This window comes from Balaenoptera borealis (assembly GCF_965194805.1).
Source record: "Balaenoptera borealis genome assembly, chromosome: 5".
NCBI classification, from domain to species: Eukaryota; Metazoa; Chordata; class Mammalia; order Artiodactyla; family Balaenopteridae; genus Balaenoptera; species Balaenoptera borealis.
Window position 1 is genome coordinate 32,054,936 of NC_138862.1, and position 72,089 is coordinate 32,127,024.

The window sequence follows — 72,089 nt, forward strand, 5'->3', positions numbered from 1 at the left end:
TGAATTTCTCTTGTGTAAATTCATCTTATGTTTATATTCCATATCTTAATACATAAAGTGGAAAGAAAAAGAAAAACAAGAGAGAGTATAGAGAAAGCCTGTTAAATCTGATTGGCTGTTTCTGTCATTTAATCTTTTGGAGTTAAGTTGTTTAAATTTCAAAAGAAACTTAATCCAAATCAGTTTGGGTCATAGGTATACAAATTGAAAATCAGCTACTATATAAAATCCAATGTATTTTATATTGAGAAACATATTATGTAATATATAACACATATGTATCCAAAATATACATGGTTCATAAAATATTCTCATCTGCAGATGTATTTATAAAATAAATGAGTATGAATGAATAGGATGCAACTGACCTGCTATTGATGGAACATTCACATTGTTACTTTCTTCCCACTTTCAATATTGGCCATGCACTAATTTTGCAAGTCTTTTCATTGCAGATACATTAGCAATTCATCATATGAGGGGATACAGAGAATAAAAAACAGGTAATATTATTTGTCTTAGAAGTATCAGAAGACACAGAAAAGATGAATAGATTAGGTTGTGAAACAGAAAAGTGAAAACAGATACACTGGCAAAGTGCAGAATCTGGATCTGCTATAATACCGCTATTTACTCTAATGAATTATCAACCCCTAAAGCTGGAAAGGACATGCAAGATAATTTTGTCCATCTTTTCCTCTAACATGAGAAAACCGAGATGGGGATAAGTTAGGTAATTCATTCCAAGTTCATAGTAACTCTTGATAGAATCAGGTCTATATCTCTTATTACACAAATTCTAAGGTTCTGTTTGAATTACAAGAGGGGCCTTAATATATATCATGGCAATGAAGTATCTTGTGCATATTAGACACATATGCATTAAAATGTATGCACTAAATATTAGTTTTATAAAAACCCTTCATAAAATGAAAGAAAAAATGTCATTCTTTACTGAAAATGGTAGCATTTTATGGATATAATTTCAGATTATTTACCAATGGGAGAAGGGGGAGGGGAAGGGGCAAGACAGGTGAAAGTGATCAACAGGTATAAATTTAAAAGTTACAAGGATGTAAACGTACAGCTCAGGGAATATAGCCAACATTTTATAATAGCTTTATATGAAGTATAAACTATAAAGATATTGGATCACTACATTGTACACTTGAAACTAATATAATATTGTAAGTACACTATATTTCAATTAATAAAGAAAAAACATCAAATCAAAATTTCTCTTTTCATTCTCCTCTTTCCGCGTGTTCATAGTCTCATAACTTCATCTTTTCTTTAAACTTAAGAACTTTTCTAAAAATTCTTGTCTCTCTCTCTTTTTGCCATTTACTCAATCGGAAAAACAAGAGGTAATTCAGATTCCTAAGGTGAACATTGTTTCATTTTCATTTGTTCAAAAACATTTCTACTGACACCTTTCAGAGTCTATTCGTCTTATTTAAGACTCCCCTGTGCTCGTTTCTTCATCTTTTGTAAGAAAATTTCCTGAGATTTGCTCTGTGCTGTGAAACAAAGCCTAGGCAGCTGTGTCGATGCCCCAGCAACGCCAAACAGCCGATGCTGTTGTTCTCCTCATTGCTGGGCCCTTGTTTGTTTGTTGTTTGTACTGAAATGGCCAGAAGGGACCTACCAGGAGTCCACCTGCGATGCCTGAGCCCTCAACTTCATTCTCACCGTGAGTATAAGAAAGCCAGGTGGGCTTCCCTGGTGGCGCAGTGGTTAAGAATCTGCCTGCCAATGCAGGGGACACGGGTTCGAGCCCCGGTCTGGGAAGATCCCACATGCCGCGGAGCAACTAAGCCCGTGAGCCACAACTACTGAGCCTGCGCGTCTGAAGCCTGTGCTCCGCAACGGGAGAGGCCGCGATAGTGAGAGGCCCGCGAACCACGATGAAGAGTGGCCCCCGCTTGCCGCAACTAGAGAAAGCCCTCACACAGAAACGAAGACCCAACACAGCCAAAAATAAATAAATTAATTAAAAAAAAAAAAATTTAAAGAAAAAAACAAAAAACAACAACAACAAAAAAAAGAAAGCCAGGTTACGCACACCGCACAGTCAGCAGCCCACACAAGTCACATCAGCTCCTACTGCGCAACTCTGAACAATTTTAAATATTCCTGTCGGGTCGCATTTTACACAACACTACCACAATACAGGGAATACATTTAGACATTTCCAAGGTGAGGGAAATGGATGTAATAATGAGGAATCAGAAACAGAATCACCAGCTGCCTGGAAGAACTACCCTTACAGAGAGCAGAAATCTTAAAAAAAAAAAATCAATTAATAACTCAGTCAGTCTTCCATGCAGATCTTTGTAAAGAAAATGAGGCTATTTTGTCAAAATAATAATCATGTTTTCTAAGGGCTGTCCTGCTAAAAATATAGCTCCTCCAGAGAAGCAGCTACATGCTCTCTTTAAATAGCTCCCTTTGGCGTGCATCGCTGCTTGTCCTTATCTTAACTGAATAAGAACTGTCTAATATCCCTCTAAATGAAAGTAATTTGGGGACTCAGTCACATCGCACATTTGACATCCCTTCCAGATGTGATTATGTAGAACTATCTCTCCCATTTACAATAGGCAAAGGGGGTTTGGAGATGTTATGTAGAAAATCACTTTTTCTGGCCCTTCTGGGTTTGAATTAGGAGGGTGGTCCATATGACATTGAACATAGGTGAGTCACATGCTGAGCTTTGAAAAGAGAAGCATTCTCCTGGGCTGTGAATAGGAGCCCTGCATTCCCCTTTGAGGCTAACTGAAACCCTGTGATGAAAACCACTATATAAATGCAATAAGCCTTTGTTCACAGCACCAGCAGGTGTTGTTAAAGCCTCCTGTCCTAGCTCTGACAATGTTCCAGAAATCTGACCTGCCACAGCCCTGTTATTCCCACAATAGAAAAGCCCTGAGCAGAACAGTTAATTGTGCCAGATTGTGCAATTCCATCGTGATGCTTAATAGCCAAGGACAACAGATTCTTATGGTTTGATTTTATACTGATAAATGGATGTGTTTGGGTATGTGTGTGTGCGTGTGTATGCATGCGTATGTGTAGGTATATATAATATCTCCACATATACGTACACACACATGTAATCCCCGTCATAATGCTGGGCTTGGAATTCCATGTCTAAATGCAGGGACTCTTAACATGTTTTCACACGATTGCAGTACAATTTGATGGGAAGTTTCTGAGTTAGCCCAGACTGTGAAATACCTAACTCATCCAAGATCCAAGACTACTCGATTTTAATCTTTGTCAATATTCAGAGCTATTTTTGTACAATTGAGTTAACTATACAAACAATTGTATATTCAGCTTTTTTGCTCTCATTATTACCATCTTGAAACACAATATCAAGCTGCTCATCAAGATGGTAGAAAATACTACTGCAAAAAATTAGGTCATATTAGATAGGCACAGTCTAGGTAAAATGGAGAATGAAGACAATTAGGAAAATTTAGGGCAAGTAAAGACTTTCAAAACATATATGCAAATAAAAAATATAAAACTAGCAATTTAACTGATTACTTTACCTTCTAGAAAATTGCTTTAGCTGTCCCCCAGCCTAGGATATTTTTTTCAGCATCACAGTTTTAAATATCTGTAGCAAAGAAAGTTTTGCAAAGTTTGGATCTCACTGACCAACTAGCTTATGGATTTAGAACCAGAAAGATCTGGGTTCAAATCATTATTTCACCATTTGGTACATATGTGACATCAGATAAGTTACTTATCTGTTTTGTTTTGAGAATAAAGTGAGAAAATATATATTTGTGCTTATCCCAGTGCCCAGAGTGTAGTAAATGACAAATTGTGACTATGAAATTTTTTCAGGGAATTCTGCTCTGCTGTGGGTGTAGGGTATAAAGAACTCCTAAGATCTATCAATGCATTTTTATCGTTTTCATTCATATGAAATGCTTTTACACAAATGATTTTTCATCCTAAGATGAATACATTTTGTTTTTTGTCAGTAAGGAGAGTAACTTTAACTTGTTTATTTACTTTAAAAGAGACACATATAGCAATGACGAACAAGATAGAAGCCTCTCTCTTGCACAAAACTCTAAGTTGGTGTCCAGAGAGTGAAAGTGGCTCTGCTCTATGAGGCCATGCAGGAGTACAGACTCCTTTGATCCTATTGTACCTAGAGTATCACCCTCATCCATACAATGGAAGGAATTACCATCTTCCTGTCTGTGTACTAGCCTGTAGAGAGGTGAGAAGAGGAAATAGAGGCCAAGCTGCTTTTCTTAAAGTATATTACCTGGAAATTTTTCACTTCGCCCTGCTTACATCATATCAGTCAGATTACATAAGCACACCTAGCCACAAAAGCAACTGGGAAATGATGTCTATAGCCCACTACAGTATGTCCAGGCAAAACTTATAAAGTCAATCACTAAAACAATTTGGAAGACAATTATGAATTTATTTCAGAAGGTGCATGCATCAGTTATCCACTGCTGTGTAAAAACATCCCACCACTTAGCAGCCTAAAACCATATTTGTTTAGCTTGTGATCCTAAGAATTGAAAATTAAGACTGGGCTTTGTTGGATGGTTTTAACCGGTCTTAGTGGGGCTCACTCATGTGGCATAGGTCAGCTGCAAGGTTCAGGGGGGACCCTCCTCTTGTCTTTCAGCAGGCTAGACTTAGCCTATTTGCCTGGTGACTGTGCAAGGCCTTTTAAGATCCAGCCTCATAATTTGCAGTGTCACTTCTGCTACATTCTATTGGCCAAAGAAAGTCGCAAGGCCGGCACTGATTTAAAAGGTAGGGAAACACGTTCCATCTCTTGATGGGGAGGAGCTGAAAGTCACAATATAGGGAGGGGAAGAAATTGTTGCCATTTTTGAAATCTACCACAGAGGGTAATAAAATTGGAGTTACTATTCATAAATTTACTATAGTATAAATATGAGAGCAACTTTATTGTGAAATATGTGATGTTAATTTGAGACAGATCAAGCTATTGAAGGGAGTAGATACAAATGTTAGGTCCCTGAGTCACACATGGTTATGAACACATGCACAAGTGTGCATGATGTTTAAGTCAGATTTAGACCTTCTACAGTGTACACCCAAGCCATGTGTTTAGGGGGTAGCTGACCTCGGTTTTGATGGCTGTAACTCTCTAGTAATTTGGGGGAGAGGAGAGAAAAAATTATATCATCTCAGGACAAAATAAGTCAGGTGAATATTACAAAGCAGTGGTGGAGAATTGGTCTGGGTATCAGAAGAGCTGAGTTCTAGTTCAAGCCAGGACTCACAAGTGATTTTCATAAGTTTGTTCATGAATTTGAGTTCACGTTTCTTTGTGTAATTTTTAAAGGTTGGACCAAATTAAATCCAATATTCCTTCCTGTTTTGACTAGTTATCTATGAGTCACTAAGAATGATGAAAAGATACTTGTTCTTTCAAGTGACTACAAGACTATGAATACAGGAACAAAAGGGGAAATACAAATGATTAGGCTACTTAGTGCCAAATGTCAAGATATTTGGAAACATCTAGATATTTATCTAAATTATGTAGGAGCCAAAACTGAAAAATTTATCGGTTTGCAAGCCAACTACAGAAACATTTTCTTCATCAGAAGAGACCAATATTATTATTTTTTTTTAAATTATTGATTTAAGTATGGCAAATAATCCCATAATAATTATAATTAAAATGTGAACACATATCTAGAAGAGCATGATATAAATCTTAAGTGAATTTGTAATAAAAACAAATAATGGAGTTCTACATATGATATTCTTATGTATTCATATTTGCAGGATATATAAACATAGATAACATTTATTTTTTCCCCTCTACCGTGTGGCCCTAGGAATCAAACACTAATTTATGTTTCTTCTTCAAAACAGATACTAGAATGAAAAGTAATTTCTTAAGAAATTAAGAAGTGTTGTGTTATATAATCCACAAAGATGACAGTAACTCCACAGTGATGCTGTCATTGGAATATGGTTTCCAAACTCATATTCATGTCCACATAACTAACTACAGTTTGGGCAATGGTTCAAAATTTTAAAGAACTCTGTAGACTGACCAGCCCCGTGGTTATCAAAATGTGGTCACAGGACCAGGACCTGCAGCATAAGCATTGCCAGAGAACTTGTTTGAAATGATAATCCTCCAGCCACACCTCAGATACATGGAATCAGAAACACTGAGAGGATTCTGGTATTTCAACAAGCCCTACAGGTGATGTTGATGCACACTAAGATTTCAGAACCACTGTTCCAGCCAACATTACTTAGTAAATAATCTAGGCAGGAAATTCAGAGATGTCTGGATAGAAAAAACTCATTATCCTTGTATCTAATTACTACCCTTTTCTGCTTTAAATAGATCACCAAAAGTTACCTCCATTTTCTACATGAATGATGTGTCTGTACACATTAAGTTTCTCTGGAAGAATTCGGGTGACCTTGCTTCATAAGGAGAACGCGGGCATATGCTTTGTATGTAAAAGGAACCCGACATATATTTGTTGACTTCATTTATTATAATTTCACACCAGACACAAAGGGAATTCTTAAAAAATGAGTTAAGAGGATAACTTAAGTATTCCAGCAAAAAAGGGGCCACACAAAGAGCTACATTGTTTTCAAAGTGAGGAGAATCACATGGTGTTATTCAGCAAGCTCTTTTTAAAAAGAAAGACGTCACAACTCACAGGGTATCATAGGTGATTTTTCCAAAGTTAGGCCAATATTTAGTGACAAAATCAGGATAGGAATTTAGGTTTCTAACTGAAAGTCCAGTATTCTCTTGTTTAAAATCCACACCTCCAGATGAATTAGAGATCTAGGGAAGTATTTTATTGTTTAACACCATCTATGACAAAATAATAACATGAAAACCCAGTAGAGAAATAAACCTTTATGTGCACAGAACAATGGCAGAGGAAGCAATTAGTTCATGCAATGTGGAAGAAATAAAAATTTAGATTCTCCACAAAAGACCTGCTCTTTATTCTTTTTTTTAGAAAAGATATCAACTTTTTCATTTTAAATCTTAAATAAGACATGACACACTAGAATGCAAAGGTTTTAACTGGAAGCTTTTTCTTATTTCTTAAAAATCCTTTAAGCGTAAAGAAATCAAATTCCTTACCTAGGAAAACTCTTTTTATAACGTCAAAAAAAGATAAATCCACAAAAGAGGAAAAAAAAAAACTGTTGAAGGAGATTGTCATAGCAACCAGATAAGAACAAATTTGGCATAGAAAGCAACCTGATTATTTCTCCTTTTTAATCAAAATTACATATCGTCAAGTTTAGAAGCAAAACAATTGGGAGAACAGTAAAAGAATTTCAACGTATATCGCTTGCACATTAACGTTTAGTAACACTCTCAGCACCTAAAGTAGGTGCAAGTATTAGTCAATCTGGGAATCACCTATTTTTCATAGGATTTCTTGCCTCATTTCTTCCCTCTACTCCATACATTTAAAAATCAGCAAACCTTGATTATTCTTTTCCAGAAATACTTTTTGAAATCATTTATTGTTTATATTCCTATGAAAACTCCAACTTCATACTGCCTCAGTATTTTTAATCTTATTTTTTTACAATATGTATTGTCCCTAGTTAGTGCCTTATGGACTATTAACACTGACATAGCTTTCAGAAATGCTCATATTTACTTGGTTTCTTGATAACAGTATGATGTTTACAAGTCTTCTACTCTTAGTGAATTCTTTGTAACAAGGCATGGGACAGAAATCTGTATCTTGTGCACCAAGGTCAGGGCACCCTTTTCCCTTTCCATAGTTCTACGTGTCTGGAGGAGTGAGCTGATGAAACGTAAGTGCAGACGAGGATGACCCCAATCAAAGCGGCTCAGCGAATTTCCATGAGGCCAGGACATGTTAACAGTATTTCTTGGGTTGGTAGCTCATTGCTGCCCTCTTCAACTCTGGTAACTTGTGAAAGATGTAGGTTATCCTAAAGGCTCTAGGTAGATGCTTCCAAATTTTCTGAAATAGAATGCTCCTGCTGCAAAGAAAAGAACACTGATTCCTCTAACAAAAAATTAAATGGGGCACCAATGCCCAGAAATACTTGCGACTTTTCAGAAATGAATTGCCATGAAGAAAAACCTTTGACCTCTGTCTTTATTCCCATGCCCACAGCTGGTTGTTCCAGCAAAGTGAGGAGAAAAGTCTCAGTCTACCTCATGCCTAATTGAAAGCTGCTGCAACCAACGGGACATGGTTACCTGAAGGCATGAACAGGGAATGCTGGAGCCAGAACAAAAAAGAGTATTCATTATCCTCTTCCTTAGTGCACATCCACCTGTGACTTTGAATGAGCATGGAAAAGTTATCCTCTGAAAAACAAAACCTGTGGCTGCAACAGTGCCCATCAATCAGATGGCTAAATTAGTGCATCCTACTTTTGGGTGTCCTAACTGCAACTTTGAGGGCCTATGATCCTTACTGGAAAGAGTAAATAGAAAACTAAACCAAAATGAATGTTGACTGCATTAAAAAAATAAGAATACCATGTACATACATTAACATAGAGTATCTTAGGTCAAATTTTATAGAAGTAGAGTCTGAGATGGAGATTCTTACCCAATTAATTTATTGAAGAAGACTTCAACATGCCTCCTTCTTTTTTTTTTTGATTTTTTTGTTGTTTTTTAAAATTTCTTCCCAAGAATTCAATCACATTTTCAATAAAAATTATATTATTTTTCAGAAGCACTTTGTGTCCCTTGGTGGATTTATTCTACTAATTAATGGTAAAAAAAAGAATTACTGAAAACAAATATTGTGATAAATAATTTCCCAACTGAAATTTGTACACTTGAAAGCTGATTTCTTCAAAAATGATTTTGCTCTATTCACAAAGAAGAAAAATGCAATAATCAGCTTCACAGACCCAGACATGGACATGAGGGGATTTCTTTTTCATAGGAAATTACTGTTATGACTGATTCTTGTTAACCCCGGGAGGTGGGAGGGAATCCAATGGCAAGGCCTAATCAGAGACGGAAACATACTGTTCTATTGTCTGAAATGATTATTTTTGTGTAGTAGTTGAAAGACAAATTAAATGTGTTAGAATCAAGTGAAATATCATTTTCCCTCTTGCTTCACCAGGGTACCTCACTTACTCACTTTAATTGAATTATCACTAGGTACCTTTGCCCCTTAACTCTCACATCCTGATAATTAAACATGTATTTCATATTTTGTTTTCATTCAGACTCACAGTGGAAGAGTGTCTGCTGGTGAGAATTAATGTGGCCTGTCCTAGAATCCCTGCCTAGTTGTATTTGCTGCCTCTACCATCCCATAGTGCCAAGGACCATGACATACACAATTTCCTGGCATGAACTCCTTTCATAGGTGGCTTTTTCTGAAGAGCTATTTCCACCATTGCCCTCTCCCTCTTGGAAGGCTCTTGTAAGCCCTTGAAGCAGGGTAGGGACACCATGAGAATATTTGCATCTAGTAGCTTCTTTTGCTGGTTGTATTTATTTGTGCTCTTATGGGTACATGCATTATAATTTGACATCTGTATGCCCTGTAAAGTAATTACCACCACCAGTCTAGTTATCATCCATCATCATACATTTGATCCCCTTCACCTATTTGCCCACTCCCTTTTGGTAACCACAAATCTAATCTCTGTATCTATGAGCTTGTTTTTGTTTTATTTTGTTTATTTATTTGTTTTATATTTTTAGATTTCATATATGAGTGAAATTATATGGATTTGTTTTCCTCTGTCTGACATTTTACTTAGCATAACAAATTCAAGATCCTCCCATGCTATCACAAGTGGCAGGATTTCATTCATTTTTATGGCTGAGTAGCATTCCACTGTGTATATACACCACATCTTATTTACCCATTCATCCATGGATGAACACTTAGGTTGCTTGCATACCTCGGCTATAGTAAATAATGCTGCTATGAATACAGAGGTGCATATATATTATTGAAGCAGTGATTTTGTGTTCAGGATAAATACCCAGAAGTGGAATAGTTGGGTCATATGGTAGTTCTATTCTTCATCTTTTTGAGGAATCTCCACACTGTTTTCCATAGTGGCTGCACAAACTTACAATCCCACCAACAGTGTACAAGTTTTTCCTTTTCTCCACATCCTCCCCAACTTTTTCCATTTCTTGTCTTTTTGATAATATCCATTCTAACAGATGTGAGGTGGTATCTCATTGTGGTTTTGATTTACATTTCCCTAGTTTTTAGTGATATTGAACACTTTTTCATGTGCCTATTGGCCATCTGTTAGAAAAATGTCTATTCAGATCTTCTACCCAATCAAGCTGTTTATTTATTTGTTGTTGATTTGTATACGTTCTTTACACATTTGGAGGATTAACACCTTATTGGGTATATCATTTGCAAATATCTCCTCCAATTCAGTAGGTTGCTTTCTTCTTTTGATGATGGCTTCCACTGCTGTGCAGAAGATTTTAGTCTGATGTAGTCCCATTTGTTTATTTTTGGTTCTTTTGCCTTTGGAGTCAGATCTATAAAAACATTGATAAGACTTATGCTAACGAGGTTACTATTTAGGTTTCCTTTTAGGAATTTTATGGTTTTAGGTCTTATATTCAAATCTTTAATCCATTTGATTTAATTTTTGTGTAAGGCATAAGATAGTGGTCTAGTTTCATTTTTTGCATGTGGCTGTCCAGTTTTTTATTGAGGGGATTATCATTTCTCCATTGCATGCTCTTTACTACTTTATTGTAAATTAATTATCTATGTATGTGTGGGGCATTATCTGGGCTCTCAATTCTGTTCCATTGTCTGCGTGTCTGTTTTTGTGTCAGTATCATACTGTTTTGATTACTATAGCTTTGTAGTACAGTTTGAAATCAGGAAGCATGATACCTCCAGCTTTGTTCTTCTTTCTCAAAAGTGTTTTGATTATTTGGGATCTTTGGTGATTGCATACAAATTTTAGAATTATTCATTCTAATTCTGTGAAATATGATATTAGAATTTTGATAGGGATTGTACTGAATCTGTACATTTCTTTGGGTGATACAGACATTTTAACAATATTAATTCTTTTAACACATGAACTTGGAATATCTTTCCATTTACTTGTGTCTTCATCAATTTCTTTCATCAATGTTTTATTGTTTCCAGTGTACAGTCTTTCACCACTTTGGGTAGATTTACTCCTACATATTTAATTCTTTTTGATGCAATTGTAAAGGGGATTGTTTTCTTAATTTCTATTTCCAGTACTTTGTTATTAGTATATAAAAATGCCACAGATTTCTGTATATTGATTTTGTTTCCTGCAACTTTACTGAATTCATTTATTAGTTCTAATAGATTTTCAGTGGAGTCTTTAGCGTTTTCTATATATAGTATCATGTTATCTGCAAATAGTGACAGTTTTACTTATTCCTTTCCAATTTGGATGACTTTTCTTTTTCTTGCCTAATTACTGTGGCTAGGACTTCCAATGCTATGTTTAATAAAAATGATGACAGTGGGCATCCTTGTCTTATTCCTGATCTTAGAAGAAATGCTTTCAGTTTTTCACTATTGAGTATAATGCTAGCTGTGGGTTTGTCACACATAGCCTTTAATATGTTGAGGTATTTCACCTCTATACCCACTTTGTTAAGAGTTTTTATCATAAATGGATGTTAAATTTTTTCAGATGCTTTTTTCTGCACTTATTGAGATGATCTTATGATTTTTATCCTTCATTTTGTTAATGTAATGCATTGCATTGATTTGCAGATGTTGAACCATCCTTGCATTTCCAAAATAAATCCCACTTGATCATGCTGTGTGATCCTTTTAACGTATTTTTGGCTTTGGTTTGCTAATATTTTGTTGAGCATTTTTGCATCTATGTTCATCAAAGATATTGGCCTGCATTTTTTCTTTTTTTGTGGTGTCCTTGTCTGGTTTCAGTGTCAGGGTAATGCTGGCTTCACAGAATGTGTTTGGAAGGTTTCCTTCTTCTTCAATATTTTGGAAGTGTTTAAGAAAATTGTTATTAAATCTTCTTTAAATGTTTTGTAGTGCTTGCCAGTGAAGCTGTCTGGTCCTGGGCTTTTTAAATAAATTTTTAAATATTTAGTAAAATTAATTTAAAATTATGTTTTAAATGTCTAAAATTATTAATTTATCTAAAAATCTCTAGGTAACCACTTAAAAAAGAGTAAAAGACTATATAACTAACATGCACCCTAAGAGAGGACTTAGGTTGAAGTCTCTAGAAACAGAACATGAGATGAGTATTTTTTGCAACTGATTTATTAAAGAATTAATTCAAGGAAACCTGTGAGGAAATAAGGGAAGCAGTACAGAGCCAGGGAGAAAGTAAAGCAAAGATTAATTTGGGGAGTACTCTAGCCTCAACTTGATTCCACTTGGTATTCCTAAGCAGGTTTTTGTACCCTGCCATTTCAGTCATTGGTTGCCACTGCCTTGAGAGCATTATGTCCCAGGCACTTCCAGCCATGAAATCTCCCCTTGGCAGAAATAAATTATTCTTAGAAGTGTGCAGCTCTAAGCCATTAGAAACCTACACTCCATGCAGGTGGGGGTTTGATACACTAGAAAGAGATAACTGGGTAGAGCACCACAGCATCTAATACAGGAGGAAAAAATGAAATAATAGAACACTTAATTAATCAATAAAAGTACAGAAAATATAAGGTAAAAAGATTACAGAGAATGTGGGACAAATAAAAAACAAAAAAATAACATTTAAACCCAAATATTCAGTAATTACATTAAATATAAAAATATTATTTTTCCAGTTAAAACACAAAGAAGAACAGACTGGGTTAAAAATATGAGCTGCTTGCAAGAGACACATTGTAAATAAAATGGTGAAGAAGAATTAAAAGTAAAAAGATAAACAGGTACTAAAATATTAAGCAAAGAAAGATGGTGTAGCTGTGCTAATATCAGAAAAAGCAGACTTTAGGGTAATAAGAATAAACAAGAGATAAAAATGGTTATATTGCAATAATAAATGAGTTAAGAAACCAAAAAGATATAAAAAGTGAATAGCATAACCTTGAAATATATAAACTAAAAGTTAGCAGAACGAAAAAGAGGAATAGACAAATCCATAATGCTCCTATAATCATAGTGGGAAATTTTAACATGCATCATTCAATAACCGTTAGAACACACAGACAAAAATATCAATGAGGACAAAGATCTGACAATCAAAATATAGAATAACACACCCAATTCATAAAAGAATTCATCTTCTTTTCGTATTCACAGACAACATTTATCAAAATTGACCATATTTTGGGTCAATAAAGCAAAGATAACTAGAAAATCCCCAAATTTGCATCATGAAATAATATACTTCTAAATAATCTTGACTCAAAGAAGAAACCAAAATACAAGATAGAAACCATTTTAAAGTGGATGATAATAAAAATTAGACATACCAAAAACTTATGGAATATAGCTAAAATTATGATTAAAAGAAAATTTGTAGCCTTAAATGCTTAGAGGAAGAGAAAGAATGAAAAGTCAAATGTTTTAAGTTCCTATCCCAAGAAGTTAGGAAAAGAATAGTAAATTAAACCCAAAGGAAGGCAAAAAGGAAATAATAAAAAATGTAACAGCAGAAATTAAATATAAAAGTGTACAATATAAAATATAATAAATACAATGTTTAGTTATTTGAAAAACATAAATTATATTTAATAGCAAGATTGATCAAGGGAATAAACAGAGAGAGAGAGAGCAGGAGAGAATAAACTATCAACATCAGAAATAAAAAAAGAAACATAACTAAAGAAATTACACATTTTAAAATAAGAAGATATTTGAAACATCTTTACATTAATTAGTTTGCAAATTTAGATAAAGTCAACAAATTTTTTTAAAAATTCCATTACACTAAATGTGAAAAGAAATAAAAAATCTGCACCCTACAAAACCTATTTTAAAATAAGTTAAAAATCTTCCCACAAAGAGATCTTCAAATCTAGATGGATTTACTTGTAAATTCTACCAAATATTTAATGAAGAAATAACACAAGTGTTATGTAACTCTTCTGTACTCTTTTATAAAGCCAGGACAACCTTTATCCCAAAACCTGAGAATAAGATCACAAAAAGTAAAGTTAAAGGGCAATTTTTATCATAAATACAGATGCAAAAATTCTAGTCAAAAATTGACGTACCATATGAATAGTGTGTGTGTGTATACACTGAAGCCAAACTGAATTTATTCAAAGTATGTAAGGTTAGTTTTACCCATTTAATTCACTACAGTAAAAGAATAAAGGAGACAAAAATCTTATCTCAAAACATGCAGAGAAAAAAAAATAAAAAATAAAAAATAATTAAAAATAATTAAAAAAAAACATGCAGAGAAAGTAGTAAATAAAATTCAACATCCATTCATGATTTAAAAATAACAACAACTCTTGTAAATTGTTATGAATCTGTTAAGAGGTACCACAAAGACCACAGCAAACATGTTCTTAATGATAAAATATTTCAAACTCACTCTTGGATATTGAGAACATGGTAAGAATGTATTTACATTGTACAGCAAATGTACATAGATTGTATAATAACTCAAAACAAACAAACAAATGAAACACGTAAGAACTGCAAAGACAAAAAGCTGTTCGTATTTGCAAGTAATATGACTAAGGACATAGACTAGCCAAAATAAGTCAAACAGTAAGAATTCATAAGTAAATTTATCAATGTTCCTAGTTTCAAAGTGATTGAACTCAGCTATATTTCTCTAAAGCAGCAACAAGCAATTAGCAAAGAAAATTATAAAATTTATATAATTTTAATGGCACCAGTATTCACCAAATGTTCAGAAATAAATCTAACAAAGATGTGCAAGACTTCTACCAAGAAAACATCAAATATTGCTGACAGAAATTAAAGAGGACTCAATTAAATTGTATTAAAGATGAACTAGGGGCTTCCCTGGCGGCGCAGTGGTTGAGAATCTGCCTGCCAATGCAGGGCACACGGGTTCGAGCCCTGGTCTGGGAAGATCCCACATGCCGCAGAGCAACTGGGCCCATGAGCCACAATTGCTGAGCCTGTGCGTCTGGAGCCTGTGCTCCGCAACAAGAGAGGCCGCGATGGTGAGAGGCCCGCGCACCGGGATGAAGAGTGGCCCCCGCTTGCCACAACTAGAGAAAGCCCTCGCACAGAAACGAAGACCCAACACAGCCATAAATAAAAAAAAAAAAAAAAAAAAAAAGATGAACTAATAAAACAGTTAAGTTATATGATGTTTATTGTTTGGAAAAATGAGTATTGAAAAGATGTCAATTTCCCTCAAATTGACCTAAAGATTCAGTGCAAAATTCCAGCAAGGTTTTTAAAATAATAAAATTAAAAGACTAACAACCAGGTTATAAGCTATTTATATCTTGACTATATCTTGATTTACCTCTTGATTAGATATCATCATATTGCTCTTACTACCTTTATGTATCCTATTGTTATTGTTTTTTTGTTTTTTAAAAATATTTATTTATTTATTTTTGGCTGCATTGGGTCTTCACTACTGCACACGGGCTTTCTCTAGTTGCGGCGAGCGGGGGCTACTCTTCATTGCGGTGGCTGCTTTTGTTGTGGAGCACGGGCTCTAGGCTCGCAGGCTTCAGTAGTTGTGGCATGCGAGCTCAGTATTTACATACATCATAGTAATTATCAAAAACTTCAAGATATTTAAATATTCATAATTTTTAAAAGCAAAATTAAAATTACATTTAATGTATCAAATTCTCTTAAATAGTTTAGCCATCTTAAAGAATAGATAAAAATGTGTAAAATATCACACAGATTACAGACTCATTACTAAACACTTTCACATAAACACTGCATTTAAACATGCAGAATATAAATGTGGTTCTTTATCATTATATTCATACTTTTACCTTCTTGAGGTTGTTCTAGGATTATTATTGACACTGTTCCAGCACTGCAGCAATATTATATTTATACCTTCCTAGGATTGCTACTACAATCTTGAGAAGCAAAGAAATAAAATATCAGAACATCCAATATTCTGATTTTTATTACCAGTCAAATGATTTATTTCCAAGTTTTTATTCTGGAAAATTTCAAACTTAAAAGATAAATGAAACATTAGGGTTAATGAACCCTTCATCTAGATTTGCCAATTTTTAACTTTTTGCTGCTTTTCTTTTTCTGTCTCTCTTTGTATGTGTGTACACAAGCCGTGCTGAAAAGAAAATTGCAGACATCATTAAACTTCGCTCTTAAATACATCAGTGTGCATGTCCTAAGATAGATTTCCTCACATAACCATAAAGTCATTATCATACCTAAGAAAATAAAAATAGATGCAACAAAATTACCTAATATGGGTCCATATTGAAATTTTACAACTGACCCCCAAATGCCCTATATATCTGTATTGCTTGTTTTTGTTTCTTATTTTTCTTTAATCTAGTATCTAATAAGGTTCACACAATGCATTTAGTTTTTTCTTTTTTAGTCTATTTTAATCTAGAAAATTTTCCTTTCATTTTTTGCTTACTTTTCATGACATTAATTTTGTAGAGTCTAAACCAGTAGTTTTATAGAATGTCACATATTCGCCATATTTTCTGGTTATCTCTTGTGTTTCTTTCCCAGCAATTTTACACAGTAATTTTGTGTATCTCTTATTATATATGTATAATTCAAATAGTGTCAGATTATTCCACAATTGAAGATGTTAAATTTGACAATTTTTCTAACTGTTGACCACAGATCTCATCATTTTAAAGGAATATTCTTTACTTTTGTAATGACTAAGTAGTCTCTGGAGATACTTTGTGACTAAATGAATAATCTCTTTTTCAGCAAACTTTCACCCAATAGTTTTATTATCCATTGATTATCATTGTCTGAATCCTATGACTCATGGATGGTCCTGAAGTAATTTAAAGATTAACCCATACAAATACATATATATATAGCCAGACATTTAGACATTTTAAAAAGTTTATCTAATGGAAGAAGCAGATAAACAAGGAGTTATTTTAATGCTTATGTTGTTATTGTTGCTAAGAACTAAATTTATATTGCTCTTAATAAAAGCCAGTCTCTACGTCACTCAAGCTTAATAAATAAACATGTAAATGATCAAAATGCACAATATCTGAGGATCACTCTTTACATTCAAGTTAAAGCCTATTACGAGATAATTATTACATATAGTACCTTTGTATTCCTCTATGTTACTTGATTGAACTTAATGCTAATTGAACTAATATGTAATGAGTTTTCTGATATTTTAAGACAGTGACTATAGGTTGAATAAACCAGTTCCCTTTTGGTTTTTCATAATTAGCAGATTGTTATGTGCATAATCATTTCTTTATGACCTACCATTAATTTATGAAGTATATTTTATACTCTCCACCTTGACTGACCTCATTTATAACTGAAACAAACAGGAATATTTACCTGTGTACTTCAAATAAGAGATAGGTGGGCATGGGAATGACATTTGTTTATCACAAGTGAATACAAAATTACTTTGGGAATTTAAAAATACACCTTATGGAACAAGTCATTCAATAATAGAAACATCATGAAATGCCTGCTTCAAGAAACCTGAGTTTCAGAAATAATCTGTTCAGTGAAAATATCTCTGTTCTGATCTGTATAACACTGTCAATCCACATTTAGTTTCAGGATTGGGAATGATAAACAAATAAATATAACAGAAAGATAGAAATTTCCTCCACTTTCTCTCTTCTCTTCCTGCCTTTCCCTTCTCCACAGATAAACAGTTGAGCAGCAGATAATGAAAAAGAAAATATGGATATTTTAATAAATGATAACTAGCATTTATCAAGTGGATGTGATGCATGAATCACAATGGTAAGCATTTTTATTAAATGCAGAATCTAACTTAGCTTTCACAACTACTTTTTATGGTAGATGCTATTTTTCTGCCTATCTTATATAAAAAAGAAACTGAGGATTAGAAAATGTAGTGGTTATTGCAACCTACTTATCCCCTCTTAAAAGAGTAACAATTTTGATCGTTATCTAATCTTCATCCATGAGTCCATCCCATACTCATTTTTGAATAGGAATGATACCAGTAATTCTATATGAACAAATTCCTTAATTCTTAAGTCATAAAGAGAAACTGTCTAACAAGCTTCTGGGAAACATTTACTTGCTAATAGAGAACACAGGAAAGAACTATTTAGCTTCTTCCTCTGAATATGATTGTGTCTTTGTAACAACAGGATTATCTGTAGCCATCAACTGCAGTGATGATGAAACTAACTATGATCCTGATAGATTACAGAGATGATGAAAAAAAAAAAAAAAAAGACACTCTGCATCCTTGATAATATGTGTTAGACACTGAATAAACTAGTCCTAACAGCCACACTGTTGTCTAACGAAGTTTGAGTACTTGTCTAAGTTGAGTACTTGTCTAAGTCAGTTTGAGTACTTGTAACCGAAAATGTTCTAACTGAAACAGAGGTTTTTGTATTACTCAGAGTTCTCCAAAAAACAGACCTAATAGGATTAGATAAATAGATAGACAGATAGATAGGTGATAGATATAAAGATGTACAGATATAGACTTATTATAAGGAGTTGGCTCATGAAATTATGGACACTGGCCAGGTCTCAAGGTCTGCAGGCTGAATCAGAAAGCTGCAGACCCAGGAGAGCTGAGAGTTTAGTTTCAGTCTGAGTCGAAAGACCTGAGAACCAGGAGAGCTATGATGTAGTTCCAGTCTGAAGGCCAGCAAACTGGAGACCCAGTAAGAGTTCATGTTTCAGTTTGAGTCTGAGGGTAGGAAAAAAGCCAATGTCCCACTTCTGAGGCTGTCAGGCAGGAAGAATTCTCTCTTACTTGAGGAAGAATGAGTCTTTTTGTTCTATTCAAGACTTCAGTTGACTGCATGAGGTCCACTCACATTATGGAGGGCAATCTGCTTTACTCAGCCTACATATATAAAGTTTAGTTTCATCCAAAAACACCCTCACAGGAAAACTCAGAATAATGCTTAACCAAATCTCTGGGCACTGTGTGGCCAAGCCAAGCTGACACATAAAATTAATCATCACAGAGGTGTTAAGGTTCACACTGCTGTTAGTAGTAGAGACCAGTTGCTCTGTCTCAAGGGCTTTCGCTTACAAAAATACTAGTAGATATTAACATATCTACTTCAGGGAGAAAGAAAAGATCTCTATGGTGAAATGTAAATAAGCCTGAAAAGTGTCTCTAGTAAAAATTACTATCACTCTAAGTTTTCCTATTGGCTTGAATATTCCAACACTGTCATGACTAACAACGAGATTTCTTAAGAAGTATTTTGTGAGTAGTTGGTTGATTTTATTTGGACGTTGACGTGGCAGAGGCAATGTTGCTTCAAACAGCTTCAAACCTTTAGTGACTAGAATGACGACAATATCAATCAAGGAATAATTCAGGAGTCTTGCTCGGTAAATTTAATTTTGGATTCTAGTGAGACATGCATATGGAGATATCTAATAGTAGCTAATCTAGTGTTCAGTTGAAAGATTAGAACTAGATATATAAATCTGTGGTCACAGGATTTACTTGTTTTCATTACTTAAAAAAATTATATATAACAGCTTTACTAAGATATAATTCAAAAACTATTTGAAGTAAACAATTCAATGGTCTTCAACATATTCAGAGTTGTGTAACCATCTCTACAGTCAATTTTAGAACATTTCCATTACCTGAAAAGAGAAACCCTGTACCCAGTAGTAGTCACTTCCCATTTGTGTCCAACCCACAACCATAGGCTACCACTAATCTCCATTTGCAAGGGTGTCTCCCTCTCTGCACCTGGAAGAGGAGGATGACCAAATCTCTAGAAATTCTTATCAGTGGAGAAGGCAAAGACTTAAATCTGTCTCACAATCACCCTTGTTTACTGTGTTTTTCCTGGTACCTCTCATAACTGACTCCCTGCCTTCAACGTCCTCTTTTGTCTTTAACTGATGATGGTGTTTAAGGTGAGGGCTTTGGCCATTTGATGTTACTTAGTTTTTCTGGAACTCTCCCATGTATACATGTTATTAAACTTTGTTTTGGTTTTCCTCCTGTAAAAGTGTTTCATGTCTATTTAATTCATAGACCATCCAGAGGAACTTAGAAGGGTAGAGGAAAATTTCTTCCTTCCTGACACTTTCTAAGAAATTGGTCAAATTTAAGCATAGACCAGGCTCAAAGCAAACGAAGCCAACTTACTGCAGTACACTTCCAAGAAAGGATATTCATGACCGTTTTATCTACTTCATGTAAATGGAAAATAGGAGGCATAGAAAGGACACCACTCTATCCAACCCACCTGCTCATTCTGTGTAGTCTTTTGGACTGAGGCAGCCCTAAGCTGAAGGAGAGAAAATCTGATTTTAAATCAAGTCCAGAATTTTTATTGATTGTAAACGGAAATTGTAACTTTAGAGTTTAGACTGTTTGCAGTTTAAAGTGAGAGTAGAATCTGGGTGGGACATTTCTTTTAAGAGTGAGAAGAGAAGCCAAATGTCCTGCCAGAATTTTCATCTTGGACCAGGAGAAGGTCACCCTCACCAAATCAAGGTTAAAAGGATGCTGAGAGCAAACATAAAACTGCATTTTTATTATTACACTAACTGCACTTGTCCAATGGTACTCAATAAAATATTATATCACCTTTACCATAACGTTGAAGAAAATTATGTGATGGCATGGAAAGTTTTTCAAGGTATATTTTTATAGAAAAGCAAGTTGAAGGATACTAGAATTTGCCACTCCAAAATACACCTCTTTGGCATATGGATTATTTTGAGCTAAAGGCAATTCAGAACAAGTAGACATAAGAAAAGCTCTTTACCTCCCCCTAACTGCTTAAAAATAGAACATAAAATTTCTCCTTTTGTAAAGAAAGGTTACATTTGTAAAAGATATTTCCATTTGTAAACATGTCCCCTTATCAGGAAAAGAGCTGCTTCCTGAGAGAATTGTCTCCTCACCTGAGGGACTCTGAACTGCCTAACAAGACATACCTTATTTGCCATATATTTCTTCCTCTCACCTTTCCATAACTTGCTTTCTCCACCCAGAGGCCCCAAACCCCTTTTCCTTTGTTTAGCCTAAGATGGTATATAAGCTTCAATCATTTGGCCACCTCTTTGAGTCTTGATTCTTTGTGAAACTCTTGTGGGTTTTTATATATAATTTAAAATGTTTTTTCTCTTGTTAATCTCCTTTTATCAGTTTGATTTGCAGGTCCCAGCTTTTGAACCTAGAAGAGTAGAGGGAAAATGATTTTTCCTCTTCTACAAAGTTAAAATAATATGGCTTTTTGTTAAATAAATAGAATATTTATAATAGATAAAACTGATTTATTCATTATGTTTACATGTATATTCTAAATTGTCTGCACTGAACTTATGTATAATTGTAAGGAAAATATAATTTTTAAAGTACATGCACTTAGAAAATTGATCCATTGTTTACCAACTGTTTTGAGCCATCTCCCCATTATTATAATTTTTTAAATAATATTTAGGTTATTTCTTAAAATAATCCTATATAATATAAAGGATTACATTTTTAAGATGCTTTATAGTTTAGAGCAAATAAATTTCACATAAAGCATCTCATTTCAGCTTTATAACAATTCCTTAATGTACGCAGGTTAAGTGTCATGGCCATTTACATCTGGGTTCAGAGAAGGTAAATGAATCTACTGATGAGTGAGAATAGGTTATTAACAAGAACCTTTCAAATCTAAATTAACATACTTTTTAGTTGAGTACATTTCTTCTACTTTGGAATTGTTATATTCAAAGGAAACCTTGCATTTAAAAATATTTTCACATCCATTTACACCATCAATTTTGTAATCAAACAAATTCAAAGTATGTGAGCATCAAAATTATATAGTTTAGTTCAAACAAATTGTCAGAAATGTTAAAATTTTAGTAAATGTTCTTGAGATTTATATGGACCGTAAACTAAATATAAAAATATATAAAAATGAATATTATATCTATATAATATTTAATATATAAATTGAATACCCACTACATAGAAATGCCTAGAATGGGAAGTGGTTTTCTCCAATATTCTTTTTTTTTTTAAAAGCAATAATTCAGAATTTTATTTTTCATATGTTATAATTTTTTTATTGAAGTATAGTTGAGTTATCATATATTAGTTTCAGTTGTACACATAGTGATTCAATATTTTTTCAGATTATACTCTATTTAAAGTTATTACAAAATAATGGCTATACTTCCCTCTGCTGTACAATATATCCTTGTTGCTTATCTATTTTATACATCGCAGTTTGTATCTCTTAATCCTATATTTCTATCTTCTCCCTACCCCTTCCCCTCTCCCCACTGGTAACCGCTAGTGCATTCTCTCTGTATCTGTGAGTCTGTTTCTGTTTTAGCATATACATTTTCTTGTTTCAGTTTTTAGATTCCACATGTAAGTGATAACATAGAGTATTTGTCTTTTTCTCTGACTTGTTTCACTAAGTATATACTCTCTAGGTCCATCCACATCTTTGCAAATGGCAGAATTTCATTCTTTTTCATGGCTGAGTAATATACATATGCCACATCTTCTTTATCCATTCATCTGTTGATGAATACTTAGGCTGCTTCCATATCTTGGCTATTGTAAATAATGCTGCTATGAACATTGGAATGTGTGTATCTTTTTGAATTAGTGTTTTCATTTTCTTCATGTATATACCCAGGAGTGGAATTGTTGGGTCATATGGTAGTTCTATTTTTAGTTTTTTGAGAAATCTCCATACTGTTTTCCACAGTGGCTGCACCAATTTACATTCCCACCAACAGTGTATGAGAGTTCCTTTTTTTCTGCACCTTTGCCAATATTTGTTATTTGTGGTCTTTTTGATGATAGCCTCTCTGACACGTGTGAGGTGATATCTTGTTGTGGTTTTGATTTGCATTTCTCTGATGGTTAGCAATGTTGAGCATCTTTTCAAGTGCCTGTTGGCCATCTGCCTCTATCTTCTTTGGAAAAATGTCTATTCGGGTCTTCTGCCCATTTTTTATCAAATTGTTTGTGTTTTGATATTGAGTTGTATGAACTGTTTATGTATTTTGGATATTAACCCTTTATTGGTCATATCATTTGCAAATATTTTCTCCTATTCATTAGGTTATCTTTTGGTTTTGTCCATAGTTTCCTTTTCTGTGCAAAAGCTTTTGAGTTTAATTAGGTCCCATTTGTTTATTTTTGCTTTTAATTCTTGTGACTTAGTAGACAGATCCAAAAAAAATATTGCCACGATATATGTCAAAGAGTGATCTTCCTATCTTCTCATCTAGGAGTTTTATGGTTTCGGTCTTACATTTAGGTCTTTAATCCATTTTGAGTTTATTTTTGTATATGGTGTGAGGAAATTCCTAATGTCATGTAGCTGTCCAGTTTTCCCAGCATCACTCATTAAAGAAACTGTCTTTTCTCCATTGTATATTCTTGCCTCCTTTGTCATAGATTAATTGACCATAAGTCAATTCTGTTCCATTGATCTATGTGTCTGTTTTTGTGCCAGTACCATACTTCAGATTTGTAGTATAGTTTGAAGACAGGGCGTGTGATACCTCCAACCTTGATCTTTTTTCTTAAGATTGTTTTGGTCCAATATTCTCTTATTGGGAGTTACAGCGTACCCTCATCAAGCATGATAGCATAATAAATGCTTTATATTTTGAGGTACCCACTGTTAACAAATGTGTGCGTGTATGTGTGTGTGTGTGTATATATATATATACACACACACACATACACACCCTTATTCCAGGCTGTACAAATCCAAAAGGAAGCTTCAAGGTTCTTGAAAGGGGTCAGGACATGCCATCCTAAAATATACCACTTTAATATAAGAATTATTTTGAACTGAAGGCATTTGAATTCCTGGAATCCCTTATCTGCCTAAAAGCAGAGCTTCCCCCAAAAAACTCCATTGTCATAAATCTCACTCCCAGGAGAAACTTTAATCTTCTTTTATCAGAAGAACCACACCCAGACATTGTCATAGAAGATAATATTTCCCATATATTCTACTAAGGGTCTACTTACCTTTTTAAAAAAATCACTTGCTTTTTCATAATGCACTTTTTGCCCTCTCCCTTTTCCCTACTAAGTTGGATATGTAGACTACAAATTCGAAGCAGCCAGTAGAGCTACTCATCATTGGATACTCCTGTGTGTACATAAGGTTATAAACTTCTGTTTGTTTTTCTCTTGTTAATTGTCTTTTTTTAGGCTAATTTACAAGGCCTTTGCCAAAGAATCTAAGATGGGTAGGGGCTTTTTGCCTCTCTTACATTCTTTACAATAATTTTCAAAGATACAACGTCATTCCCCTGAAATTTGTCCTTAGAATGTACACACTTCACAGCATCACTTTGAGGGTCTTATTTTCCTAATCTGTAAAATGATGATAAAAACACATTCTCCAGATAATTACAGGAGTCCTTCAAGGAGCAATGTGTGCAAATGATTTTGTTCTTTATCTGTAAAAATATGTTTTTGCCTTATTATTATTGTTGTTGCTATTATCATTTCTCTATAATTTCCATATACTTTTCTATAAGAAAAATATTGTGGTAGTTAAAAACCAAGTTTCTTTAATCAGACTACTCAGGGTGAAATCCTGGCTCTATCCTTTCCTGATGGTATTGACTTGGGCAAGTTATTTTACTTCTCTCAATCTCTTTTTTTCTTTTTCTTCTGTCTGTGCCGCACAGCTTGTGGGATCACAGTGCCCTGACCAAGAACTGAACCCAGGCCCCGTGCAGTACAAGTGTGGAGTCCTAACCACTGGACCATACCAGGGAATTCCCCCTCTCAATATCTTTTTCTTCATCCATCAAGCAAGGATAATAGTACAACTTTTTTCAAAGATGTATGGTAAAATTAAGTGAACTAGTACAGGAAGAGCATTCAACAAATGTTGAGCAGTTATGAAACATTAGTATTCACAGAAGCTGCTAGCAATACAGGCATGACTCTATTCCAGGCCCATTAAGCTTGGATGGAGTCACAAACATGGAAAGGGCAAGTAGCCAAGATCATGTGTAACTAGTGAACTTTTGATCAAAGAAGAGAATCAAACTTGTTTTAGAAAATTACTGAAAAATTTTGAAAAGAAAGAGAGATGAAGAAGTGGGAACACTCATCCCACAGAGCTATTTATCGAGGACACCATTCTGGGGGTGCAGAATGCTTTGGGAGCCAGGGAGCCAGTGAGCCAGTTGGATTAAAGTGAAAGTTCTTTTCTGGTCTAAGAAAATAAGTCATCCGAATAGAGTCTCAGTGTGGTTTTCACAGGGGTGAGCAAAGTTGATTTGGGTTGTACTAACAAAAAGAAAATAACATTTACAACCACAAAAGAGAGTGCAAAAATCCAAAACTGGCATGATGAAATCAAGAATTGTGTAAATGGTTCATAATTCAGTTTCATTCATATCACTCAACCCAGCAGGATCTATGACTGAGATAAAATTTCTTTCTTCTTTCTTTCCTCCCTCCCTCCCTCCTTCCTTCCTTTCTTCTTTCTTTCTTTCCTTCCTCCCTCCCTCCCTTCCTTCCTTCTCTTCTTTTTAATTAACTGCTGTTTTTCCCTTTGGATTCATCAATCTTTTAACCTAAAGAGAATATCTGTGATTGATTATGCTACTACTAAACACTTTTTGTTTAAGTTCTGATGGGAAATTTCTAACTAATAATAATTTCTAACTAATAATTTGATGTGAGGTTCAGTTTATTTTATTCTTACTGCATAGTTTTATTTAGTCAAATCTTAGTAGACTCAGTGGTAAAAAAAGTTTTTAAAGCAAAGGAAAAAACGTTTTTTGTGCTTTGCTCTTTTTAACAGGGTCCACAATTTTAAATTACTTTCCTGTAAATTTGCTTTTATTTCTCCTTATAGGAACTGACTGCTGTCTAATAGAATTATGCAGTATTTATACAAAGTAAAGTAAAAACTGGATTCAGTGTATTACACTATATTATAGTCCTAATTGTAGGACTGTAATATGACAGGTTAAAGCTGTTTTTTAAAAAAATCTTTGCTTTAGTATGGTACTGGCATAAAGACAGAAAAGAATAGAGAGCTCAGAAATAAAAACACACCTATATGGTTGACTGAATATTTGACAGGGGTGCCAGGAATACACAATGGTGAAAGGCTAGTCTCTTCAACAAATGGTGTTGGGAAAACTGGATATTTACATGCAAAAGAATGAAACTGGACCATTATCTTACACCATAGACGAAGATCAACTCAAAATGGATTCAAGATTTAAAGGCAAGATCTGAAACTGTAAAACTCTTAGAAGAAACAGAAGAAAAGCTTCCTGACATTGACTTTGGCAATGATTTCTTGGATATGACACCAAAAGCAGAGGAAACAAAAGCAAAAATAGACAGTGGCACTATATCAAACTAAAAAGCTTCTGCACAGCAAACGTTAAAAATCATCAGAATGAAAAGGCAACTTATGGATTGGGAGAAAATATTTGCAAACCACATATCTAATAAGGGATTAATATCCAGAATATGTAAAGAACTCATACAACTCAATAGAAAAAAAAATTTTTTTAATAAAAAATAACCTCATTACAAAATAGGCAAAGGTCTTGAATAGATATTTCTCCAAAAGACATACAAATGACAAACAGGTATATTAACAGATGCTGAAGGGGAGCAGAGTATGCCATTCCCAAATATACTACTTTGACATGTAGATTATTTTAAGCTGAATGCAGTCAAGACCCAACATACTCAGAAAATATTTTACCTCTCCCTTACCTACCCAAAAGAATTTAGATAGCGGATCTGTACCAGAAAAATAATTACCACCAGAGATAACTTTTTAATTAAAGACCTGCCTGCATACAAGGCAAACTTCTAATTATAAACATCTGTTCTTCTTATCATCCTGTGAATTGTTCTCCTCTTCTTTGAATCCCCAGGTCCATATCCCCTTCCTTAGCTTAGGATGGCTTATAAGCCTCAATTGTCCAATTTGTCCTTGAATCTCGTAACTTTGAGACTTGTATATATAAACTTAAATTTGTTTTACTCCAGATTAACAAATTTGTTAATCTGTCTATGTCAATTTAATTAGACCAAACAAAGAACCTAGAAGGAAAGAAGGAAAAATTTCTCTCCCCTACAGTGCTCAACATCACTAATCCTCAGAGAAATTCAAATCCAAAATCACAATACTTTTATTACGTCACACTTGGTAAATGACTGTTTTCAAGAGAAAAAGATAATAAATGTTGATGAGGATGTGGAGAAATTGGAATCCTTGTGCACTGTTGGTTTAATAACTATGGAAAACACTATGGAGATTCCTCAAAAAATTAAAAATAGAACAACTCTATCATCCAGCAATCCTACTTCCAGATATATATCCAAAAAAATTAACATCAGGATCTCAAAGAGATAGCTGCACTCCTATATTTAGTGCAGCATTATTCACATTAGCCAAGATATAGAAACAACTAAATGTCCACTGACAGATGAATGAATAAAGACAATGTGGTATATGCATACAATGGAATATTATTAAGCCTTAAAAATAAATAAATTCAGCAAGGTAGCAGGATACAAGATTAACATACAGAAATCAGTTGCATCTCTTTACACTAACAATGAAATACCAGAAAGGGAATGTAAAAAAAAAGTACATTTTAAAATCACACCCGGGACTTCCCTGGTGGTGCAGTGGTTAAGAATCCACCTGCCAATGCAGGGGACATGGGTTTGAGCCCTGGCCCAGGAAGATCCCACGTGCCGTGGAGCAACAAAGCCCATGCACCACAACTACTGAGCCTGTGCTCTAGAGCCCACGAGCCACAACTACTGAAGCCCACATGCCTAGAGCCCATGCTCCACAACAAGAGAAGTTACTGCAATGAGAAGCACGCACACCACAACAAAAAGCAACCCCCGTTCGTGGCAACTAGACAAAGCCCACACACAGCAACGAAGACCCAATGCAGCCAAAATTAAAAAATTAATTAATAAATCAAAGGCCATTTAAAAATAAAATAAAATAAAATCACACCCCCAAAAATAAAATACTTAGGTATAAACCTGGAAGGAGATGAAAGATTTATACACTGAGAATTATAAAACATTAATAAAGGAAATTGAAGATGATTCAGAGAAATGGAATGATATCCCATGCCCTAGGACTGGAAGAAGTAATATTGTTAAAATGGCTCTACTACCCAAAGCAATCTACAGATTTAATGTGATCCCTATCAAATTACCCATGACACTTTTCACAGAACTAGAAAAAATAATTCTAAAATTTATATGGAACCATAAAAGACCAAGAAGTGCCAAAACAATCTGGAAGGAAAAGAACAAAGCAAGGGGACTTCCCTGGTGGTCCAGTGGTTAAGACTCCATGCTTTCACTTCAGGGGGCACCAGTTGGATCCCTGGTCAGGGAACTACGATCTCACATGCCATGTGGTGCAGCCAAAAAAAAAAAAAACCAGGAGGCATAACCCTCCCAGACTTCAGACAATACTATAAAGCTACAGTAATCAAATGGTGTGGTATTGGCACAAAAACAGACATATGGATCAATGGAACAGAATAGAGAGCCCAGAAATAAACACACACACCTATAGGCAATTAATCTTCAACAAAGGAGGCAAGAATATACAATGGGAAAAAGTCAGTCTCTTTAGCAAGCAGTGTTGGGAAAGTTGGACAGCCATATGTAAATCAATGAAGTCAGAACACACCCTCACACCATACACAAAAATAAACTCAAAATGGCTCAAAGACTTAAACATAAGACATGACAACATAAAAATCCTACAAGAGATCACAGGCAAAACATTCTTTGACATAAATTGTACCAATGTTTTCTTAGGTCAGTCTTCCAAGGCAATAGAATAAAAACAAAAATAAACAAATGGGACCTAATCAAACTTACAAGCTTTTGCACAGCAAAGGAAACGATAAACAAAACAAAAAGACATCCTACAGAATGGGAGAAAATATTTGCAAATGATGTGACTAACAAGGTTTTTAATTTCCAAAATATACAAACAACTTATACAACTCAATAACAACAACAACAACAAAATTTTAAAATGGACAGAGGACCTACATGGACATTTCTCCAAAGAAGAAATACAGATGGCCAGTAGGCATGTGAAAAGTTGCTCAACATAGTTAATAATTAGGGAAATGCAACTCAAAACTACCTCACACCAGTCAGAATGACCATCATTAAAAAGTCTCTACAAATAAATTCTGAAGAGAGTGTGGAGAAAAGGGAACCCTCCTACACTGTTGGTGTGAATGTAAGTTGCTGCAGCCACTATGGAAAACAGTATGGAGGTTCCTCAGAAAATTAAAAATAGAATACCATATAATCCAAAAATCTCACTCCTGTGCATATATCCAGACAAAAGTATAATTCAAAATGACACATACACCCCTATGTTCTTAGCAGCACTATTTACAATAGCCAAAACATGGACACAACCTAAATGTCATCAACAGATGAATGGATAAAGAAGTGGTGCATATATACAATGGAGTATTACTTAGCCATTAAAAAGCCTGAAATAATGCCTTTTGAAGCAACATGAATGCAACTAGAGATTATCATACTAACTGAAAAGAGAGAGACAGTTGAGGGCAGGATAGAGTGAGAGGCTGGGTTTAGCAGATGTAAGCTATTAGATACCAAATGGATGAACAGTAAGGTCCCACTGTATAGCACAGCTAACTATATTCAATATCCTATGATAAACAATAATGGAAAAGATATAAAAAAAAGAATGTGTATATATATGTATAACTGAATCGCTTGCTGTACAGCAGAAATTAACACAACATTGTAAACCAACTATATTTCAATTTAAAAAAATAAATAAATAAAGGAAATTCTTCCATATGTGACAGCATGGATGAATCTGGAAGACATTATGCTAAGTGAAATAAGCCAGTCCCAGAAGGACAAATATTGCATGATTCCACTTATATGAGGTATCTAAAATAGTCAAATTCATAAAAACAGAGAGTAGAATGATGGTTGCCAGGGCTGGGGAGAGGAGAAATGGGTAGCTGTTTAATGGGTAAAAAGTTACAATTATGCAAGATGAGTGAATTCTAAAGATCTGTTGTATAGCGTAGTGCCTGTAGTTAACAATTTATTATTGTATAGTTAAAAATTTGTTACAAGTCAGACAGAGAAAGACAAATATTGTATGATGTCACTTATATATGGACTCTAAAAAACTGATACAAATGAACTTATTTACAAAACAGAAACAGACTCACAGACATAGAAAACAAACTTATGGTTACCAAAGGGGGGGGGATAAATCAGGAGTTTGTGATTAATAGATACACACCACTATATATAGATAAACAACTAGGACCTACTGTACAGCACAAAGTAAATCATTTTGCTATACACCTGAAACTAACACAGCATTGTAAATCAAATATACTTCAATTAAAAAAAAAAAAAAGAGTAGATCTCTTGTGTTATCATGAAACAAAAGAAAAACAAAACCAAAGGGACAGAAGAAAGCTTTCGGAGGTGATAGATATATTTATTACTTGGTTAGGGCGACAGCTTCAAGGGGATATGCATATTTCCAAACTCATTAATCTGTACACATTAAATATGTCCATATTTTTTGTATACCAGTTATACCTCAATAAGACTGTTCAAAAATAATGATTTTTTTATTTTAAAAATAAAATTTATAACAAAAATTATTATAGTCAAAACATATCACCTCAGATTTTTCACACTGTGAATGAAAAATGTTGTCTGCCATATCAGTAAACAAAGGATGTTGCAGCCATCAAGCCACTACAGCCACCCCTGATGGTGAGTCCTGAGGGAACTCAGGATGGAGACTGCCAGCTAAAAATTGGCACTTGCCATTTGCCTCTACAAGGTTTTCGTCACAAGCTGCTGCAACTGAACTTCAACTCGCCCTGAAAGGAGTTCAGGGCGGAGGTCAGGAATGAGGTACTCTGTGCTTTGGGAAAAACTGGCAGAACAGGCCTTCAGATAGTTTGATATTTTCAGATTTTATGAACCCAATTCTTGCATCTCCTCATATCTAGAAAAGCACTAAAATCATAAATGGTGACTTCTGCTCCTGGTGACTACCAGTAACCTTCTGCAAAAATGTGTGCTTGATTGCACGTACCCCCTTTCACCAAAATCACATATATACTGACCTTCCCCACTACCTCTTTGGAGCAGTTCCTCAGAGCTATCTGAAATGCTGTCTCCCAGGCTATGGTCCTGATTTTGCCCCAAATAAAACTTAACTCACAACTCTCATGTTGAGCATTTTTCTTCAGTTGACAGTTTTGGTGGCCAACGAAAGCATTCCGGAGTAGACTTCTTTCCTTTACCTGAAGGTTCTACGAAGAACCAGAATCTTGGTACCAGCAGAGACCCTTTGTGCCGGTCCACCTCCTCGGGGAGTTTGGACAAATTTGGGTGAGTCTCTCCTGGTTCTTGGATCTCCTGTATTTGTTTATGATCCTGAGTTTTATTTGGAAGTATATAACAGGTACCCGATCCCCCAGTTAAAAGGTACTGGGGAGGCCTCGTTGAAACACACTGGGGGGAGGGGTGGTGGGAGGCTGGTTGAAAGATATTGGGGTTTGCTCAGCTGAAAAAGGCTGAGTGGCCTGGGCTGAGTGGTTAGGTAAGAGGCTGGTCTCAATTCAGCTGCCTTAATAGAATTTGTTGAGATAAGAGTGAAGATATTACATGAGAGCTTTTGCTTCAAAGAAAAGGGAATAGACTCCTCCCGCTTGCTTACGACTTTCTCAGGCAACTGAGAAATTTATGGGAGTGATGGAGGCATAGTCCTCATACTGTGCAGTGGGTCCCATAGGGAAACCCACTCATTAATTAAAGACTTGCTCATCCGGGGGTCACTTATAAGAATTGGCCATTCAGTGATCCGAGCACCCGCGGTGGTCTTAGACTACTGAAGGGAGAAACTGAGACATGTAAGAGGGCTGAAACGACTCTAGAGTGATGCCTAGAGAAGTTAAGCTCACAAGCAGCACACTGGCCCACCACACAATTTCATTAGTAAATTTTACCCCCGATAAATTCAACTTAAAATGGGATATAGAGCCTCTCAAACAGAGAAATGAGGGGCATCAGAAAACCAACCTCTGATTAACACTCTAGCCGGATTCATGTACAATACCTATGGAGCTCATGCTTGCAAGTACCCACTTAATGGGGAAATTATACTAAAGGGAGTCTCAACCTAAAACGGCCAAATTGGGGGTCTTTTGATATCCCATAATTGATATTTTTGCCCACACAGTTAGAAAAAGCTGGCTGTGAGATCAAACCAACTGAATAGAATGCTTACTTTGATTGGTATTTAGAAGTTTCTAAAAGAGGAAATGATAGAGTAACTTCTTTTCAGGAAACCAACAGGAAATTGCTTGAAACTATATCAAAACAAAAAAGGCCACTAGCACTGACACTGCCTCTTCCTCTGTTCCTCCCACCTATCTTCTACCTGAATTGCCTGGCCCAGATGTTATCTCTTTTCCTCTTCTGACTCTTCCATCTCCTCCTGCTCTCTCTTCCCCAGTAAAGGAGGATAAAAAAATCAGAAGTGATTTTTATAGCTCCCCTTAAGGAGAAACCTATTACAGGGAGAGGTGAACCATCTTCAGTGCTTACCTATGCACATTGGACCAGAGCAGAACTGAGAGCCCTGGCTAAGGAATTTCCCAATCCAAGTCAGGATCCACTGGGATTTGCTAAGGAATTTGAGTTAACCATCCAGATCTATGAGCCTGGGTTTTCAGATCAATATCAATTAATACAATTATTAATTTCTGAAAGCAAAGCAAAGGAATGGATAAAGAAAGCAGGATGGAAACATCCGTTAATGGACTTTGAATTACGTAGTCCACAGGCTTGCACTGAATGCAAGGAATTAGCTCAGAGATTACTCAAACTTATTCTAGAGCTTTTTCCAAAAACCATAGACTGGACAAAGATTCAGCAGTGCAAGCAAGACTGGATGAATCAATTCCAGACTATTATGAAAGGTTTGAAAAAACTTTTAAGAGAAATTCTGGCTTGACACCTGAATCATTCTCTAACCACCAAAATGATCCTTTGCTTAACTCTGCCTTTTTAGAAGGCTTAGATGGGGATTTGCCTGCTCTAGTCAAAAGACACAATCCAGGTTGCTCCCCATTTCATACAAATGCCCTGTTACACTGGCTGACCAACTTCTCAAAACCATTAGAAAGAAAGAAAAGGGAATATCTACAAAAATTATTAACCTTCAATTGCAATTAAGTAGTCGATGCCAGTCAAAGGTTAACTGTACCCCATTTAATCCCCAACCTGTAGAGTAACCCAAAGTTTGCTTTTACTGAAGAAAACCAGGGCATCAGAAAATGAACTGTAAGTTAAGAAGGAGAAACCTAGAAGGAAAACTGGATTTTAGACTGGAATTTCAAGTTAAACAAGAATAGGACTGCTCCCAGGGAACATGGGGAGTCTTTCCTCTTCTCCTCTCTAACACCCTGGGGGAAGCAGAAATGATAATACAAGGAGAAACAATTAAAGCCCTAATAGATACAGAGGCCACCATTTCAGTTTTGAATGCTTCCAAAAGTAAAGGCTCTCTCTCGGAGTAATGCCTCAGTACAGATGGTAGGGGTTGTTAATGCACCTATTAAGGCTCTTTAATCATTGCCTTTAGAATTCTACTTAGGGGAAATTAGAGGAAGGCACTCTTTTTTCCTAATAGAAAGTCCTCCTGTTCACCGGATAGGTAGAGGCCTATTAGAAGCTTATGAAGTCCATATTTCCTTTACTCCTAAGGGAGAAATGTTTCTAGATCTGAAGAATCAATCAGACTTCCTTTATCATATAATGTTTGTGACTCATGATGAGGATGATGCTGAACAAGACAAATTGCTATGCTTATTACCTAAAGAATTATGTGCACTTAATTCTACCGACATTGGAAGAATACATTCTGCATCACCCACTAATATCAGTATAGATAAGAATAAGCCCCTACCCAATATTCATCAATATCTATTAAGGCAGGAGGCCATAGAAGGAATAAAACCTTTAATATCAGCTTACATTGAGAAAGATCTTATTGTGCCTTGCACCAGCCCTTGTAACACTCCCATTTTACTGGTTAAAAAATCTAATGGCAAGGGTTAGAGATCTGTGCAGGATTTGAGATCTATCAATATTATTATCCCTCATCATTCTGTAGTGCCATACCTTACTGTCTTATATTCCTAAAAACAGTGACTTCTCTTCTGTGATCGATCTCTGTAGTGCATTTTGTAGTATCCCAGTACATCCTGATGATCAGTTATCTTTTTGCTTTCACTTGGAATGAATGACAATATACATGGACCGTAATGCCACAGGGCTATATTGAAAGCCCCATTTACTTCTCCCAGATATTAAAAGCAGATCTAGATGATTTGGATTTTCCTCATAAATCAGTTTTGATACAATATGTAGACAATTTGCTGCTGTGTTCAAATTCTTTGATAAACAGCCAGCAAGGCACCCTGTATTTACTTCAGAAGCTAGCCTTAAAAGGACATAAAGCATCCAAAGAGAAATTACAATTCGGTAAGACTAGTGTAAAATATTTAGGGCATAGGATATCTAAAGAAGAACTTTTAATTGACCTGGATAGAGTAAAAGGCATTCTAGCCTTCCCTACCCCGAAGACAAAAAAGCAGTTAAGGGGATTATTAGGTCTTGCAGGCTACTGTAGGAATTGGATTCCAAATTTTTCTTTAATAGCGCAGCCACTACATAATCTACTCCAACAAGACCAACCTGAACCTGTTTGCTGTGGTGTAGAACATTCTGATGCCATGGGAGACCTTAAAAAAATTTCTGGCCAAGGCCCTGGCCCAGGGACATCCAAATTATGATCTACCCTTCTCCCTCTTTGTTCATGAAAGCAAGGGGACTGCACTAGGAGTACGAACCCAGCAACACAGTGGTTACTACCAGCCAATAAGATATCATAGCCAACAGCTAGATTTGGTAGCCAGGGGCCTACCCCCTTCTGTCCGGCCTGTCATAGGGAGAGCTGTGCTATGTCCGACCACAGAAGAGATAGTCATGAGTCACCCTCTCAATATCTTTGTTCCTCACTCTGTGGAAGCCTTACTAAAATCTCATCACACAAAACATTATTCGGCAAGTCAATTAACCTCCCATGAAATTATCCTGCTCTCACCGAATATGACTCTTCGCAGATGTAACAACCTTAATCCACCATCTTGGTACCTAAGGAATCAGATATCAATGATGAAAAACGTGATTGTATTTTTTTGCTTGTTTTTGAATTTTATTTATTTTTTATACAGCAGTTTCTTATTAGTCATCAATTTTATACACATCAGTGTATACATGTCAATCCCAATCTCCCAATTCATCTCCCCACCACCAACCCCCCCACCACTTCCCCCCTTGGTGTCCATATGTTTGGTCTCTACATCTGTGTCTCAATTTCTGCCCTGCAAAGAGGTTCATCTGTACCATTTTTCTAGGTACCACATACACGTGTTAATATACGATATTTGTTTTTCTCTTTCTGACTTACTTCACTCTGTATGACAGTCTCTAGATCCATCCACGTCTCTACAAATGACCCAATTTCGTTCCTTTTTATGGCTGAGTAATATTCCATTGTATATATGTACCACCTCTTCTTTATCCATTCGTCTGTTGATGGGCATTTAGGTTGCTTCCATGACCTGGCTATTGTAAACAGTGCTGCAATGAACATTGGGCAGCATGTGTCTTTTTGAATTATGGTTTTCTCTGGGTATATGCCCAGTAGTGGGATTGCTGGGTCATATGATAATTCTATTTTTAGTTTTTTAAGGAACCGCCATACTGTTCTCCATAGTGGTGGTATCAGTTTACATTCCCACCAACAGTGCAAGAGGGTTCCCTTTTCGCCACACTCTCTCCAGCATTTGTTGTTTGTAGATTTTCTGATGATGCTCATTCTAACTGGTGTGAGGTGATACCTCATTGTAGTTTTGATTTGCATTTCTCTAATAATTAGTGATGTTCAGCAGCTTTTCATGTGCTTCTTGGCCATCTGTATGTCTTCTTTCAAGAAATGTCTATTTAGGTCTTCTGCCCATTTTTGGATTGGGTTGTTTGTTTTTTTTAATATTGAGCTGCATGAGCTGTTTATATATTTTGGAGATTAATCCTTTGTCCGTTGATTCGTTTGCAAATATTTTCTCCCATTCTGAGGGTTGTCTTTTTCTCTCGTTTACGGTCTCCTTTGCTGTGAAAAAGCTTTGAAGTTTCATTAGGTCCCATTTGTTTATTTTTATTTTTATTTCCATTACTCTAGGAAGTGGATCAAAAAAGATCTTGCTGTGATTTATGTCAAAGAGTGTTCTTCCTATGTTTTCCTCTAAGAGTTTTATAGTATCCAGTCTTACATTTAGGTATTTACTCCATTTTAAGTTTATTTTTGTGTATGGTGTTAGGGAGTGTGCTAATTTCATTCTTTTACATGTAGCTGTCCAGTTTTCCCAGCACCACTTATTGAAGAGACTGTCTTTTCTCCATTGTATATCCTTGCCTCCTTTGTCATAGATTAGTTGACCATAGGTGCGTGGGTTTATCTCTGGGCTTTCTATCTTGTTCCATTGATGTGTGTTTCTGTTTTTGTGCCAGTACCATATTGTCTTGATAACTGTAGCTTTGTAGTATAGTCTGAAGTCAGGGAGTCTGATTCCTCCAGCTCCGTTTTTTCCCTCAAGACTGCTTTGGCTGTTCCGGGTCTTCTGGGTCTCCATACAAATTTTAAGATTTTTTGTTCTAGTTCCGTAAAACTTGCCATTGGTAATTTGATAGGGATTGCATTGAATCTGTAGATTGCTTTGGGTAATATAGTCATTTTCACAATGTTGATTCTTCCAATCCAAGAACATGGTATATCTCTCCATCTGTTGCTATCATCTTTAATTTCTTTCATCAGTGTCTTATAGTTTTCTGCATACAGGTCTTTTGTCCCCCTAGGTAGGTTTATTGCTAGGTATTTTATTCATTTTGTTGCAGTGGTAAATGGGAGTGCTTCCTTAATTTCTCTTTCAGATTTTTCATCATTAGTGTACAGGAATGCAAGAGATTTCTGTGCATTAATTTTGTATCCTGCAACTTTACCAAATTCATTGATTAGCTCTAGTAGTTTTCTGGTGGCATCTTTAGGATTCTCTATGTATAGTATCACGTCATCTGCAAACAGTGACAGTTTTACTTCTTCTTTTCCAATTTGGATTCCTTTTATTTCTTTTTCTTCTCTGATTGCCGTGGCTAGGACTTCCAAAACTATGTTGAATAATAGTGGTGATAGTGTACATCCTTGTCTTGCTCCTGATCTTAGAGGAAATGCTTTCAGTTTTTCACCATTGAGAATGATGTTTGCTGTGGGTTTGTCGTATATGATCTTCATTATGTTGAGGTAGGTTCCCTCTATGTCCACTTTCTGGAGAGTTTTTATCATAAATGGGTGTTGAATTTTGTCAAAAGCTTTTTCTGCATCTCTTAAGATGATCATATGGTTTTTATTTTTCAATTTGTTAATATGGTGTACCACATTGATTGATTTGCGTATATTGAAGAATCCTTGCATCCCTGGGATAAATTCCACTTGATCATGGTGTATGATCCTTTTAATGTGTTGTTGGATTCTGTTTGCTAGTATTTTGTTGAGGATTTTTGCATCTATATTCATCAGTGATATTGGTCTGTAATTTTCTTTTTTTGTAGTATCTTTGTCTGGTTTTGGTATCAGGGTGATGGTGGCCTCATAGAATGAGTTTGGGAGTGTTCCTTCCTCTGCAATGTTTTGGAAGAGTTTGAGAAGGATAGGTGTTGGCTCTTCTCTAAATGTTTGATAGAATTCACCTGTGAAGCCATCTGGTCCTGGACTTTTGTTTGTTGGAAGATTTTTAATCACAGTTTCAATTTCAGTGCCTGTGATTGGTCTGTTCAAATTTTCTATTTCTTCCTGGTTCAGTCTTGGAAGGTTATACCTTTCTAAGAATTTGTCCATTTCTTCCAGGTTTTCCACTTTATTGGCATAAAGTTGCTTGTAGTAGTCTCTTAGGATGCTTTCTATTTCTGCAGTGTCTGTTGTAACTTCTCCTTTTTCATTTCTAATGTTATTGATTTGAGTCCTCTCCCTCTTTTTCTTGATGAGTCTGGCTAATGCTTTATCAATTTTGTTTATCTTCTCAAAGAACCAGCTTTTAGTTTTATTGATCTTTGCTATTGTTTTCTTTGTTTCTATTTCATTTATTTCTGCTCTGATTTCTTTCCTTCTGCTGACTTTGGGTTTTGTTTGTTCTTCTGTCTGTAGCTCCTTCAGGTGTAAGGTTAGATTGTTCATTTGAGATTTTTTCTTGTTTCTTCAGGTAGGCGTGTATAGCTAAAAACTTCCCTCTTAGAACTGCTTTTGCTGCATCCCATAGGTTTTGGATCATCATGTTTTCATTGTCATTTGTCTCTAGGTATTTTTTTATTTCCTCTTTGATTTCTTCAGTGAGTTCTTGGTTATTTAGTAACGTAGTGTTTAGCCTCCATGTGTTTGTGTTTTTTACATTTTTTCCCTGTAATTCATTTCTAATCTCAGAGCGTTGTGGTCAGAAAAGATGCTTGATATGATTTCAATTTTCTTAAATTTACCAAGGCTTGATTTGTGACCCAAGATGTGATCTATCCCGGAGAATGTTCCGTGTACACTTGAGAAGAAAGTGTAATCTGCTGTTTTTGGATGGAATGTCCTATAAATATCAATTAAATCTATCTGGTCTATTGTGTCATTTAAAGCTTCTGTTTCCTTATTTATTTTCATTTTGGATGATCTGTCCATAGGTGTAAATGAGGTGTTAAAGTCCCCCACTATTATTGTGTTACTGTCGATTTCCTCTTTTACAGCTGTTAGCAGTTGCCTTATGTATTGAGATGCTCCTATGTTGGGTGCATATATATTTATAATTGTTATATCTTCTTCTTGGATTGATCCCTTGATCATTATGTAGTGTCCCTCCTTGTCTCTTGTAACATTCTTTATTATAAAGTCTATTTTATCTGATATGAGTATTGCTACTCCAGCTTTGTTTTGATTTTCATTTGCATGGAATATCTTTTTCCATCCCCTCACTTTCAGTCTGTATGTGTCCCTAGGTCTGAAGTGGGTCTCTTGTAGACAGCATATATATGGGTCTTGTTTTCGTATCCTTTCAGCAAGCCTGTGTCTTTTGGTTGGAGCATTTAATCCATTCATGTTTAAGGTAATTATCGATATGTATGTTCCTGTGACCATTTTCTTAATTGTTTTGGGTTTGTTTTTGTAGGTCCTTTTCTTCTCTTGTGTCTCCCACTTAGAGAAGTTCCTTTAGCATTTGTTGTAGAGCTGGTTTGGTGGTGCTGAATTCTCTTAGCTTTTGCTTGTCTGTAAAGCTTTTGATTTCTCCATCGAATCTGAATGAGATCCTTGCTGGGTAGAGTAATCTTGGTTGTAGGTTCTTCCCTTTCATCACTTTAAGTATATCATGCCACTCCCTTCTGGCTTGTAGAGTTTCTGCTGAGAAATCAGCTGTTAACCTTATGGGAGTTCCCTTGTATGTTATTTGTCGTTTTTCCCTTGCTGCTTTTAATAATTTTTCTTGTCCTTAATTTTTGCCAGTTTGATTACTATGTGTCTCGGCGTGTTTCTCCTTGGGTTTATCCTGTATGGGACTCGCTGCACTTCCTGGACTGGGGTGGCTCTTTCCTTTCCCATGTTAGAGAAGTTTTCAACTATAAACTCTTCAAATATTTTCTCGGGTCCTTTCTCTCTCTTTTCTCCTTCTGGGACCCCTATAATGCAAATGTTGTTGTGTTTAATGTTGTCCCAGAGGTCTCTTAGGCTGTCTTCATTTCTTTTCATTCTTTTTCCTTTATTGTGTTCCACTGCAGTGAATTCCACCATTCTGTCTTCCAGGTCACTTATCCGTTCTTCTGCCTCAGTTATTCTGCTATTGATTCCTTCTACTGTAGTTTTCATTTCAGTTATTGTATTGTCCATCTCTGTTTGTTTGTTCTTTAATTCTTCTAGATCTTTGTTAAACATTTCTTGCATCTTCTCGATCTTTGCCTCCATTCTTTTTCCGAGGTCCTGGATCATCTTCACTATCATTATTCTGAATTCTTTTTCTGGAAGGTTGCCTATCTCCACTTCATTTAGTTGTTTTTCTGGCATTTTATCTTGTTCCTTCATCTGGTACATAGCCCTCTGCCTTTTCATCTTGTCTATCTTTCTGTGAATGTGGATTTTGTTCCACAGGTGCAGGATTGTAGTTCTTCTTGCTTCTGCTGTCTGCCCTCTGGTGGATGAGGCTATCTAAGAGACTTGTGCAGGTTTCCTGATGGGAGGGACTGGTGGTGGGTAGAGCTTACTGTTGCTCTGGTGGGCAGAGCTCAGTAAAATTTTAATCCGATTGACTGCTGATGGGTGGGGCTGGGTTCCCTCCCTGTTGGGCATTTGGTCTGAGGTAACCCAACACTGGAGCCTACCTGGGCTCTTTGGTGGGGTAAAGGTGGACTCTGGGAGGGCTCACACCAAGGAGTACTTCCCAGAACTTCTGCTGCCAGTGTCCTCATCCCCACAGTGAGCCACTGCCACCGCCTGCCTCTGCAGGAGACCCTCCAACACTAGCAGGTAGGTCTGGTTCAGTCTCCCCTGGGGTCACTGCTCCTTCACCGGGGTCCCGATGCGCACACTACTTTGTGTGTGCCCTCCAAGAGTGGAGTCTCTGTTTCCCCCAGTCCTGTCGAAGTCCTGCAATCAAATCCCATTAGGCTTCAAAGGCTGATTCTCTAGGAATTCCTCCTCCCGTTGCTGGACTCCCAGGTTGGGAACCAGACGTGGGGCTCAGAACCTTCATTCCAGTGCGTGGACTTCTGTGGTATAAGTGTTCTCCAGTCTGTGAGTCACCCACCCAGCAGTTGTGGGATTTGATTTTACTGTGATTGCGCCCCCCCCACCATCTCATTGTGGCTTCTCCTTTGTCTTTGGATGTGGGGTATCTTTTTCGGTGAGTTCCAGTGTCTTCCTCTCGATGATTGTCCAGCAGCTAATTGTGATTCTGGTGTTCTCACAAGAGGGAGTGAAAGCACGTCCTTCTACTCTGCCATCTTGGTCCCTAATCCGATTTTATTGTTTTAACTGACAGTCTTTCATCTCCCAGGATTGATCTCTGAGAAAGCCCTATGGATAATCCTGATTTTATATTTTTCACTGACAGTTCATATCTTCGAGGACCTCATGGAAAGTACCAGACTGGTTATGCTGTCGTTCCTCCAATGTCAATCCTTGAAAATGGTCCCTTACCTAACACCTATTCTGCCCAACAGGCTGAATTAATAGCACTAACAAGAGCCTGCCAGTTGGCAAAAGAGAAGTCCACTAACATTTATACTGATAGCTGCTATGCTTTTGGGGTAGCTCATGACTTTGGCATGCTTTGGAAACAAAGGGGATTTTTAACATCCTCAGGACAGCCTATTAAAAGTGGGAGACAAGTTGTAGAATTATTGGATGCAATTTTGCTACCACATGCACTAGCTATTATTAAGATATCAGGTCATTCAAAGGCTGACACCACAGAGGCAAAAGGGAACTCATTAGCTGATCAGGCCACCAAAGACAGCAGCTCTGCAAAAAAATAACAGTCAACTAACAGCTGTTTTCTCTTTTCAGCCTCCCAGTAACTTTACTGATGCCCTGTTAAATTTTCAGGGAATGGCACCAAAAGGACAAAAGAATACTTGGAAACAAAAAAGAGAAAGGTTTGACCCCAACAAAGGGCTCTGGATAGGCCCAAACTGAAAGCCTATCCTTCTGTTTGGAGCTCAATACCCCACTTTGCAATACATTCATGAGTTAACTCACTGGAATCCTTATGAGATGGTATTGTGGGGCAAACAGTATTTTTTGAAGCCTTCCTTCACTATAGCTTGGAAGGTTTATTCTAGATGTACTATATGTCCAAAATACAACCCAGGAAAGCCATTACATAGTTCTCAAGGAGCTTTCCATTACCTGCAGGCCCTTTTGAAATTTGGTAGATTGATTTTATCCAAATGCCTCCCTCTCAAAGTTACCAGCATGTACTTGTTATGATTTGTATGTTTTCACATTGGGTTAAGGTATTCCCATGCAGAAAGGTCACTATTCAGTCAGTAGGCAAATTAATTTTAGAAAGGGTGATTTCTGTTTGGGGATTCCCTTCAGAAAGGACAATATAAGCTTGTTTCTAAGCTTATCACGGTATCTATCTTTGGATGAAGATGAGATATCCCGTGATCTACAACCAGGAAATCATTTATATTGAAAAGACATAATCTAAAAGACTCACTACAACCCAGATGGGAAGACCCTCACCAGGTACTCTTAACTAGCTCATGTGCAGCAAAGCTAAAGGGAACTGACTCTTGGATTCATATTTCTCACTAAAAAAGAGCCCCTGCACTGAACTGGACTACAGAGAGGACTGCTGACCCCAAAAGCACCTTAAAGTGATGCTCAGATAGAGGAGAAATGACACTCACACCACAACGAGAAGATGACATCAGAAGTAGATGGCTTACCCAAGATGCTGGACCTGACTTATATGATCATTTATAGTGTTTTCTTGACTTCTTTTACCTTTGCATATGAATCACATGTTTTTCTATCATGGGCATAATCTTATGCTAGTTTTAAAAATTAATCCAGTTGTTGGATTTGTGACCAATTACCTATGTCTAGTACTTCTGAGATACCTTGGTGGATTTCTCTTCTCCAAGGCTCTGATTGGATAGCCCTTAGGAAATGTATTTTAGAAGAAAGAAAATTGTATTCTGTTCAGGTTATTATTCATATTACTAGGTGTGATCCCCTCACCTGGCCAATTAATAATATCTGTTCTCACCCTGGCCATAAATATGAATTTTCTTTTAGGGTCACTCAAGCTCAATCAGAACAATGAGTTAAGTCCCAAGCAAAAAAATGTAAACTCCTGTTTATTAGAAGGAAACCTCCCACAATTATGGGATGGATTTATGTGGTTAACACCAGGCTATGGTCATTTAAGTTCAAAGGCTCCTCTATTTTGGGAACAATTAAATCATACTAAGGATAATCAACTTAGTAATGTTAGGAAATTAGGCTGGGTGCCTTATGAACAATGCCTACATATTATTACCCTTAAACATAGTGATTGCTACGGAACCGACTGGGTCAGATGACCAGAGATTCACTGGGTTGCACCTAATGCATCTCAGTTGGTTTGTGGTACTAATTTATGGCCTTGGCTTCCACCACGCTGGATAGGAAGATGTACCCTAGGATTCCCTTGGACTCAAGGTCATATACATAATAATTTAGAGATGGCCCCAGCCAATTTACCATTGGTACGAGCCTGATGAATCAAGAGATCTGTGTTCCACTGACATGACCATTTAGCAGCTATTTTTGTGCCTTCAATAGGATTGGAAGATGTAATCAGCCATATTGAAGCCTTAACAAAATTCACTAAACAGGCTTTAAGTGATAGTAATCAGGCTTTTAGCTTACTGAATTCTGAGGTCTCTGTGATGAGAAAAGCAGTGCTATAAAACTGCATGGCCCTTGATATGCTTACAGCATCTCAGGGAGGCACCTGTGCTATAATTAAAACTAAATGCTGTGATTTCATACCTGATGAATCCCCTAATGTAACATATTTAATGAACCATATGAAAAATCAGATTTCTGCCTTAAGTGACCCACTCACTAGTGTTGGCAACCTCTTCAAAAACTGGTTTGGTGGAGGAAGCTCTTGGCTTAAATGTTTACTTATGAGTCTATTAATGTTACTAGCTATATAACTTGTATTTTGCCTGTTTTACAATATTATTGTCTCTTGTATTACCAAATGTGTGACTGAGCCTCCAACAAAAAAATTGATGACTAGGCAACTTGAAGCAGCTGATCAGATATATAGAGATCAATGATTGTAAGAGTGTAACTCTAGATATGGGAAGATGCAACAAGAAGGAATTTTTTTTTTCTGGACCATAAAGACTAGTAAGATAGGTGGTCCAGAGAATTTTGGCTACTGTTAATAAGGGCTAGTCCAGTAATAGCACATTGAGTGGTCTATCAGTGAAATCCATGCCTGATCTAGGAATGAGCATTCCTAGCACCATGGTACAAAATAGTCATGAAATGCCACCCAAAGCCTGGTAGAATTTATGACCAAGAGGGGGCACTGCCAACTAAAAATTGGCACTTGCCAACTGCCTCTACAAGAATTCAGTCACAAGCTGCTGTGCCCACTGACTGTCAACTCACCCTGAAAGAAGTTCAGGATGGAGATCAGGAATGAGGCACTCTGTGCTTTGAGAAAAACTCAAAGAACAGGTCTTCAGATAGTTAGATATTTTCAGGAGAAGATTTTATGAGCCCTGTTCTTGCATCTCCTCATATCTAGAAAAGCACTAAAATCATAAATGGTGACACCTGTTCCTTGTGACGAGCAGCAACCCTCTGCAAAAATGTGTGCTTGATTGCATGTACCCCCTTCACCAAAATCACATATATACTGACCTTCCCCCCACCTCTTCAGAGCAGTTTCTCAGAGCTATCTGAAATGCTGTCTACTGGGCTATAGCCCTGATTTTGCCCCAAATAAAACTTAACTTGCAACTCTCACGTTGTGCATTTTTTTTTTCAGTCGACAAGACACACAGGCTGCCCACTGCCAAGCCCTCAGCCACTGCAATCACCCCCAGTGGTGCTCCCTGAGGTGACTCAAGATGGGAAAAAAAACAGGATACTGGCCCTAGATACCTAAGGCTGTCAAAAGAATGATTTCAATGAGCCCAGACTCTTGCATCTTCCCATACATAGAAAAGTACTAAATTCCTTAACTTAAATTTTTAAAACAAAATCTGTTTTGTTTTTTTTTTAATTAACAGTAATCTTGGGACTTCCCTGGTGGTGCAGTGGTTAAGAATCCGCCTGCCAATGCAGGGGACATGGGTTTGAGCCCTGGTCCGGGAGGATTCCACATGCCCCAGAGCAACTAAGCCCGTGCACCACAACCACTGAGCCTGCGCTCTAGAGCCCGCGTGCCACAACTACTGAAGCTCGCACACCTAGAGACCGTGCTCTGCAACAAAAGAAGCCACCGCAATGAGAAGCCCACGCACTGCAACCAAGAGTAGCCCCCGCTCACCACAACTAGAGAAAGCCTGCGCGCAGCAACGAAGACCCAAAGCAGCCAAAAATAAATAAATTAAATAAATAAATTTTTTTAAAAACCAAAAAACAGTAATCTTTTGAAGTTCCAACTACCTAATCTTTGTTGCAAAAATTCTTATATATCCTGGCTTCTCCCTTACCTCTTGGGAGCAGTCCCTCAGACCTATCTGAGAGGCTGCATCTCAGCCTTAAGTCCTCAGTTTTGTCCACCAACTAAAACATAATTCTCAACTTTTAGGTTGTGTATTTTTTTTTCAGTCAAAACACTGATCATAAATCAGGAGCATGATTTTGGAAGCTAAAAATATTTGAGGAAAAAAACTTCAAGGAGTACAGGACTTATTGCTGTGTATTTTGCAGGAACATAAATTGCTCATTTCTTTAAATATCTGCCTAAGTTCACCTCTAATTGAATTATATAACTTTCCAACTCAGACAGAAATATACCTTTGCAATATTTTTGTTTTAGAATGTAACATTATTAATTAAGAACTTTGGCCTGTAGGGGAGGAAAATTTTTTTTTCCTCTACTCTCCTAGGTATAATGGTTGGGGTCTGTGAATAAAACTGATAAAAGATAGGTTCAAAAAGAGAAAAGGTGGCTCAAGGAGGTGAACAGATAAATGAGGCTTATATACCATCTTAGCCTAAACAAAGGATAAGAGGTTTGGGACTTCAGGGTAGGGTGGTCAAGTCTTGGGAAAGTGAGGGGGAGAAATTTATAGTAAGTAAAGAATGTCCTGTTATACAGATAAGAGTCTCTCAGGTGATGAGAGTTGTCTCAGAGAGTAGCTCTTTTACATTTTTACATAGGAAATTTATTTTATAAATATAAATTTCCTTTACAAAAAGACAATTTTTACATTATTCTTAAGCAGTTAGAAGGGTGGTAAAGAGCTTTTCCTGTCTGCTGGTTCATAATTCCCTTTAGCTCAAAATAATTATTATGCCAAAATGGTGTAATTTGGGGTGGCACACTCTTCAAACCCAATGGTAGAAAAAATTGCCTCCATTAAGTATATATTTTGGGATTATAAGTCCTATTCTGGGGTCATGATCACTAGCATCGAAGTTGAATGTTGAATTTCTTTATGTCAGCCTCATTGATCTATTTCTAAAATATTAAAAAATTTTTATTTGGATAGGAAGTATAGACCATAGGACTCTCCACCCCCCCACCCCTAGTCCCATTCCCATTTGAAAGCCTTAAAGGTCCAAGGTCAAAGACAACAAAGAAAGCCCATCCCTGCTACAACCACAACAGTCAGGGGCTTCCCAGCTGCCATATGTGCCTCGTGCTGTGCATCATTCCACAATATTGTTCTTTTCTTTAAATTATAACTCATGGACCATCTCCTTCTGAAAAGCCTAACAAACTTGTCTAACCCCTTTTCTGTGCAAACAAGGCAACCTCTGATCCACCCTTCCATTTGATGTTTATATATTTATAATTGTAATTTTTACTGCAACTATGTGTGTCTCTTTCTTGTCATTAGAGGATGAATCCACTAAGCAGAGATCATACCTATATTTTATTATACACCCTAAATGCATAGCTACCATGGACTCAGTAGATGATGGCTGACAGCTGATAGGCAGAAATATGCAAATTTCAAATAGAAGCTTGGATTTTTTTTTTTTCTGAAATTCTTGCATAATGATAGGGATAGAGTAGGATAGTTACACAAGTAGTTTTAGAAGTACCACTAGGGGATTATACATAGAGAGGGAAATGTAGGGAACTTTGGGAGACCACTGTAAGTTAATGATCGCTCAAGAAAGCTATTGGAACATCGTGGAACAAAGCAGGCTTACTTAACTATAAAGGCATCAATGAAAGCACAAGATATGCCCCAGGTCATTAAGTGAAAAAATGAGGCTTAGATCCTGCTGGTCAAGTCCAGCAAGATAATGATCCTTAGAACCAAGGACAGGAATATAAGGGAAAGTGACATTCCAAAGTAGGAGACCATCATTATACTGAAACCTGAGATGATTTAACATATTTTAGTATATGTTACTGCCCTCTGCTGATTCGAATAAGTGCCATGACAGTCCTAGTTTGACCTCATAGGGTCAAACACTCTCCTGCCTAATGCAAAGAAGGAGCTAGTGATGCAAGCCTGCTGTCTACTCAAAGAATGAGGAAGAAGGCGCCCTCCCCCCACCACTTTCCTTTGATTATAAAAATGTAGCTCACTTAGTTCTCGGGCAGAGCCCCCTCACTTGCCTGCTTGTATCCCTCACAAATGTCCTATATAACTAAATCTATTTCTTGCCTATCACTTTGCCCCTCGCTGAATTCCTTCTGCACTGAGACACAAAGAATCTGAGCCTCAGTAAGTTCAGATAACAGGTGAGTGATTCTAATTAAAAGATCATGGGTTCAAGTCTCAATCTGGGTTTTGTCTGGGTTCGAGTCCTGGCACATGGGTTCAAATCCCAATCTGAGGTGCATGGTTTCAATAAGAGCATGAAGATACTCAGAGTTTGATAAAAAGTGCACTAGAACTGGAAGGGAAACTGTCCAAAACAAACAAACAAAACAAAACAAAAACACCAAAACTATAAACATAGGACATTGACGCTTAGCCTCCTGAGCTCTTATGAATTGAGTTCTCATGTCCCTGTAGGGGTGGAAAATTTTTCCTTTCTTCCGTTCTAGGTTTTAGGCCAGTCTAAAAATTAAATTGACATAAAACGGATTAACAGAAAAAAAATTAATTTTGTATTTATGGAAATCCCATAAAAATATGAGATCCAAAGGCAATCAGGCAACTGAGGCTTGTACACTATCCTGAGCTAAGGAATGAGATGGGAACCTGGAGCTTCAATGGAGAGGAGGGCAATTCACAGGAAGACAAAAAGAGCAGGTGTTTGGTAATTATATGTTTGCCTTGCCATGCAGGAAAGTTTTACAAATAAAATGTTCTCTCTGGTAATAGCTCCCTTTCAGGCCCCTTATCTAAATTCTTTTAGTTAGTCAAGGAAGAGTTAAAAGTATTTTCTGAGTCTACCGGCTCTTGATTGCCTTCAGCTCAAAATAATCAACATACCAAGATTTGTAAATCAGAAAAGAAGCTCAGTACTAAAATATATTGAAGAAAGTTTCTCCAAAACTTGCTACACAGTTGTGATATTCAGGTTATCAGGTAAGGAATTGATATTAAAACGGGAAATCAACATCTAAATTTGGTTAAAGTAGATAAAACTAGGAGCAAGTGACATAGCTAGGGATGTAGAGTCAGGAGTGCTAAGATAAACTCATCAATAACTAGGGAAATCAAGGAGGAACTCAGACCAGACTCGTGAATTAAATCAGAGCAGGGCCTATAATAAAAGTAAATGTAGAGAACAAACTGACTTTGGCATCTAATAACTTTGGGTGTTTCCACACAACTGTACCCACCTGACGTCGGCTTAACATGACTGTTTTTCCAGGAATTCCTGGCCCAAAAATAATGTTATTCAATACTGTTAACACAAATGTCTAGACCCAAGATGGAGCCATTCCTCCTGGGGTGACACATCAGCAAACAGAACTTTCCAGTTTCTATAAATGCTCTGCTTGACCAAAAAAGCAGTAAAGCCAGTCAGCAAATCTCCAAATGTCAAGCCAACTCTGCGCTCTAAACTTATTTCCTTGTTCCTTCTCACCCCAAATAAGTTTGACTATGTTGCCCCAGCCAATCAGATTTTTTTTTTTAATTTTCCTCTTCCTTGTTCTTTATTTTTTGTCTTGTAAAAGATTCCTGCCTTCCACCCCATTTTCAGTTCTCTGAATGGAGACTGACTGCTTAATAAAGTGTTAAAGTTTGTTTGTATCAGCTAAATTTTCTTCTTTTTTCTTTTTAATCTATTCTGCCAATCTCTCTGCCTTTTGATTGGAGAGTTTAATCTATTTACATTTAAAGTAACTACTGATAAGGGTGTACATACTTCTTTGTCATGTTGCATTATATCTCTTTTGTGTTTGAGTTTTTATAATAAAATGTTTTAATTTTCTTATTTTCTTTTGTGTATATTCTATAGCTATTTTCTTTGTGGTTATATTTAACATTCTAAAGTTATAAAACTCTAATTTTAATTTATACCAGCTTAACTTCACCTAAATTGTTTTCTTCAGTCATTTTTTTAACAATACACTGATACATCTTTTGCAATTTTAAGAAATTAATAAAATTTATTACATGGATAAACAGCAGATCCCTTGACAGTGAGAAAAGCAATTCACTTTTCTTTTAGAGGCAGTAGAATGTAATGATTAAGAGCAGAGGTGTTGGCAGTAGTGTGTCAAAGCCAGCTCATAATGGTTACAAGAGCCAATTGCTAAATACTGAGGAATATTTATGAGTCAGTTGTTAAACCACCATTGATTGTTTGAAATCTGCTCTAGTGGGAGTATCTACACCACAGAAATGGGCAAGCACTATAAACAAACACTCTTCTAGATCATGTGGGAACTAACCCCAGCTAAACCAGGTATTACAGGAAAAATGAGGTAACTAATTGTAGAAAAATTATTTAAGCCTTCTGGGCCTCAGTTTCCTCAACTGAAAAATGGGTATGGTGATAATAATGATAGAATCTGTTTCAGAGTATTATTAGGAAAGTATCCAAATTGAGTATGCCATCTGTCTTCTGCTCGGTCCTTCACTGACACACATGTTCCTCCAAGCTTCTGCTATTCCATCAGAATATGTTTATTTTTGTGAGGGACAATAAACCTTACCTAATTGGTTACATTGATAATGATAGTATTTCAAATTGAACAACATTTTGTGAGTTCATTACGCCTTCCTAATAACTCTCCAATCACAGCCCATATCTATCTGTCTATACAGGACAACCTTGAATTTGGGCATTAAAAACTTGAGAAGGCTAATATACCATTTAATTAGATAATAATGTTTACAAAAAAATTTTTTTCAGTAGTATATAATGTATCTAACACTTAACTAAGTTCCAACTAAATGCACAATTGTATTTTAAATGAAAAAAAAATATGGAAAGAAATGTGTCTTGTCTTCATGAAGCCTGGGCAGGTAGAAACTTTTCCGATTTAGAATCAGAAAACCCTAGTTCTTGTCTTAGTTTGCCACTATATATTATGACTTGTGGATAAATCATTAAAATCATTAACTTTAGTCAAATATCTGAGGACTAGAGAGAAAAATATGTCATGTTTACTTACAAGCTTATCTTGAAAACTGAATTAGAGAATATCTCTATAATCATAAGATACAAATCAATATAGAAAGGTGTTATTATTATGAAGCTTACTACTAGTAATATGGGTGTCTTTTTATTTAAAAAAAATATTCTAAGCCATCTGTATTCATTGGTTTAACAAGATCTCTGACTGAAAAGACAGGGAAACACAATGACCTTTAAGATTCTTCTTAGTTTTAAAGTTGTAAGATTTAAAATTATCTGTTTTGGGTTTTTTTTAATGCAAACTGGCAGTATATCAGAGGAAAGAGTATTAATTTATAAGAAGTTGGAGCTGATATAAATAATTTGAGAGTTTCAAGTAAATCACAAAGTGTGTAAAATGAATTCAGAGCAATTAATTTCTTAGATTTTTTAGGAACCAATCAAAGTACTCAAAATCCTAATGGAAAGATGTTTATATCCTAAGGGAACATTTTAATTGGTGAAGGTTATTAGCTTTACTTAATTGCAAAATTCATCTTAATCTACTGGCCAAGACACTCACAAATGTTAAAGAACAGCTAATCCAAGTAAATTAATAGCCTTACACTGGTAACAAAAGCCACAGGTAGTGTATTTACATAAATATTCTTAAAAGAAAAGCTGCTTTCTTAATCTTCTGAGTAGTTATTTTTAACTGAGTGATAACATTGCATAGTGATTCAAAGCATATCATCACAGATTCTGGAGTCAGACCAGGTTCAAGTCATAGCTCAAGCACTTGCTAGAAGTGTAACTTTGAGCAACACGCCTAGTCGTTCTCTGCCTCAGGTTTCTTACGCACAGAATTTGGATAACTGTTATAATAACACATTTTGCATAGTGTTAGGAAGATTAAATGAGTTCAATTATGCAAAGCACTTGGAACCATACACAGCATGTGCTATGTTATTTATTGTTGCTATTATAATGCAATGCCAATGCTACCTCCTTTTCTGCACTGTCCCAGCCTACTCCCCATTCCCATTCCCCAAAAAGCATACACTCATGGAGACACTGGTGTAGCACTTTGTATTCCCTTGTATTCCCGGTCTTAACCCTTTTTCTTTAATTAGTCTAAAGCAAAGGCTTTACTTCTCACCTATGTATAGGTATATGCCTACCTATGTAGGCATGTTTGTATATGCCTACCAAACACTCTACTAATAGTTTACATATATGACCTAATTGAATCTTTGCAAATACCTATAATATAGGCATATTACCCTGTTATAGAAAGGAAAAAAGGAGGTTCAAAGTCTTGAAGTAACTTAATCGTGTTCACATATGCAGTGTGTGTAAAGCTGAAATTTGAACACAGATCTGACAATTCAAAGACCAGTGCTCTTAAACTAAGCTTGCTGATGAAATCAGAACAGCAGCGGCCTGCAAGTGGTGAGAGAAGAAACAGGATTGGTTGGAAAGTAGGAAGAGGAAACAATGGGATAATGATTGGGGTTGGGTGAGACAGTTTTCCCTTTACTCTTCTGAGTTCTTGACTGAGATGCCTATAATAAAAGACTGATTAACAAGAGAAAAACACACAGAAGTTTATTAACATGTAAACCTCAGGTATACATGGGAGATACCCAGGGAAAAATGAGTAACTCCCTGAGTTGGCTTACAATTCAGGCTTAAATACCATCTTAATAGGGGAAGGGGAGAAGGGACATAGACCTCTGAGGAGAGAGTAAATGATTTTCAGGAAAGGTAAATGGGCTTTTAGAAGAATAGGTGGGAGATACGATAGTTTGTAACAGTTTGTCTGGGTGTGGTGTGGACTTCTAGTCTCCTCTCCTTTGATAAGATTCAATCTTCCCTGGTTGATTAAACTTTCAGGGAGAGGATCTGTGACAACTGACTTCCTTTTGGAAGATCTGTCTTTAAGCAGGTAAGTAGCGTTTAAAGAAAGCCTCTTGCTGCTTTTGCTGCTTTGCAAGTGCCCACAGTTTAAAATAATCAATATACCAAAGCAGCAAATTCTGCTACCTTTCAATGCAAAATGTTCTGCATTTTGATTGGGATGGTGGTTACATGTCACATACATTTCTCAAAACGTGTCAGACTGTACACTTCAGATTTGGTACTTTTTTGTCAAACTGTACACTTAACGTATATGCATTTCATTGTATACAAAATATATTCCTCCAAACCTGTATTTTCTTTATGGTACTTTGTTTTCTTACTCTAGGAAGCCTTATTAGTGATCCAAAATAATTGTTCTCTCACTGTTTTATTACTGCAGTTACACCAATTTTACGGTTGGTATTTACTTAAGTTCTCAAGTTTTTTCAAAATTTATAGATCGTTCTACCAAAACGGATTTCTCGACAGCATAGAACATGTGTTTAATTTACTTTTTTCCCCAACAGTGCCTAGTTAAATATAAACTCATAGAGAAAGATGATATGTGAGGGAGGGGAAGAAATATTTTACATTTTTGGCTTGCATATTTCTATGTAATCTGTTTATTCTTAAGTGGAGAATAAAGCATTAATGGGAAATATTCTTATGTTTTTATAGAAACAAAGATGAAAATAATTTGCAATAATTTATGAAGAATATTTCAATTTATTTTCTTCTTTACTGTGATTTTAACTGAAAATGCAAAGTTCCCCCAAGACGCACACATACACGTATGCACAAACACCCCAGTACGCACACACACACACACAAGCGGACACACAACAGCAGGGTTGCCTCAATTGGAGAATAATAATTCTTCACATTGTCTTCCATTCACTTATAAAACAATAATGTGGGGAAGTCTTTCTTTTGAATTTGGCCCTGCTTTAAATGTACAGAAGTGGTCATTTTAAAGCCTTGGATTTATCTTTGTTTAGCCAGAGGATGGCCATCAAAAACCAGATGGTCCTGCTGCTTGAAGACAAAGTGCGACATTAGGCTTTCTTTTTTAATGCATCTGTAGATTTCCATGTATAGTTTGGAAATGGGAAAATAACAACAACAAAAAGATGGGAAGATGTCTACAACACTCTCTTTAAAAATATATAAAATTTTTTCCTCCACATGGGAAAGGCCTATGAAGATTATATTGTATTTAAAAAAAGGTTTCTGTTTAATCTAGATCTATATTTTACTGTCTCTAGGATTTACTGTTTGTTTTTGGGAGAACTGTGTTTCTGGGGTGTGTGTGTGTGTGTGTGTGTGTGTGTTGTGTGTGTGTTTTGTGTGTGTGTGTGTGTGTGTGTGTGTCCCAAGTGGCTAAAAAGAATAAAGAGGACTATACAAAGCGTGCATTGACTGGAATAAATGAATGAGGTCAGGATTCAGAGTGCTACATTTCATCCTAGACAGTATTATAAAAATACCCTCACCCTCTCCCATATATTCTAGAATGAATAACTTGGACTTTGGATTATGTATTACTGATGGATATTTTGTCCACAGATATCCAAGTGGAGGAAGAAGGATTAAAGCTAGAGTGAAAGCAGATGCTGTGTATTCCTTTAAAGCTTACAGGGGTGGGATGGATATTTATAACATACAGGTTTGATGAAAGCGCACTCTCTGTGGGTGGACCCTGTCAAGACTAGGATCTAGGATATGTGCCTTTGAAATAATCACTTCCAAATAGTTTAAATATTCTTCCTTGTCTTATGATAGCAGTCTCACTTGGTATGAAATTATCTCCACCTTTTATTTGGTCATTTCATTCAGCAACTCCGAATTCTTTACAGTCTCATGTCACAGTTTAGCCTGGTGTAGTAGCAGTATGCAGAATTAAAAGAAGAGACAGTGAAGGGAAGTGTGGGTTACCCCACTTCTACCCATCCACTGGGGAAATTTAGAGAAAGTTTCCATAGATTATTACCAGCAGAGTAGGTAGCTATAACCCACAGGGGACCTGGAAATGTCTGGAAGAACCTCACATAGAGCAAGAGTTGCCATGGGGCAAGTCGGCAGTGGGCATTCAAAAGTTCCTTCCTTCCCAAACATGCTAAAGAGAGATTACCTTTGAAGGAAACAGGAAAGGTTACAGCTCTAAACAAATGAATACATTAAACATACAATATTTCATTCCTTTTAATTTTTGTCCTTTTTTAAGAAATCTCAAATTTGTACTGCACTTTCATCTCTAAATGATAGAATCAAAGATACGACTCTTCAAAGAGATGGTCTGCAAGAGGTTAGTCTCCCTAGGATTGCCGTAGATAAACCACAGTGGTCGACTGTGAAGAAGTAGCTGTACATGTGGAATGTTGAAACAGGAATTGGGCTCATACAACTGTGCTTATTCAAAATATAAAGTGTCAGTATTGCCACCATTTTATTTTTATGACATGTCATCTGACAAGAAAATCACGTCCTTTCAACTCAGTGATGAATGAGCATTTGAGCCATGCAAATGTATTTTCCATTTGAACTTTATATTTCTTTATTGTTTCAAATGACTTTGATTTTGCTGCCCTTCACATAGGCCCCATAGATTTCATTCAGGGGGAAGAAAAACTTCATATATTCTTGGTCAATTTGTATGGCAGAGGAACTTAGCCTCTAAAAGCCTATTCTCTTCATAAAGAAGTCAAGAACCTGTTGTGTGCAAAGCATTAAACATCTTTGCTCTGAACTCGCTGATAATCTAGTTAGGGAGGCAAGGAAAAATAAGATAAATAACAGTGCAAGGTAGTATATGCTAAATACATTCATTAAACTTTTTAAAAATAGGTTCAAATAAATTTCTCTTCTGCAGTACATAAGGAAGCAGGCTAGGCACAGTAGGAGATAAAAACATTTTTTAAAAAAGGCAAGGTCCTTCCCTTTTAAGGAGTTTCCAGTCTAATGAGGGAAAGACATGGAGAATTTGAACGCAAACAGTGATTTAGGAAAGAATAAATATGAGGATTAGCTAGTCGCCCTCAGGTTTAAAAAGCCGAAAACTGGTTTTACTGTGTTTCCTTGAAAATCCTTGTCAAATATCACTGTTGGGAAATCCTTCATATGTGTCTTGACATGGAGAATAAGCCAAATGAATAATACCAATGACAGCTCCTGTTTACTGAACATCATCTTTATATGAGGCACTATATTAGCATTTTCACTGCCTCTTTGGCCTTGAAGTGCTACATGCTTCCTGCAATTGCAATGTGGCCTCTCCAAGGAGTCTCTTAATTGTTTTGGGACCACATAGCTCTACAAGAATAGCATGTTCCTTTCTCAAAGAAGCTAAAAAGTGACCCAGAGGATGGGAATAGTGAATGAAAAATGAAATTAAAAGTATTTGTTCTAAATTTCTTAAAAATACTGCCCGGATAATCCTTTTAGAGGGATTTGGACTTGGGTGACCACAGAATGCTTGAGTGAGGTGACATCATGAGTTGGGCTTTGAATGGTGCTGAGACTGAAGGATGGAGTCCTGGGATTCATTTCAATAATGGCATTTGCAAAGCCTTGAGAATTGGGAAGAGAAGAGTCAGGAATCCTTGGCAGTTTTTATAAAAATTTTGAAGTCAGTCTCCACTTATTACCTGCAATTTACCTTCTTACACATATAGTCCCTCAATTTCTTCATCTATAAAATGAAAAAAATATCGATGTCATAATCTTTTATAAAATTAAATATTCAGTCAAAGAGCCTGCCTCATGCAAGGACTTTAAAAAAGTAAAAATAATACATTGGTAAATGAGTTTATTTCTAACAATCACATAGTGCTAGGGGAATGTCATTGGGGATGACTTATGGCGATAATACTCCCTCAAGAGTATGCTGAGTTTTGAAGAGATATCACACCCTATAATTATGTGAACTTTGTTTATATTGATAGGTGTTTGTACTGTTTTTCAAAAATGCTACCATATGGAGCATACAGCAACTTGACCAGTCAGTTGACAGTGTTCAATTTTTGGCAGATAAAAATATGGCTATCATTCTTAGATGCTCAATAAAAGTTGTTTCACTACTTTGGCGGGGGGGGGGAAATAGTTTATGTTGGTTAGAGTATGGGGCCCAGGTGTGGGAGGGAACTGTGGAATACAGGGCTGAAGAGGCATTTTAGAAGAGATTTAAGGAATTTCTCTGCCAGAGTGACAGATTTTCCCTATCACAGCCATCAATTTGCTTCCCCATCTGGGTCGATAAATATTTTCATCTTAGTTGTCACCTCCTCTATGAAGTCCTGATTCTTTTAAGTAAAACTGATCAGTTCCATTTCATAATATGGCTGAACTCTACAAACTTTTGTCATAGAATTTGTACTGTTGCATTTCACTTTGTTTACATTTTCTTCTTCCTACCCTGAATGGTGAATTCTCCTGTACATAGACTATATCTTACTCATATTTTTATCTCCTACGTTTATATGAAATGTCATATAATAAGTTCTCAATAAATGCTCCTAAATTTCAGCTGTACTATTCAATTTATTTTGCTGTTGGAACTCCTAATCACCTCTTGCTGGACCCAAAGATATCTTTTCCACAAATCTCAAAATCACAGTCTGCTCTGCTTCAATATAGAGAATTAAGTGCACACACACACACACACACACACACACACACACACACACATGATTTCCCACATAGGACTTCTGTAAAAATACACTAAAAAATCTTATAAATGTTATTAAACCCAAACAAAGATTGGGGTTAAGGCATTAATGGATGAGAAATTTCAACACATTTCTTAAAGACTAAGACAAGTGGTAATGATGAAAAAAAGAGGAAATATTTTCTTTGCATATAGGTAGAGAGAGCTATAACAGAGGAGGGAGACCCTGTGCCCAGAGAATATACCTAGAACAAGAGGATTCTGAGACAATGATATCCGATTACGCAGAAACCAGAAGGGGGACAGAAAACATGGGAATTGTTGAAGATCTTTATGGGGATTAATTTCCTCTAATCGTCATCCCCTACTGTCTCCCATATAATAGATAGGCATTCATCTACAATCCAAAAACTGCAGTGTTCTTCCCTAAATAAACTGAACAAACTTTCTCGGTAGAAATAGGCCAGCTTGAAGCAAAGTCTTCTTTACCTTGGCATTTAGGTATCACACAGAATAACATCTGGTGCTTTACCAACTCTCCTTAAAGTAATTTGACAAAGTCTGCCTTTGTATATAGAACCCCAATAAACCTTTCTACTGACCTCATTCTTAAATATAAATAAACAACAAAGGATAAATAGACTTTTTTTTTTTTAAACATCTTTATTGAAGTATAATTGCCTTACAATGGTGTGTTAGCTTCTGCTTTATAACAAAGTGAATCAGTTATACATATACAATATGTTCCCATTTCTCTTCCCTCTTGCATCTCCCTCCCTCCCACCCTCCCCATCCCACCCCTCTAGGTGGTCACAAAGCACCGAGCTGATCTCCCTGTGCTATGCGGCTGCTTCCCACTAGCTATCTATTTTACATTTGGTAGTGTATATATGTCCATGACACTCTCTTACCCTGTCACATCTCACCCCACCCCCTCCCCATATCCTCAAGTCCATTCTCTAGTAGGTCTGTGTCTTTATTCCCGTCTTGCCACTAGGTTCTTCATGGCCTTTTTTTTTTTTTTTTTTTTTTTTCCTTAGATTCCGTATATATGTGTTAGCATACTGTATTTGTTTTTCTCTTTCTGACTTACTTCACTCTGTATGACAGACTCTAACTCCATCCACCTCATTACAAATACCTCCATTTCATTTCTTTTTACGGCTGAGTAATATTCCATTGTATATATGTGCCACATCTTCTTTATCCATTCATCTGTCGATGGACATTTAGGTTGCTTCCATGTCCTGGCTATTGTAAATAGAGCTGCAATGAACATTGTGGTACATGACACTTTTTGACCTATGGTTTTCTCAGGGTATATGCCCAGTAGTGGGATTGCTGGGTCGTATGGTAGTTCTATTTGTAGTTTTTTAAGGAACCTCCATACTGTTCTCCATAGTGGCTGTATCAATTTACATTCCCACCAACAGTGCAAGAGTGTTCCCTTTCCTCCACACCCTCTCCAGCATTTATTGTTTCTAGATTTTTTGATGATGGCCATTCTGACCGGTGTGAGATGATATCTCATTGTAGTTTTGATTTGCATTTCTCTAATGATTAATGATGTTGAGCATTCTTTCATGTGTCTGTAGGCCATCTGTATATCTTCTTTGGAGAAATGTCTATTTAGGTCTTCTGCCCATTTTTGGATTGGGTTGTTCGTTTTTTTGTTATTGAGCTGCATGAGCTGCTTGTAAATCTTGGAGATTAATCCTTTGTCAGTTGCTTCATTTGCAAATATTTTCTCCCATTCTAAGGGTTGTCTTTTGGTCTTGTTTATGGTTTCCTTTGCTGTGCAAAAGCTTTTAAGTTTCATTAGGTCCCATTTGTTTATTTGTGTTCTTATTTCCATTTCTCTGGGAGCTGGGTCAAAAAGAATCTTGCTGTGATGTATGTCATAGAGTGTTCTGCCTATGTTTTCCTCTAAGAGTTTGATAGTGTCTGGCCTTACACTTAGGTCTTTAATCCATTTGGAGTTTATTTTTGTGCATGGTGTCAGGGAGTGTTCTAATTTCATACTTTTACATGTACCTGTCCAATTTTCCCAGCACCACTTATTGAAGAGGCTGTCTTTTCTCCACTGTATATGCTTGCCTCCTTTATCAAAGATAAGGTGACCATATGTGTGTGGGTTTATCTCTGGGCTTTCTATCCTGTTCCATTGATCTATATTTCTGTTTTTGTGCCAGTACCAAACTGTCTTGATTACTGAAGCTTTGTAGTATAGTCTGAAGTCAGGGAGCCTGATTCCCCCAGCTCCATTTTTCGTTCTCAAGATTGCTTTGGCTATTCGGGGTCTTTTGTGTTTCCATACAAATTGTGAAATTTTTTGTTCTAGTTCTGTGAAAAATGCCAGTGGTAGTTTGATAGGGATTGCATTGAATCTGTAGATTGCTTTGGGTAGTAGAGTCATTTTCACAATGTTGATTCTTCCAATCCAGGAACATGGTATATCTCTCCATCTATTTGTATCATCTTTAATTTCTTTCATCAGTGTCTTATAATTTTCTGCATACAGGTCTTTTGTCTCCTTAGGTAGGTTTATTCCTAGATATCTTATTCTTTTTGTTGCAATGGTAAACGGGAGTGTTTTCTTAATTTCACTTTCAGATTTTTCGTCATTAGTGTATAGAAATGCAAGCGATTTCTGTGCATTAATTTTGTATCCTGCTACTTTACCAAATTCATTGATTAGCTCTAGGAGTTTTCTGGTAGCCTCTTTAGGATTCTCTATGTATAGTATCATGTCATCTGCAAATAGTGACAGCTTTACTTCTTCTTTTCCAATTTGGATTCCTTTTATTTCTTTGTCTTCTCTGATTGCTGTGGCTAACACTTCCAAAACTATGTCGAATAATAGTGGTGAGAGTGGGCAACCTTGTCTTGTTCCTGATCTTAGTGGAAATGGTTTCAGTTTTTCACCATTGAGGACAATGTTGGCTGTGGGTTTGTCATATATGGCCTTTATTATGTTGAGGAAAGTTCCCTCTATGCCTACTTTCTGCAGGGCTTTTATCATAAATGGGTGTTGAATTTTGTCGAAAGCTTTCTCTGCATCTATTGAGATGATCATATGGTTTTTCTCCTTCAATTTGTTAATATGGTGTATCACATTGATTGATTTGCGTATATTGAAGAATCCTTGCATTCCTGGGATAAACCCCACTTGATCATGGTGTATGATCCTTTTAATGTGCTGTTGGATTCTGTTTGCGAGTATTTTGTTGAGGATTTTTGCATCTATGTTCATCAGTGATATTGGCCTGTAGTTTTCTTTCTTTGTGACATCTTTGTCTGGTTTTGGTATCAGGGTGATGGTGGCCTCGTAGAATGAGTTTGGGAGTGTTCCTCCCTCTGCAATATTTTGGAAGAGTTTGAGAAGGATAGGTGTTAGCTCTTCTCTAAATGTTTGATAGAATTCACCTGTGAAGCCATCTGGTCCTGGGCTTTTGTTTGTTGGAAGGTTTTTAATCACAGTTTCAATTTCAGTGCTTGTGATTGGTCTGTTCATATTTTCTATTTCTTCCTGGTTCAGTCTCGGCAGTTTGTGCATTTCTAAGAATCTGTCCATTTCTTCCAGGTTGTCCATTTTATTGGCATAGAGTTGCTTGTAGTAATCTCTCATGATCGTTTGTATTTCTGCAGTGTCAGTGGTTATTTCTCCTTTTTCATTTCTAATTCTATTGATCTGAGTCTTCTCCCTTTTTCTCTTGATGAGTCTGGCTAATGGTTTATCAATTTTGTTTATCTTCTCAAAGAACCAGCTTTTAGTTTCATTGATTTTTGCTATTGTTTCCTTCATTTCTTTTTCATTTATTTCTGACCTGATCTTTGTAATTTCTTTCCTTCTGCTGGCTTTGGGGTTTTTTTGTTCTTCTTTCTCTAATTGCTTTAGGTGCAAGGTTAGGTTGTTTATTCGAGATGTTTCCTGTTTCTTGAGGTAGGCTTGTATTGCTATAAACTTCCCTCTTAGCACTGCTTTTGCTGCGTCCCATAGGTTTTGGGTCGTCGTATCTCCATTGTCATTTATTTCTAGGTATTTTTTGATTTCCCCTTTGATTTCTTCAGTAATCACTTCATTATTAAGTAATGTATTGTGTAGCCTCCATGTGTTTGTATTTTTTACAGATCTTTTCCTGTAATTGATATCTAGTCTCATAGCGTTGTGGTCGGAAAAGATACTTGATACGATTTCAATTTTCTTAAATTTACCAAGGTTTGATTTGTGACCCAAGATATGATCTATCCTGGAGAATGTTCCATGAGCACTTGAGAAAAATGTGTATTCTGTTGTTTTTGGGTGGAATGTCCTATAAATATCAATGAAGTCCATCTTGTTTAATGTATCATTTAAAGCTTGTGTTTCCTTATTTATTTTCATTTTGGATGATCTGTCCATTGGTGAAAGTGGGGTGTTAAAGTCCCCTACTATGATTGTGTTGCTGTCGATTTCCCCTTTTATGGCTGTTAGTACTTGCCTTATGTATTGAGGTGCTCCTATGTTGGGTGCATAAATATTTACAATTGTTATACCTTCCTCTTGGATCGATCCCTTGATCATTATATAGTGTCCTTCTTTGTCTCTTGTGATAGTCTTTATTTTAAAGTCTATTTTGTCTGATATGAGAATTGCTACTCCAGCTTTCTTTTGATTTCCATTTGCATGGAATATCTTTTTCCATCCCCTCACTTTCAGTCTGTATGTGTCTCTAGGTCTGAAGTGGGTCTCTTGTAGACAGCATATATATGGGTCTTGTTTTTGTATCCATTCAGCCAGCCTGTGTCTTTTGGTGGGAGCATTTAATCCATTTACATTCAAGGTAATTATCGATATGTATGTTCCTATTCCCATTTTCTTAAATGTTTTGGGTTTGTTATTGTAGGTGTTTTCCTTCTCTTGTGTTTCTTGCCTAGAGAAGTTCCTTTAGCATTTGTTGTAAAGCTGGTTTGGTAGTGCTGAACTCTCTCAGCTTTTGCTTGTCTGTAAAGGTTTTAATTTCTCCATCACATTTGAATGAGATCCTTGCTGGGTAGAGTAATCTTGGTTGTAGGTTCTTCTCCTTCATCACTTTAAGTATATCCTGCCACTCCCTTCTGGCTTGCAGAGTTTCTGCTGAAAGATCAGATGTTAACCTTATGGGGATTCCCTTGTGTGTTATTTGTTTTTTTTCCCTTGCTGCCTTTAATATGTTTTCCTTATATTTAATTTTTGACAGTTTGATTAATATGTGTCTTGGCGTGTTCCTCCTTGGGTTTATCCTGTATGGGACTCTCTGTGCTTCCAGGACTTGATTAACTATTTCCTTTCCCATATTAGGGAAGTTTTCAACTATAATCTCTTCAAATATTTTCTCAGTCCCTTTCTTTTTCTCTTCTTCTTCTGGGACCCCTATAATTCGAATGTTGGTGCGTTTAATGCTGTCCCAGAGGTCTCTGAGACTGTCCTCAGTTCTTTTCATTCTTTTTTCTTTATCCTGCTCTGCAGTAGTTATTTCCACCATTTTATCTTCCAGGTCACTTATCCTTTCTTCTGCCTCAGTTATTCTGCTATTGATCCCATCTAGAGTATTTTTAATTTCATTTATTGTGTTTTTCATCATTGCTTGATACCTCTTTAGTTCTTCTACGTCCTTGTTAAATGCTTCTTGCATTTTGTCTATTCTATTTCCAAGATTTTGGATCATCCTTACTATCATTATTCTGAATTCTTTTTCAGGTAGACTACCTATTTCCTCTTCATTTGTTAAGTCTAGTGTGTTTTGACCCTGCTCCTTCATCTGCTGTGTGTTTTTCTGTCGTCTCATTTTGCTTATCTTACTGTGTTTGGGGTCTCCTTATCACAGGTTGCAGGTTTGTAGTTCCCGTTGTTTTTGGTATCTGTCCCCAGTGGCTAAGGTTGGTTCAGTGGGTTGTGTAGGCTTCCTGGTGGAGGGAACTAGTGCCTGAGCTCTGGTGGATGAGGCTGGATCTTGTCTTTCTGGTGGGCACGTCCACGTCTGGTGGTGTATTTTGGGGTGTCTGTGGCCTTATTATGATTTTAGGCAGCCTCTCTGCTAATGGATGAGGCTGTGTTCCTGTCTTGCTAGTTGTTTGGCATAGGGTGTTCAGCACTGTAGCTTGCTGGTCATTGAGTGATGCTGGGTCTTGATGTTGAGATGGAGATCTCTGAGAGATTTTTGCCGTTTGGTATTACGTGGAGCTGGGAGGTCTCTTGTGGACCAGTGTCCTGAAGTTGGCTCTCCCACCTCCGAGGTACGGCCCTGATGCCTGGCTGAAGCACCAAGAGCCTTTCGTCCACACGGCTCAGAGTAAAAGGGAGAAAAAATAGAAAGAAAGAAAGAAAGAAAGAAAGAAAGAAAGAAAGAAAGAAAGAAAGAAAGAAAGGAAGGAAGGAAGGAAGGAAGGAAGGAAGGAGGAAGGAAGGAAGGAAGGAAGGAAGGAAGGAAGGAAGGAAGGAAGGAAAGAAAGAAAGAAAGAAAGAAAGAAAAGAAAGAAAGAAGCTATAATATAGTGAAGTAAAATAAAGCTATTGTAAAGCAAAGCTATACAGACAAAATCTCCCCCAGAAGCATATACATATACACTCACAAAAAAAAAAGGAAAAGGGGAAAAATTAATATATCCTGCTCCCAAAGTCCACCTCCTGAATTTGGGATGATTCGTTGTCTATTCAGGTATTCAACAGATGCAGGCACATCAAGTTGTTTGTGGAGTTTTAATCCGCTTCTTCTGAGGCTACTGGGACAGATTTCCCCTCCTCTTCTCTGTTCGCACAGCTCCTGGGGATCAGCTTTGGATTTGGACCCGCCTCTGCGTGTAGGTCGCCTGAGGGCGTCTGTTCCCCGCCCAGACAGGACGGGGTTAAAGGAGCAGCTGCTTCGGGGACTCTGGCTCACCCAGGCCTCGGGGAGGGAGGGGTACAGAGGAGGCGGGGCGAGCCTGCGGCATCAGAGGCCGGCGTGACGTTGCAGCAGCCTGAGGCACACAGTGCGTTCTCCCGGGGGATGTTGTCCCTGGATCACGGGACCCTGGCAGTGGCGGGCTGCACGGGCTCCCGGGAGGGGCGGTGTGGAGAGTGACCTGTGCTCGCACACAGGCTTCTTGGAGGCGGCAGCAGCAGCCCCAGCGTCTCACGCCCGTCTCTGGGGTCCGCGCTGATAGCCGCGGCTCGCGCCAGTTTCTGGAGTTCGTTTAGGCGGCGCTCTGAATCCCCTCTCCTTGCGCGCCGCGAAACAAAGAGGCAAGAAAAAGTCTCTTGCCTCTTCGGCAGCTGCAGACTTTTTCCCGGTCTCCCTCCCAGCCAGCTGTGGTGCGCTAACCCCTTCAGGCTGTGTTCATGCCGCCAACCCCAGTCCTCTCCCTGCGATCCGACCGAAGCCCGAGCCTCCGCTCCCAGCCCCGCCCGCCCCGGCGGCTGAGCAGACAAGCCTCTCGGGCTGGTGAGCGCTGCTCGGCGCCGAGCCTCTGTGCGGGAGTCTCTCCGTTTTTCCCTCTGCGCCCCTGTTGCTATGGGATCCGCGCTGTTAGCTGCGGCTCGCGCCCGTCTCTGGAGTTCGTTTAGGCGGCGCTCTGAATCCCCTCTCCTCGCGCACCAGGAAACAGGGAAGAAAAAGTCTCTTGCCTCTTCGGCAGCTGCAGACTTTTTCCCGGACTCCCTCCCGGCTAGCTGTGGTGCGCTAACCCCTTCAGGCTGTGTTCACGCCGCCAACCCCAGTCCTCTCCCTGCGACCGAAGCCCGAGCCTCAGCTCCCAGCCCCGCCCGCCCCGGCGGCTGAGCAGACAAGCCTCTCGGGCTGGTGAGTGCTGGTCAGCGCCGAGCCTCCGTGCGGGAAGTGCGGGAATCTCTCCGCTTTGCCCTCCGCACCCCTGTGGCTGCGCTCTCCTCCATGGCTCCGAAGCTTCCCCCCTCTGCCACCCGCAGTCTCTGCCCGCGAAGGGGCTCCTAGTGCATGGAAATCTTTCCTCCTTCACAGCTCCCTCCCACTGGTGCAGGTGCCGTCCCTATTCTTTTGTCTCTGTTATTTCTTTTTTCTTTTGCCCTACCCAAGTACGGGGGGAGTTTCTTGCCTTTTGGGAGGTCTGACGTTTTCTGCCAGCGTTCAGTGGGTGTTCTGTAGGAGCAGTTCCACGTGTAGATGTATTTCTACTGTATCTGTGGGAAGGAAGGTGATCTCCGCGTCTTACTCTTCCGCCATCTTCTCTCCTCCGGATAAATAGACTTTAAAGCATGAACATGATTTTGGAATAAACAGCTAGACTTCACTCACAGAGAAACAAACATCAGACTGGCATCAGACTTCAGACTTCCAGGATGTAATACCTTCAAAGACCATGAAGCAATATCTTCAAACTTACAAGAAAGTGTTTTTCGATCTAAAATACTGTATACAACCAAGCCATCAGTAAAGAGTAAGGCAGAATAAAGACATTTTCAGACTCTTAGGTCAGAGAAAACTTACCAGTTTGCTTACAAAGTTAAAAAGGGTACTTAAGTAAATTAAAGTAGTCAAAAGATATAGAGGAAAATTTATTTTAAAAACCCAGGGAAGTCGTGAAGGAAATCCCTTACACTCAGTCCTTGCTCTCCCCTGTTCCAATCCCTCTGCCCTTTCAGATTGTAAGTCCTGCATCTACAGTCACCCTAGTCCCACCACAAGATGCAGAAGCAATGCCCCCTTTAGATTTCTCCACTAGTCACTTTTATGATCCTGCCTTGGAAGCAGCACATGCTTGGCTTCCTAAATTCCTCTGCAAGGTCCAACTTTGCCAGTTGGTGGTTAGAAACTTTTCTATAATCATCCTACTTTGCTTTCCAGAACTTACTTCCCTAGCTCCTGCCACAATTTCATACACCCTAATTTCTGTAGTGAATCCCTTGTTCAATAATACTCATAGTGGATTTGCTTCTCTAATTCAAATTGGATTGATACAGACTCCTTGGGAAGGAAATGTAAGTCTAGCATACTACATAGCTCTACAGTGAACGTAATTTACAGTCTTGTAATAAACTAACCATTGAATATTTGTTTTCAAAATTTAGAATAAACTTATGGAAAAATCATAGGAGATTGAACTATGATACTGCAACAGGCATGGCACTCAGAGTTTGGAGGTAAAATAGGGTAAGAAAGGTATGATGAAGTTTGGAATTCCTGATGCTTTCAATTCCATGATGAATAATAAAGAATTGAAGCATGCTGTATCAAGTTGTGGAGTGGAATGGTAAAAGAACTTGGAATTGTGATATAATTATTTGGTAAGAGAGAAAGGAGGAGAGAGGAGGGCAGTAGAAATAAACTAAGCCTCATTAATTAATCATAGCAGAAAAACAATATAAAAAGTCTAAAAATGATAAATCAAGAAACTGCAGAGCAAACATACTATTTGGAGACATGGATTTGATGACTGAAAGACCAAATATAGACATATAGAGAGGTAGTTACCTCTACAGAATCATAATTATCTAATAAGATTGGTTCCTTTGGAAGAAAACTAGGAGATGGGAGTTGGAAAGACTTTCACTTTTCTCCATACCTACATTTATAGTGATTGAATAGTTTCTCATACGTGGGTTAGTTTTTGAGGGCTACCATAACAAAATACCACATATTGCGTGGCTCAAATAATAAGTATCTATTGTCTCACAGTTCTGGAGACCAGAGGTCAAGATCAAGGTGCCAGCAGGGCTGGTTTCTTCTGTGATCTTTCCTTGGCTTGCAGAAGGCTGTCTTCTCACTGTGTCCTCACTTGGCTTTTCTCTGTGTAAACTCATCCCAGATGTCCCTTTCTCTTCTTTTATAAGGACACTAGTCGTATTGGATCAGGGCTGCACCCTTATGACCTCATTTAACACTAATTAAGTAATAAGTAAATAAGTTTTAAAGGCCCTGTCTTCAGATACAGTCACATTAGGGATTCAACATATGAATTTTGCTGGAACATAATTCAATCTACAATAATGTGTAAGGTGAATTAATTTATAATAAATAAATAATCTAATTTAATTTAAATCAATATTTAAAAGAAGCTGTATCTAGAGTGCAAAACTGGGTATGATGGGTGAGACAGGGAACTCTTTCATTTCATTTTAAGCCCATGCATATTATTTAATTCTCTTAATTTGGCATAAATGTTTTTATATGTTAAGTAATGAACCATAAGGTGAGAGAGTTCATCAGCATTGAGATCACCTCTCCCTGTATGGAACATCAAAGTTGGCTACACTCTCCCATTGCCTTCCAACTAGCAAAAGTTTTTCTCCTTTGTCCACCATCATGAGTTTGTTCTTTTTTTTTTATAAATTTATTTATTTATTTGTTTATTTTTGGCTATGTTGGGTCTTTGTTGCTGCGCACGGGCTTTCTCTAGTTGAGGTGAGCGTGGGCTACTCTTCGTTGCGGTGTGCAGGCTTCTCATTGCAGTGGCTTCTCTTGTTGCGGAGCACGGGCTCTAGGCATGTGGGTTTCCGTAGTTGTGGCTCACAGGCTCTAGAGCGCAGCCTCAGTAGTTGTGGCTCACAGACTTAGTTGCTCCGGGGCATGTGGAATCTTCCCGGACCAAGGCTGGAACCAGTGTCCCCTGCATTGGCAGGTGGATTCTTAACCACTGCGCCACCAGGGAAGCCCCCATGAGTATGTTCTTATTTTTTTTTCTCCCTTTCTCTTTCCCTCAGTGTTTTTAAACTGTGAGTTTTATGGAGATATTCTAATCTTTCTCAAAGTAGCATAAACTCCTTAAGTACTGGGATGCTACCAATCTCCCTGGTATCCTTCAACGATTGGAGTAGTCTGTACTAGGAAGAACTTACAAATAAGTGAGAAAATAAGAAGAGATCAGGAGGAAAGGACAGACAATGCTAATGAAGGAATTTGCCAAGGATATAATCCCATCTTCCAATTTCCTTGTTCTAAAGAACACATATACAAAACACAATATACTTCATGGTTAGGCAACTGGATCTGTGGAGTGAGCACAGCAGAATATGTTGTTAGGATTATCGAGAGACAAATAATAACAACGCTAAAGTGCAGAATCCAAAATCAATCATTCAACGTTCAGCTGATACAGATAAATAAGCAAGGGAGAGTTACAGCAGTGAAGCCAGATCAATGCTGTTGAAAAGCAAAATGAAATCGGCAATAAACCCTAGGGTCTAGTTAGACTTTTATACGAATCTGATGTTCATTTGGCTACCAGTCAGATGATTCTGGGAGAAGAGGGCAGATTCCAGGAGTCCTGAGGAGGGGCCTAGAGAGATCAAAGGTCTGAACCTTTCAAGCCTAGGGGAATTGCTGTGTTCCATTGGATGCCCCATTTATAATGTAGAAATGTCAACACTCTGTTCTTAAGTAAAAGCTGAATGTGTTTATTGTATTTGCACTCAAGGAATACTGACACTATGGTCTTGGTTGATGTTGGTATCAATTTCATTTTAATCCTAAATTCAGAGGAGCCAAAGATGAATGCATACTTTATGAAGGGGAGGCTTTATTTCAAATTTAAATATTTACAGTATTTGTCAGTTCAGTGTGCATCGAAGACATTGATCTAACTTCAAAAGTTTAGCACAGAAACTGACCTGACTGCTCAGAACATACTTAACCATAAAACAACACAAAGAATAATATTATGCTGTCATTGTTTCGTGGTTCTGTGGGTACAAACTGCATTAATTTTATTTGAGCCCATGTCAAAACAATTACTGTAGCTTCAAACTACCAATTGAAATATTCAAGGTCATTTTTTTAGTTTGCCATTTAATATTTATTGAGATCTGTGCTAGGAGCTGTAGCGAAAGAAGCCACTACCCTCAAAAAGTCTGTGATCTACAGAGGCAAGACTCACTTATGTTTTAAAATTAGTAACAACACCAAAAACACTGCAAGTTAATTTAGAATAAAGTACCAACCAACTGGCTCTCACGCTTTCCTCACCATACTCATATTTATTATAATTTAAGAAGAACCCAGGGGTTATATATCAGAAATAGAAAGGAAAATTAAGAACTTTTAACTTTTTCCTTCAAACATACAGTTCAAGTTACACTGCTCTAGATGAATACTAAAGATGGTGCAAAATGTTTTTCTTCACAATTTTGAAAGAAAATTATTTGTAGTTTCTTTCTCTCTGTCTTTTTTGTCTCTGATTCTGTCTGCCTCTGCTTCTCTCTCTCTCTTTCTCTTTCTCTCTCCCTCCTTTGTGTGTTGGTAATGGGCTATCCACAAACTCTGTGCAAATGAGATAATGTGACTAAACTAAACTAAACTTAAAAATAACAACAGCAACAAAACCTGAGCATCCTGAGTCTCACATACTCAATTATTTCTAAGCTAAAAAAGTATTTGTATTCTAAGTCTCCCATATCCCCCAATTTTTTAAAGTCCTAGGGCTTAAATAATCCAAAAGATGCAGGATCTTCTGACTTTTACCCCTAAGCAGGCAGGTCTCTGGGCTTCCTAAGAGTCTGAGTTGCTACTCCACTGTCCTGCAGATGGTAATACTCACCTGGAAGTCCCAGTTTTTGTTGTTGTTTGTTTGTTTGTTTGTTTTGTTTTTGGCCACACACTGTGCAGCATGGGGGATCATAGTTCTCTGACCAGGGATCAAACCCACACCCCCTGCCCTGGAAGGGTGGAGTTTTAACCACTGGACTGCCAGGGAAGTCCTGGAAGTTCCAGTTCTTTCTGCAGTGGAGCCTCACTTGTTCAGGTTTCTGCACAGCCTAGGGTCTTTGGAAGGAAGACTCTCCTACTCTCTTGGGGTCAAGGCTGTTGGATTTTCAGGTTTCTTTGTCAATTTATATGTCTACGGTCAACTAAGGTTCTCCACAGATAAGGATAAGTGCTGCGCTGGAGGAGTTTCCAGAATCAGTCACACCGTAGGCCAAAGACATTTTACCCACATTTAGTTCTTAAACCTTTCATCTTGATCTCTGGTCATTTTATCTTAAAGTGCGCATTGCTTTTTCCTAAGATCCTAGTCCATCTGAGAGGTTTTAATAATCTTGAACCTTGTTGACAGACGGTTGGGATTTTGATCCCTTTTACCCAGAAAACTATTGTGTTCCCATGCAATAGGAACATATCATCCCCAACTTTTACAGCTCCTCCACACTGCCTTCTGGAATCCACAGATCATTGTCAGCAATTTCTTCTGTTTCTTCGATCATTTTTAAAATACATTTATTTATTTATTTTTGGCTGCGTTGGGTTTTCATTGCTGTGCGCAGGCTTTCTCTACTTGCGGTGAGCGGGGGCTACTCTTCATTGCGGTGCGCGGGCTTCTCATTGCGGTGGCTCCTCTTGTTGCGGAGCACGGGCTCTAGGTGCGCGGGCTTCAGTAGTTGCTGCACGCGGGCTCAGTAGTTGTGGCTCGCAAGCTCTACAGTGAAGGCTCAGTAGTTGTGGCTCACAGGCTTAGTTGCTCCATGGCATGTGGGATCTTCCCGGACCAGGGCTTGAACCCATGTCCCCTGCATTGGCAGGCGGATTCTCCACCACTGTGCCACCAGGGAAGCCCACTTTCTTCGATCTTTGCTTTGAACATTCCATTTACCTTTATGCTCTCATGGAAACATTGCTATCTACTAAGAGCACTGCTTTCTCTCAGTCTTCTCAAGTGGTCACTGATTTTTCTCCCAGCCTCATTCCACTGAGCCTGAGAGTGACATAGATAGCTTTCCTATTCCTCTTTGCTACTTTTAGATCATTCTCCCTCCTTCTTTCCTAAAATTTCTTCTTTGAATCATCACATATCACTGACTACCCTTCATTTTTGCTGACATCGACTGACCTTCAGTTTATCTTCCATTTCTCCAGTACTATTCTAATCTTAAATCTTGGCAAATTCAAAATGTATATCTGTAGTTTTTCCAACACATTGACTCCTTAGTTTTATGAATCTCATTTGTTCCACGACCTTGTCTTCCACTCTGTATCAGCCATACTTTTAGTAATAATTGCAACCTTTCCATAATCTCATTTTCATGAGTCCTACTCTTTCAACATCATCCCTTCTCTTTGAGCTCATTCCCTTTAATACTCTAATACTAAGATTCTTTCAACTACGTGGAGACCTTCAATCTACTGACCTATACCGTTTTCACTGTCACTTACCCTTAATAATACTCTCAGGCTTCCCTGGTGGCGCAGTGGTTGAGAATCTGCCTGCCAATGCAGGGGACACGGGTTCGAGCCCTGGTCTGGGAAGATCCCACATGCCGTGGAGCAACTGGGCCCATGAGCCACAACTACTGAGCCTGCACATCTGGAGCCTGTGCTCTGCAACAAGAGAGGCTGCGATAGTGAGAGGCCCACGCACCGCGATGAAGAGTGGCCCCCACTCGCCACAACTAGAGAAAGCCCTCGCACAGAAACGAAGATCCAACACAGCCAAAAATAAATAAATAAATAAATAAATAAATAAATAATAAAAAAAGAAACTACAAACTTCTAGAAAGAAACATGAGAGAATTCCTTAATAAATTTGGAGTGGAGAAGATCTAATTAAAAAAAAAAAAATACTCTCCTCCACAATCAGCTTAAATTCTGTGGCCTGTTTCTTGTATATACTCTCCACTTATTTGATCCTTTCCCTCTTCTTCATTCTTGCTTGGCCAAACCAATTCTTCATCTCTTTTAAGCCTGTGTGAATGTGGATGTAAAAAAATTCACAACACCGACTGATGTTTCTATAAATTCATAATGATGAACACCTTGTGTGCCCTTAATGCTAACAAGCAACCCACTATGTGATCCTATTTCATTCAGTCTCCTACTCTCTAAACAATTGTTTTATGCCTCCCTCTCCCTCTTCCAACCTAAACATCTTCTCCTCCATGCTTACTGTCAGTCAGTAACTTCCTATATCACTCAGAAAATATTGATAGAAGGCATCAGAAGAGAACTGCCACAAATTGATATCACCATGTTTGCTCACCACGCAGGAGCTATACCCACATAT